The sequence below is a fragment of the Meles meles genome, chromosome 16 (assembly GCF_922984935.1).
Source record: "Meles meles chromosome 16, mMelMel3.1 paternal haplotype, whole genome shotgun sequence".
Lineage (NCBI taxonomy): Eukaryota > Metazoa > Chordata > Mammalia > Carnivora > Mustelidae > Meles > Meles meles.
In genome coordinates this window covers 31870874-31942349 of record NC_060081.1, presented here as the reverse complement: position 1 = coordinate 31942349, position 71476 = coordinate 31870874, and the positions used below count along the sequence as shown (strand labels likewise).

At 45.4% G+C, this 71476-nt stretch overlaps 3 protein-coding genes and 2 pseudogenes across 3 annotated transcripts; 3 read left to right on the top strand and 2 right to left on the bottom strand.

The window, feature by feature from the left end:
* Positions 1-13309: 13309 nt before the first annotated feature.
* On the top strand, positions 13310-17851 carry LOC123926574 (the record flags this gene model as incomplete). Its single annotated transcript, XM_045980531.1, has 3 exons — positions 13310-13416; positions 13943-17686; positions 17824-17851. Coding segments are annotated over 3 exons (3879 nt in total), but the record flags the coding sequence as incomplete, so codon positions are not given.
* Positions 17852-17939: 88 nt separating this feature from the next.
* LOC123926573 lies at positions 17940-27321 on the top strand. Its single transcript, XM_045980530.1, has 2 exons — positions 17940-24780; positions 27290-27321. The coding sequence occupies exons 1-2, from the start codon at positions 17958-17960 to the stop codon at positions 27319-27321; spliced, it is 6855 nt and encodes a 2284-aa protein (XP_045836486.1). The 5' UTR covers positions 17940-17957.
* A 1818-nt stretch (positions 27322-29139) lies between these two features.
* On the top strand, positions 29140-31424 carry LOC123926572 (uncharacterized protein C2orf16-like). Its single transcript, XM_045980528.1, has 2 exons — positions 29140-29172; positions 30141-31424. The coding sequence occupies exons 1-2, from the start codon at positions 29140-29142 to the stop codon at positions 31422-31424; spliced, it is 1317 nt and encodes a 438-aa protein (XP_045836484.1).
* Positions 31425-34288: 2864 nt separating this feature from the next.
* On the bottom strand, positions 34289-59632 carry LOC123926571 (annotated as a pseudogene).
* Positions 59633-61732: 2100 nt separating this feature from the next.
* On the bottom strand, positions 61733-63989 carry LOC123927173 (annotated as a pseudogene).
* Between the last annotated feature and the right edge of the window lie 7487 nt (positions 63990-71476).

Here is a 71476-nt window from a genome sequence, read left to right as displayed (position 1 = left end):
TTTGGCTGCTCTTCTCTGGGAGACAGAGCAGGGAGCAGGTGGCAGCCAAGAGAGCCTCAGAGGTATGTGATGCAACCTTCCCTGGAAATCCACCGCTCCCCGTCCCTGCCTCTGAAGCCTTGGAAAGTCCTACATCTTGGTCCAGGGGAGAAACTGGGTGGGGGAAGAGGGGAGTTGAGAGAGTGCCTATGGATGTCTTCCTATAAGTGTAAATCATGCTCAATCCTGTTCCTTTCAGTTTATTTCAACAAACCTTGAGCTCCTATTCTATATGGTGGCGTACTAGACATTGAGGAAAAATAAAACCCCAACCCCACCCTCTAGGAGCTCTAGGCAAACCTGGGGAGACAGATGGATATATACATAATGAAAGAGAAAATGATAAGGGTTAATAGAAGTATAAATACTGCTGAAGAGGTTGGAGGCAGTCTTTTGAAGCAGGGGGATCTATAAAATGCCTCTGGGGGACCTCAGGTTTGAACTGTGCTTCAGAAGAAGGGAAGGGCTTTGAAGATGGATAGGGTGGATGGAAGAAAGTAGGGAAGACTTTCCAGATGGAAGGAATGGATTGGGGAAAAGCAGGGGAAACTGAAGAGTGTTGGATATGTTTGAAGAGAGGACACCTATGTAGTTGGAATGTAGAAGTAAAGGGAGGTCACTGTGAGAAAAATCTGGAAAATTGACAGAGGTGACATTGTAGAGGGCTTTCCATGCCAGGCTGAAGAGTTCGTATATATACATATTCATTCTATATGCAATTGAAAGATGTCAAGGGGTGTCTGGGTGGCTCAGTTGGTCTGTGACTCTTGATTTAGGCTCAGGTCATGATCTCAGGATTGTGAGATCAAGCCCTGCATCATGCCTTGTGCTCAGCAGGGAGTCTGGCTCTCTCCCTTCCTCCTTTCTCCCTCCCCTCCCCCTGCTCCACGCCCTTTCTCTCTCTCAAATAAATAAGTAAATCTTTTTAAAAAATGTCAAAGGTCTTTTTTTTTTTAGATTTTATTTATTTATTTGACAGACAGAGATCACAAGCAGGCAAAGAGGCAGGCAGAGAGAGAGGGGGAAGGAGGTTCCCTGCTGAGCAGAGTCCGATGTGGGGCTCCACCCCAGGACCCTGGGATGATGACCTGAGCCGAAGGCAGGGACTTTAACCCACTGAGCCACCCAGGTGCCCCGTCACATTTTTTTTTAAGAAAGCACATTTTTATATTATTTATTGTTTTAAAATTTTAATTGCAGTATAGTTAACATACAGTGTTATATTAGTTTCAGGTGTACAATATAGTAATTCAACAATTCTACATCACTCAGTGCTTATCAAGATAAGTGTACTCTTAATCCCTTTCACCCATCCCCCGCCACCCACCTCTGGTAACCATGTTTGTTCTCTGTAGTTAAGAGTCTGTCTTTTGGTTTCTCTCTTTACTTTTCCTTTGTTCCTTTGTTTTGTTTCTTAAATTCCACATGTGAGTGAAATTACATGGAATTTGTCTTTCTCTGACTAGCTTATTTCACCTAGCATTATACTCTCTAGATCCACCCATGTTGTTGCAAATGACAATGTTTCATTCATTTTTGTGACAGAATAATATTCCATTGTGTGTGTGTATACATGTATATATGCATATGTATACATATACCACATATTCTTTATTTATTCATCTATCAATGGACACTTGGAGTACTTCCATAATTTGGCTATTGTAAATAATGGTACTCCAGGGAGAGCTGGGTGGCTTAGTTGGTTAAGTGTCTGCCTTTGGCTCAGGTTATGATTCCAGGGTCCTGGATCAAGCCCCATGTCAGGCTCCCTGTTCAGGGGGAGCCTGCTTTTCTCTCTCCCTCTGTACCTCCCCCTCACACATGCATGCTCTCTCTCTCAAATTAATAAATAAAATCTTTAAAAAAAATAATGCTGCTATATACATAGTGGTACATATATCCTTTTAAATTAGTGTTTTCAAAGTTTCTGGGTAAATACCCAATAATGCAATTACTGGGTAATATAATTCTATTTTAAAATTTTAAAAAGATTTTACTTATTTATTTTAGAGAGAGAGAGAGAACATGAGTGTGGGGGAGGGGCAGAAGGAGAGGGAGAGAATCTCAAGCAGACTCAGCTCTGAGTGTGGAGCCCAACGTGGGGTTTGATCTCATGACTCTGAGATCATGACCTGAGCTGAAATAAAGAGTTGGACACTTAGCTGACTGAGCCACAAAGGCAACTCTCTTCTGCCCATTTTTAACTGGGTTATTTGGTTGTGGGGGTGTTGAATTGTGTAATTTCTCTCTGTATTTTGGATACTAACCCTTTATCGGTTATGTCATTTGCAAATATCTTCTCCCATTCAGTAAGTTGTTGTTTAGTTTTGTTGATTGCTTCCTGTGCTGTGCAGAAGTTTTTTGTTTTGGTGTAGTCCTAATAGTTTATTTCTGCTTTTCTTTCCCTTGCCTCAGGAGACATATCTAGAAAAATGTTGCTGCGGCCAATGTCAGAGATCTTATGCCCTGTGCTCTCTTTCAGGAATTTTATGTTTTCATGTCTCACATACAGGTCCTTTACCCGTTTTGAGTTTATTTTTGTGTATGTTGTAAGAAAATGGTCCAATCTCATTCTTTGCATGTAGCTACTCAGTTTTCTCAACACCATTTGTTGAAGAGACTTTTTCCCATCACATATTCTTTCCTCCTTTGTCAAAGATTAATTGACCATATAATCATGGGTCTATTTCTGAACTTTCTATTCTGTTCCATTGATCTGTGTGTCTGTTTTTGTGCCAGTACCACACTATTTTGATCGTGATAGCTTTGTAGTAGTTCACCTTGAAATCTGGAATTGTGACACCTCCAGATGTGTTTGCCACCTCCCCCAAGATTGTTTTGGCAGTTTGGGATCTTTTGTGGTTCTGTACAAATTTTATGAATGTTCTAGTTCTGTGAAAAATGCTGATGATTTTTTTTAAAGGGATCACATTAAATCTGTAGATTGCTTTGGGTAGCATGGATATTTTAACAATATTTGTTGTTCCAAGCCAGGAGCATGGATTATCTTTCCACTTGTGCCATCTCCGGTTTTTTTCAATCAATCTTTTCTAGTTTTCTGAGTACAGGTCTTCTACCTCCTTGTTTACTTCTAGGTTAAGTTTATTTCTAGATCTTTTATTATTTTTGATGAAGTTGTAAATGGAATCGTTTTCTTGATTTCTCTTTCTATGGCTTCGTTATAAGTAAATAGAAATGCAATGAATTTCTATATATTGATTTTATATACCGTTACCTTACTGACCCAGGACCACACTTTGAAAGTGAAGGTTTAAAATATCTCCAGTAAGTGTCTGTGGCAGTTGTCTGGGTAGCTAAACCAGTTGGAGACTGTGAACGAGGTGTAGTGGGAAGGAGGGAAAGGGAATTAAAGCAGGATGGTAGGAGAGGCATGGATTCATTCCTCAAATGTTGACCAGCCACCACCACCACCCTGTACAAGGCACTCCTTTAGGCTCTATGGATACAGCGGTAAATGGAAGGGACAAAAATCTTTGCCCTCGGGGGGCTATTGTGACAAAAGTTTGGATGTGAAAAGTAAAGCAGAAAGAGAAGGGACTGAGTCTGGTTTTTTCCCTGATCAGACCTCAAATACAAGAGTTAATTATAAATATTATCACTGTTTTCCTACAAGGACTATATTCATCTTTGTATTCCCTATGCCTAGGATCCTGCCTGGCATTTAGTAAGCGCTCCCTGGATGTTTGTGAAATGAATAAATGACTTTGGAATTTTAACCCTGGATGACTGACAAGACGATGGCATTTTGAACAACATAGGAAACATTAGACAGAAGTTGTGTGGTAGGAGGCTGAAAATTAACTATGACATTTGAAGTGCTTGTAAAATTTATGTGGAGATATTCACCTTGCTGCTCAAATTGTCTAGACCTGTGCTATCCAGTCTGGTATCCACTGGCCACGTGGGGCCATTCAAATTTAAATTACTCAAAATTACATAAAATTTAAAATTCAATTCCTTAATCGCATTGTGGACTTTTCAAGTATCACATGTGTCTAGAGGCGATCACGTTGGACAGAGCAGATCTTGGATAATTCCATCATCATAGAAAATTCTATTGGACAGCATTAGCTTATACTCTAGATCTTGGAGGTAGATCTAGTTATCAATATATTTGGCCACAAAGTTCCTTTCAATTATTTTTTTCTCAGAAACATCTCTCAAACACAGCAATCCCACTTGGGTATTACTGTCTTAACTAGGACTTCATTTATTTATGCTATGCTAGCTGGACTCCTACAAACTTTTTCAAGCCTAGAGCATAGAACGTAGCCCTGGCTTTATGGAAGAGAAACCACATACACAGAGCTTCCCATGGCTGACTGTATCACTCTGCCAAAATTGGCTGAAAAAACAAACAAAATCTCTCAGCATCCCACCACCTGCAGTGGCCTTTCCCAGCCTGTTTTTGACCCTCAAAACTTTCATTGTCAAAATTTGTCAACCCCTTGGGAATTTATACATCACTTTATCTCTTTTTCATAATACATGATAAGTGACATTAGGTATATAATCATTTCATTTTAAAGCAGCATGTTTTTTAAAGTTGCAAAGTTCATTTTAACATCTTGAAGAGGGAGAGAAAAGACAAATGCCCACTTTTCCCCATGTAACAGGTGAGGCATGAAAGTTAATGGACTTTAACAGGAGTGAATTGTTCCAGAACACTTAGGTATAAGAAAGGGCAAATAAAGTTCCTTGTCTACATCGGGTATAATCTGCTTTAAGCCTCCTATCACCTAGGTTGGCTAAAAAGCCCAGGGTCAGTTTTTCCTCCCCCAACGTTTGTATTGTATGGGAATTCTGGAGCTTTTGCAGTTTATCCCAAACGGCAGAAGATCAGGTACTTTTTTTAAAAACGAAGATTTTATTTTTATTTATTTAGAGAGAGTGTGTGCGCAAGCAGGGGGGAGGGGCAGTGATGGGGGGAGAGAGAGAGAAACCTCAAGTCGGTTTCCCACTGAGCATGGAGCCCAATGTGGGGCTTGATCAGGACATGAGCCCAAATCAAGAGACACTCAACCAACTGACCCACCCAGGTGCCCAGAGGGTTAGGTCCTCAAACCATGGGAGTAACTGTTGCTTTTCATCTTTGCCATCTGAAGGCAAAATCTGTGGCTCAGTTCCAGTGTGCCAAGCTTGGTCACAGAAACCTTTGTCAAGACTCCCAGTCTACTATCTCTGAGATCCTAGGACCAGGAGGACCTGAATCCCACCAGGCTCAGGGCCTCATTATTTCAGTGTAATTGCAGCTTCAGCATTGTCTCCATATCAGGAAGCCAGCTTCCTGTTCTTCTCAACCCTGGAAACACCAAATACTAAGCCTCCGGCACAATTCAGCTTAAAATACTCCACAGGTCTAGTCTTATATGAGGGGTGTCTTTAAGGTTCTTGGCAATTTTTTCAGCAGGAGAAACTTAACTCTTTGCCATGGATTAGGAAAACTAAGTCCTTAAGAACAAAGGCCTGGCTACCCTCTTTGGGGAGGGCAAACATTCGTTCCTTTCTCAGAAGGATGTATAGTGAAAATTCCTCAATGTCACCTTGCTACATAATTAATAAAATTTCCTAGTACATATATATGTAAAAAAAGGCTTTTTTGTCAAATACACTTTTCATTCAGGCATAATTATAAACAGCAAAATGCATAGATCTTAAGTGTACAGTTTGATGAGTTTTGATAAATTTATACACCTATTAACTAGCACCCCCAATCAAGCTTATAATACTGCCATAATCCTAGAGAGTTCCTTCATGGTCCTCGCCAGTCTGTTCTCCTCCCACCCAGAGGCAATCTCTATTGTGATGTCTAGAGTCATGGATTATTTTTGCCTCATTTGAACCTTATAAAAATAGGATTATACATCCATTGGGAGATGATTGGAAAAAGACGATGTGATATACATATACAATGGAATATTATTCGGTCATAAAAAAGATTGAAAACTTGCCATTTGCAACAGCACAGGTGGATCAGGAGAGTATAATGCTAAGCAAAATAAGCCAGTCAGAGAAAGACAAATTCCATATGATTTCACTCATATGCGCCATTTAAGAAACAAAACAAATGAACAAAAGAGAAAAATGAGAAAGACAAACCAAAATACGGACTCTTAGCTATAGAAAACAAACAGATGGTTACCAGCGGGAAGGTGGGTGGGAGGATGAATGAAATAGGTGAAGGAGATTAAGAGTATACTATCTTTATTCTTTTTAAGATTTTTTTTAAGTAATCCTTATACCCAACAGGGGGGTTCAAACCTACAATCCCAAGATCAAGAGTGGCACACTCTACCAACTGAGCCAGCCAGGCACCATAAGAGTATCTTGATGAGCTCCAAGTAGTATATAGAACTGTTGAGTCACTGTATTACATACCTGAAACTGAACATAACACTGTATGTTAACTATGCAGGAGTTAAAATTTAAAAAATAAAAAAAATAATTTCCTTCTTGCATATTGCATTTCAAAAAGTCAGTTATTTTTTATAGTTAAAATGTATATAAAGTGTCTATATAAAATGTAAGATAAAGTTTCAAGATGTTAATTGTAAATGATACATTGTTGATGTGGAACCCTATTTCCATTGGAAATATGCCTGGCCATGTGCTATGTATGTTTAATTTTAGTAGATGATAACAAACAGTTCTCTAAAGTAATTATACCAATTTATACTTCCATTAGTAGAGTATGAGAGTTCTAGTTTCTCCACATTCTTGTGAACACTTGACATTGACCATCTTTTTAATTTTAGCCACTCTAGGTAGTGTGTTTGGCATTGCGTTGTGGTTTATAATGTGCATTTCCATGTTTACTAATGATATTGAGAAACTTCTTATGTTAATTGGTCATTTGAAAATCCTCTTTTATGACCTTCCTGTTCAATTTTTTGGCCCATTTTTAACGGTTGGATTGCCAATCTTTTACTTACTAATTTGTAGGAACTCTTTACATATTATAGACATGAATTGTTTGTCAGATGTAGGTATTCAAAATCAATCTTCCCACTGTGGCTTATCTTTTCACTCACAGTGGTGTGCTAATGAACAGAAGTTCTTAATTTTAATGAAATCCAATGTATCAGTTTTTGCTTTTATGCTCAGGGTTTTTTTTGTCATGTCCAATGTAAGAAATTTTTGCCTGCCCCCAGGCTATGATAATAGTCTTCTATGTTTCTTCTAGAAGCCCCCCCCCACCTTTTTTTCATTTACATTAAGGCCTATGATCCATCTCAAATTACTTTTTTGTGTATGGTATAAGGTAGGGATCAAAGTTCTTTTTTCCTCCCATAGAATTATCCAATCCCTCCAGGAAGGCAGGGACTGGGTGAAATGAGAGAGTCATTCACCTTGGGCACAAAATTTAAGGGGCATCAAAAAGCCTAGTAAACAAGGTAATATTTAATACAATATTATTTAAAAATAAAAATTAATGTGGAAAATTTATGATGAACAAAATACCAAAATTTTAAATCTGACACTACCCTTACATGACTACCTCACCATCACACTCTAAACTCCAGTCGTTTCTCCCAGCACCATTTACTGAAAAGACCATCACTTTTTCTCTTTCAATTGCATTGATGACCCTGTCATAAATCATATAAATGTACACATGTGTGGGTCAATTTCAGGGCTCTTTATTTTGTTACTTTGGTCTGTCTGTCCTTATACTTCACTGTCTTTATTAATAAGACTTTGTAGTAAGTCCTGAAGTTTGGTCGTGTCTTACAACTTTGATCTTCTTCAAAATTGTCTAGTTATTCTAGGTCATTGGCATTTCTTTCTTTTTTTTAAAGATTTATTTTATTTATTTTAGAGAGAGACCACGTGCCCATGTGTGAGCTGGGGGAGGGGCAGAGGGAGAGGGAGAGAGAGAATCTCAAGCGACTTCCTACTAAGTGCAATGCCCAATGCAGGATCACAACCCAAGCCAAAACCAAGAGTTGCACACTCAACTGACAGCCACCCAGGCATCCCAGGTCATTGGCATTTCTGTATTTTTTAATTATCCTGTTAATTGTCACACAAAAATATGCAGGATTTTTATGGGAATGAAACTGAATTTATAGGTCAGTTTAAGGATAATTAATGTAGTAAAAATAATGAGTGTTCTGATCTTTGAATGTGTTTGTCTTTCCATTTATTTAGGCCTTTTTAATTTCTTTTAATAATATTTAGCTTTCCATAAAGAGGGATTTCTGGAGCTATAGTAAATAATTTTTTTTGTCATTTTAAGGAAATTTTTAAACAAATCAAAAGCACATAGAAGTGCATAATAAGGGGCACCTGGGTGGCTCAGTGCGTTAAAGCCTCTGCCTTTGCTCAGGTCATGATCCAAGGGGGTCCTGGGATGGAGCAGAGCCCTGAGTTGGGCTCTCTGCTCAGCGGGGAGCCTTCTTCCCTTCCTCCCTCTCTGCCTGCCTCTCTGCCTACTTGTGATCTCTGTCTGTCAAATAAATAAATAAATAAATCTTTTTTTAAAAAGTGCATAATGAATCTTCATGATTCCATAACCCAGCTTCAACTCTGCATTGTTCTGAAGCAAATGTCGGGTAACATAATTTCATTCATGATTAAATATGTGTGTCTAAAAGGTAAAGACTCTTTTAAGAGAAAATACTTAATCACAGTATCATTACTATGCCTAAAAATTTAACAATAATCTTTGAGTACCATCAAATATCCATCAGTATTCAAATACCAAATGTAGGGGTGGGAGGTTGGGGGAACAGGTGGTGGGTAATAGGGAGGGCACGTTTTGCATGGAGCACTGGGTGTTGTGCAAAAACAATGAATACTGTTACGCTGAAAAAATAAATAAATTAAAAAATAAAAAAATTATTAAAATTAAAATAAAAATATTTTATAAAGAGTAAAAAAAAAAAAAAACTACCAAAATAGGAAAATAAACACTGAATTTGGTTTGGGCAAATACCAAATGTATCATAAATGATATAAATTATTTTTTACAGTCTGCTTGACTCAAGATCTAAATAAGGTTCACATATTGAGATTGGTTGGTGTGTTTAATTTCCTTATAATTTGTAGATTCCCTACCTCCATATCTTTCTTTTATTCTTTCCATTTATATGTTAAAGAAATGGATCATTTGTCCTCTAGAGTTTTGCAGGCAAGATTCTACTGATTAAATACCCATGTTGTTATTTAATATGTTCCATTTTTCTTCTCTATTTCTTTAAATGGGAAAGTTGGGTCTAAGACTTATCAGAATTACTTCTTTGGAGGGAGGGGAGACAATTTCAAAGGTCATGATGATTATTAGGAGGGACACAATGTCTGGTATTTTATTTTATTTTTATTTTTTAAAAGATTTTATTTATTTATTTGGCAGACAGAGATCACAAGTAGGCAGAGAGGCAGACAGAGAGAGAGGGGCAAGCAGGCTCCCCACTGAGCAGAGAGCCTAATGTGGGGCTGGATCCCAGGACCATGGGATCATGACCTGAGCCAAAGGCAGAGGCTTTAACCCACTGAGCCACCCAAGTGCCCCAACGTCTGGTATTTTAAATGCCATTTTCTAGGGGCACCTGCCTGGCTCAGTCAGTAGAGCATGTGACTCTTGGTCTTGGGATAGTAAGTTTGAGGCCCACACTGGGTGTAGAGATTATTTAAAAATAAAATCTTAAAAAAATGCCATTTTCGGAATTATATCAGTACTTCAAAATAGGGTGCCTGGGTGGCTCAATTGGTGAAGCAACTGCCTTTGGCTCAGGTCATGATCCTGGAGTTCTGGGATCAAGTCCTGCATCAGGCTCCCAGCTGCACAGGGAGTCTGCTTCTCCCTCTGATCTTCTCCACTCTCATGCTCTCTCTCATGGTCTCTATCTCAAATAAATATAAACAAATAAATAAAATAAATCTTTAAAGATTTATTTAATTTTTTTATTTTTTAGAATTTTTTATTTATTTCTTATTTTTTATAAACATATAATGTATTTTTATCCCCAGGGGTACAGGTCTGTGAATCGCCAGGCTTACACACTTCACAGCACTCATCATAGCACATACCCTTCCCAATGTCCATAACCCCACTCCCCCTCTCCCAACCTCCCCTCCCCCCAGCAGCCCTCAGTTTGTTTTGTGAGATTAAGAGTCACTTATGGTCTGTTTCCCTCCCAATGCCATCTTGTTTCATTTACTCTTCTCCTATCCCCCTAACCCCCCATGTTGCATCTCCACTTCCTCATATCAGGGGATTTATCTAACATTTTTAAAATTTAAATTTCGTTTTAATTTTAATTTTAAATTTAAAAATAAAATCTATAAAGATTTTTTTTTATTCATTTATTTGACACACAGATCACAAGTAGGCAGAGAGGCAGGCAGAGGAAGAGAAAGAGGAGAAGCAGGCTCCCCACCGAGCAGAGAGCCTGATACCAGCCTCCATCCCAGGATCCTGAGATCATGACCTGAGCTGAAGGCAGAGGCCAGGGTTTCTATTTTCAATCAGTTTTTTAAAAATTAAATTAAATTATTTATATTTAAAAATATTTTATTTATTTATTTGACACGGAGAGAGATACAGCGAGAGAGGGAACACAAGCAGGGGGAGTGGGAGAGGGAGAAGCAGGCTTCCAGCTGAGCAGGGAGCCAGATGCAGGGCTTGATCCCAGGACTCTGGGAACATGATCTGAGCAGAAGGCAGACTCTTGACAACTGAGCCACCTAGGTACCCCTAAGCATCCAAGACTTGATCTCAGCTTAGGTCTTGATATTGATCTTTATCTTGATCTTAGGGTCATGAGGTCAAGCTCTCCATTGGGCCCAGTATGGAACCAACCTAAAAAAAAAAAAACAACTGATTTTTGTGTGTTGATACTGCATTCTGTAACTTTGCTAAATTCATTTATTAGTTCTAATTGGGTTTTGTGTGTGTGTGTGTGTGTGTGTGTGTGTATGTGTGTGTATTATTTACGATCTTCTGTAAATAAGATTATGTCATCTATGAACAGAGATAGAGATTGTTTAACTTTTCCTTTCCAAAGGAAAAGATGGCTTTTATTTTTCTTACCTAATTGCTCTGGTCGGAGTTTCTAGCACAATGTTAAAGAAAAGTAGTGAAATTGAGCATCCTTGTCTGTTCACTACCTTAAAAGGAAAGCTCTCAGGCTTTCGCTATTGAGAATGATATTAGCTATGGGTTTTTCATTAATACCCCTTACTATATTGAGGAAATTCCCTTCTATCCCTAGTTTGTTGAGTGTCTTTATTTTTTTTTATTAAATCATGAATAGGTGTTGGATTTTGGCAATCCTTTTTCTCCACCAGTTGAGATAATTGTCCATCTTTTTTCCCCTTTGTGTTATTAATGTGGTGTATCACATTGATTTACTTTCTTATGTTGAACCACCATTCCTGGGAGAATTTTTGCATTTAACGCTTTTATTCAACACTGTTTAGCTAAAACATTTGGCAATACTATGAATAATATTATGTAGACTCTTATAATACACTCTCTGAGACTGATGTCATGATTCAAAAGGGAGAAATAAAAATTGTTTTATTTGAAATGGTAACAAATGTAATTTCTGCCTTTAAAGTGACCTGGAACAAGCTTGCAAAAAACTTAGGAGATTACGTTACTGATTGGGAAATCCTGACCTAAAGGATCAAATAAAAATTCCATCATTTGGCAAAATCTGGCTTCCGCTTATATTTTCAGCTTTTGTCTTAGCCAATGTGCACCTGACACTCATGACTTTATAATCTTCTTGGTGATGGTGCTTTTGACTTGCCTGGCAGGCTCTTTTTTTCACCAAAAACTTTCTGTTGATTCTTCAGACTCCAGTACAAATGGCCACTTCTTGAGTAATTTTCCCCATCTTTCCCAGGCAGTTAATCACTGTCCTTTTATTCTGTAACACTTATATTTCTGTTATATATTTATTTATTAATATATCTATAAATTTTAATAAATTTAATATATTTATGTTTTGTTATCTATTTATTTATATACTATTTATGTGTTATATATTTGCCACACTGTATTATAATTTAGCTGTTTAGACATCTGTTTTGCCATTAATGTGAATTCCCAGAATACAGGGGTCATATTTATCTTTGTAGTCCTAGCACCCAACCTAATGCCTAGAACTTAGTAAGCACTCATTAAATGATCTATGAATACATGAATGGGGTGCCAGTTGTGCTGTGGTTATGGACACCAACTGTATCAATATTTGTGTCTGTGAGAGGAAATGTGCTCTTGATTCTCTAACCTAGAACATTTTCTGATTTTATTTTTTTCTCTTTGTGCCTCTCTAGACTTCAAAGCAGCGTAAATTGAAAAAGATCCAGAAACTCACAGGTCAGAAAGATCCTATCCTTTATTCTTCAGCTCAAGGCTAATGACAAATCAACTGTGGGTCTGCTTTAAAACTCCAGACTTTAATAACAGTTTGAGGGAGGGAATTTGAGACAGATTATGTAAACGAAAGAAATGTGCTAATTCTTTCTAGCATCTCCAAAGATGCTAGATTCTTTTTAGCAACTTCCAAAGAGATGTAAACAGATTGATAATTCTTCCTATGCTTCTTTTCCCCATGCTCTCTTTCCTAATTTTCCTTTCGTGTAGAACTCAAAGCATCAGGAAAGAAATTTGGTGAGATTAATGTTTGGTGCAGGAAGTTCCGATAACTTTTTCCCCTGTCATAGGCACTGGGTAGACTCTGTTGGGGGGAAAAACATGTGTTATGAACTTTGATTCCCCTACTCCAACTCCCTACTCGCATGACTGTTCCTGCGCTTTCCAACAGCTTAATCTACTACATGGTGAAGGCAGCAGAGTAGAGTTCAAAATATAAAAACTTGAGACTTGGGTTAAGTCTGAGCTCTACCACTAATTAACTTAATGATCCTAGGCATGATTTCACCTTTGTTGTCTTATCTGTAAAACACCGGGGTGGAACAAGGTAGAGGTGGTATCAACAATTAGGGTGCTAAAAGCTTCTTTACCTCTGTTCCCAGCTTCCCAGTGGGAAGAAAAACTTAGGATGAGCTGCTCGGAAGCTACTTGGACACAGTGAGTAGAGTTGACCTTCACTATCTATTCCTCCTCTCTTCAGCTTACTCTACTGATAAACTCTGTATGAGTTAGGAGAAAGGTACCTAGTACTGTTTTACTTCCCTCACAATGATAGCTGTTCCTTTTCTAAGTTAAGTCACTATTCTTATTGGTTTCCTTACTAGTACTTTAATATCACTTCAGTGACATTGACCTACTCTTGTGTCCAGCTTTTCAGGTCTCCCTATAGGATGGGCCCAGGAGTATGTACTCTGGTCCATGGACAGAAGTCTTCATCAGATCTTCCAACATCTGGAATGTGCAAGGTCAGGGAAGGTCATTTCTGGGGGGAGGTTGGGTGGTGGAAGTTTTTGTTTTTGTCTTAGGTAAACTCTACCCACAATGTGGGGGTTGAATTCTTGAGACCAAGAATTGCATGCTCTACCAGCTGAGCTAGCCAGGTGCCCCAAAGGTGGTAGAACTTTTAAGAGGGAGGGAGGAAGAGACCAAAGAAGGGAGGTAGTAGAGAGGGAAAGAGGGAGGGAAAAAGAGAGGGAAAAGAGAGATTGTTAGGTGGTGGCTTATTTACTTAGTTTTGGCAGTGGGGATAAATTCTGGGTCCAAAGGTTTTAGTCCATGGATCATTTCTGATTGGAATGGAGACCCATACCGTCCTCTCCTCCTGGTAGAGGAATTCTTCACACAAGTAATTGATATTGGGGAAAACAATCTCTTTTGTTGTTATTGTTCTCCCTCGGGCCAAAATATTTCACATTTGAAATAGCCGTTACCTTTCCCTTTTCCTACTTTTTCCAGCCTCAAAGCAAATGGAAACTTTTCTTTATTTCTTAGATCAAGTCTTAAGAAATTATGTTTGCCTGAATCACAGGATGTGATTTCTTCCTCCACCTCCTCTGTGCTTGTGGCTCAGAAGCCTGTTTTACCCTGTTGTGGCTCTAAGAAGGCAAAACATTCTACTAAGGACAGCAGCTCCTTTGGATCATTATGCAACAACTCCTGCCTGTCCCACCTTCCCGTCTTTTCTGAAGGAACAACCTGGCAACTCCGGAGCCATAGTTTACCTATTTTACCCAAAACCCAGTCTTCCATGTTCAGGAACAAAGGCACACCCCTGCCTCCTTTTCAGCTCTCAGAGTTTGGGAAATCAAAACTTTTACAGAATTTGGCAGCTCTTTCACCCTTAAGATCCCAAAACTCTTTTATCAACTCTATGTTTGAATCCCCAGATCTCCGCCAACAAGAAAAAACAAAGAATGGGGGAGAGAGCAAGAGTCATTTGACATTGGATCATGGGCCAGATTTTATTTTCACCAAGGCAAGACCACGATTCTCGGGGTGGGCTCCAATCCGGCTTTCTCCTTTAGCTAGGTGGGAGTTAGAGGGACATATGGCTTGGAAGGTTTATACTTTGAGGGAACAAGCAGTGCCTCTGCCTGTGAGGGAATCATGGGGAATGCTGAATTATTTAATTGAGGCACAAGGAGGAGTTCCTGAACCAGAGAAACCTCAAATCCAGGTATCTGTGCCCATTCATCAAAGCACTGAACAAAGTCTCTACAATAAATTCCCAAACTGTCCATCATTTCAGCTCCATGTGAATATTGGAGTGGAATCTGGATTAAATAGAACAGAAACAAAAATTTCACAGTCACTTATCCCAGGTAAGCAGTCACAACTTGGGGATGGCCCCCAAATCCTTACATCCAGGCCCTTAGTTACATCATTGGGCACTCCACTTCCCAAAAATTTAGGAGCTGACATAAGTCCAGAGAAAACCACTGGACTGCAGAAGGAGCCAAAACATGTCCTAGAACTTAATATAGAACAGAGGGTCATAGGTCGTCTGGAAAAAAGGATTCAGCAGCATAAGTCCCACATGACTAATGTGGAATTGACCCCAAGTCTACCATGTCAAGTTACAGATAGTATAAAGGTAACTCCTTTAGCTTTACTTCAAGTCATGGATTCGATGGGGATGATCCCAGAATCACATTCAGAAGTGATAGAATCTGTAGGTTTGTTCCCACAGCCACCAGCCAAAGTTGGGAAACCAATGGAAACCACAAAAAAAGTGAGTGTAAGCACTAAACCATCATATCAAGTCACTGAACCAGTGGAGGTAACACCAAGTGCTCAGCATCGAGTTATGGAATCAAAGATGACCTCCAGACCAGTGAATCAAGTCACAGATAATGTGACGGTAACTCCTGCAGCATTGCTTCAAGTCACAGATTCTATGGGGATGATTAATGAATCACATCCACATATCATAAAACCAGTGGGAAAAACCCCAAGAACACCATCCCAAGCCATGAAATCAGGGGAAATAGCCACATCATTGGACCATAAAGTTATACCATCAGGAAAGATGCATCCAAAGGCAAAATATACAGTTGTGGAAACTGTGGAAATGACTTTTGGGTCACATCCTAAAGTTACTGAATCAGTGAATATAACCTTAGATCCAGAAAGTCAAATCACAGGACCATTGAAGATTCCTCCAGGGCCAATATGTCAAAATACAAGATCACTGGAAATGATCTCCAGTCCATCGCATCAAGTTACTGATTACACGAAAGTTACTCCAGTGGCACAATTACAAGCTATGGATTTCATGGGAATAATTCCACCAGCACCGCCACATGTTATAGAATCTGGAGATTCACAGTCTGAAATTGCAACTTTGGCCCCAGGAGCAACTCAACCAGTCGGTTTGACATCTTCTAGCTGTCCTCCTACTATTGGTCCACCTGGAGTTGTAGGATCTGTGGGTTTACCTCCAAAGCCACCACTTAAAATCACAGAATCAGTAGGGATGATTCCAATGCCATCACATCAATCCATACACTCTTTAAAGGTAACCCCAGCAGCACTGGGGTCACCCATGGGAATGATCATAACACCACAATCACAAGTTGTAGAAACTCAGGATTTGACCTCAAGGCCAGTATCTCAAGTCAGGAAACCTCTGGAGTTGACTCCTGGGTCACGGATTCAAGTGCAAGACTCTGTGGAGATGACTCCACAACCATATGTTCAAGGCACAAAAACTACAGCATTAACCCCAGGGCTACCTCATCAGGTCATGGAATCTCCACGTTTGACCCCAAGGCATCAAATCTTAGAATCTTCAGAGATGTGTCCAAGGCAAAGCCATCAAATTATGGAAACTATGGGGTTGGCTTCTGACCCCATAATCAGAAATCTGGCTGAGCCAAAACAGTCACATCATCAAATAATGGAACATTTAGGGACAGTCCCAAGATCACTGGGTCAAAGAGCACCATCTAAGGAAATGAGCCAAGAGCCACTGCATCAAGTCACAGAATCTGCAGTAATGACCACTACATCTCTACTTCCAGGTGCAGAATATCTGGGGGTGAAGCCAATGCCACAAGTTAAGACTGTGGATTCTATGAAGTTATCCCCAGGATTGCAGAATGTAAAATCTATAGACGTAACTCCAGGTTCGGTCCCACAGATGGTAAAATATGGACAGCCGATCCCAACTGTGAGCCCTATAGAACTGGCCCCAGAACTTCAACTGCAGACTGTAAAATCTAATGAGTTGGCACCTATTTCACAGCTGGAAAGTGGGAATTCTGTGCAGTTAGCCCCAGGGTCTCAGCTTCAAGGTGTGAAATCTATTCATTTGAACCTAGGAACACAACAACAAAGTGGAAAATCTGCTGAGTTAGCCCAGGCACCACACTTGCAAAATAGGAAATCGCTAGATTTGACCCACAATTCACAGTTGCAAGGTCTGGAATATGTTCATTTGGCCCTCCCACCGAAGTTTTCAGATACAAAAGCTGTGGAGTTGATCCTAAGACCACCACAGGAAGATAAGAAATCTATGGAGTTTGCCTCAAAGCCATGGTTACCAGATGAAAGATCTAAGGAGACAGCCCCAGTACTATTGCTTAAAGATGTGAAATTTCCTCTAATGGCAGAATGTAGAAATGTGATTCCTGAAACACAGGTGGAAAGTATGAAATATGAGGAGCCAAGCTCAGGGGCACACATTCAAGCAGTAAACTCTGTAGAGCTGAACCTCAAGCCAAATCATCAAGCCACAGAACCTGAAGGATTAACCCCATGGCACCAAGCTTTGGAATCTTCAGGAATGATCACAGAGCCAGGATATCAAGGAGCAGAAGTAGAGTTGACTTCCAACCCTTGTCACCACAGGAAAGAATCTATGGAGTTGACACAACCATCTTTAAGAAGTACTCCAGGGCCATTGAACCAGACTTCAGAATGTATGCAGGCAAACTCAGTGCCGTTCCAAGATGCTCTTGAGACAATGCTCCAAGGCGTAAAAGCCCTGGAGACTCGAATGCCTCAACACATAATACAAGAATCTCCAGCGTTAGTACCAGGATCAGAGATGCAAGGAATAAATCCAGAAGTGTTGAACCCAGAGTCCCAAAGTATGACGTTTGTTCACCTGAATCTAGGACCATATTCAGAATTTAGGAACTATAAGAAGTTGACCTCAGAACCTGAATTTCAAGGTATGAAATCTGTGCCACTGACCCCAGAACCACAGCCCCAAAGTACAAAACCTGACGGGTTAGCTCTAGGTCCATTAATGCATGGCAATACAGCTGTGGATTTAACTGTACCACTGGAAGTATCTAAGAGGTTGATTCCTGAAACACGCTTACATGTTGAATCGAGGAAACTAAGCGTGGAACCACATTTACTAGCAAAGACATCTTTGGGTCCAACTTCTAGACCAAGGCATCAAGACACAGCCTCTGTAAAGTTAGCTTCTGAGACCCGGCCACAAGAGGAGGAATCTGTGAAGTTAATCCCACAGCAAGTCACAGGAACTCCTGCGATGATGCCCAGGCCATGTTTTCAGAATTTTTCAGAGATGACTCTGGGGCCAGGCCATCAAGACACAGAAACTGCACAGCTGTTTTCTGGGACTTTGCGCCAAGTGGCATTAACACCAAAACCAACAGGTCAAGTTATAGAATCTACGGGAATGACTCTAAAGCCACACCTTCAAGTTACTGAGCCTTCAGAGGTACCCCTAAGGTCAGAATACGAAAACACAGAACCTTATGGGTTGGCATTGTCTCAAGTTGAAAATATCCAGGAGACAATGCCAGTACCACCATATTCAGTAAAAGGATCCCTGGAATTGACTTTGGGACCACAAATGCAATATGAGAAATCAGAGCCACTAATGCAAAATTTGAAATCTGTGAAGTTAACCCCTGTGTCATCCCCAGTAGTGGTGGGATCTAAGCAATTTATCACAGGACCAAAACGACATGTTCCGGAGTTGACCCCAGAGCCACAGTTCCAGGGAGTAAAGTCTATGCAGCTGCATCCAGAGCCACAATTACAAGACGTGGAATATGTTAATTTAATCCAACAGCCAGCTACTACTGGAATGGTAGAATCTGAGAAGCTGGTACAAGAACCAATACTACAACATATAATATCAGAGGAATTGACTAAGGCGGCACAGCTTCAGGATGTGAAATTGATCCCAGGGCCACATTTGCAAAGTGTCAGATTTTCAAATTTACCTCCAGGACCACCTTTTCAAGGAGAAAAGCCTGTAGATTTCATCTCAGAGTCCCCACATCATAGTGTGAAATCTGATGCACTGACCCCAGGTTCCCCAGTGCAAAAAATCAAATTGTCAGACTTTACCCCAGGGCTAAAGCATCAAAGTGTTATGTCCGTACAATTGTCTCCAGAACCAGAAACTCAAGGTATGAAATCTGTGGAACAAAACTCAGGACCACGCTTGCAAGATGTCAGATTTTCTGATCTGACCTTAGAACCAAAGCATCAAGGTTTGAAACATGTGCAATGTATACCGGGAACACAGGTTCAAGATATACAATCCTTGGGATTTGTAACAGAATCACCTTTGCCATTAAGCCAAGGGCTCTTGAGTGAAAATATGAAAACTCTTCCGTCTATTGAAGGATCACAGTTTCACAGCACGCAGTCTATGAAGTTGACCTCAGAACTACAGTTTCAAGGTGTGCAGTCTCAGGAACTGCACCTAGGGCCAAGGCAGCAAGATGTCAAATTTTCTGAATTGACTTCAGGGCCAAAACTTCAAGCTGTCAAATTTGGGGAGCAAACCCCAGGATCAGTGTTTAATGGTGTAAATTCTGTGGAGATGACTCCAGAATTAGCATTTCAAGATTCTAAATTAGCAAAGACATCTCCAAGGCTTCAAGATATAAAACAGGTGGGGCTTACCCCAGGGCCATGGTTACAAGATGTCAAATTTTGTGATCGGACATCAGGAACGCAACCTCAAGGTGTGAAAACTTCAGAGTTAAACTCAGGGCCACAACTACAACATGTGAAATTTTTTGAGTTGACCCCAAACCCAAAGATGCAAGGAGTAAGATCTGTGGGGTTGTCCCCAGGACCTCAAAAGCAAGTGGTCAAGCCTGATATGCTAGTACCAGAGACACAGTTTCAAGGTGTAAAAAATTTAGGGAGGGACCAAATGTCCAACTTGGAAGGTAACATTTCTTATCGAATTGTCTCTCAGCCAGAGAAACCAGATGCAATATCTATGGGGTTGACTCCTGAGTTACAGTTGCCAAGTGTAAACTATTCTGAGTTGGCTAGAAGAACAAAGTTACAAGGTATAAAATCTTCTGAATTGATCCGAGGGCCAGGTGTGGGGGGTATGAAACCAATGGAGCTGACCCCAGACTCAAAACTTCAAGGTGTAAAATCTGAGTTGTTGACCTCGGAGCTGAAAGATGTGAAATCTGTGGTCTTAATTACAGGACAGGGTCCAAAAGGTACGAAATCTACTTTGCCAACCCCTAGTCCACAGCTGGAAGGTGAGAAATCTATGGAGATAACTGCAGTGCCATGGATAGACTATGTCAAACCTGTGAAAAGTACCAAAGATACCAAGCTTCAAGGTACAACTTCTGACTTGATTCTGCATGCAAGAATTCAAGACTCCAAAGCTGTGGAGTTGGTCCAAAGAACACAAATGCAAGATGTGCAAACTGTGGAATTGAAAATTGAAAGTGAGAAATCTGTGCCTTTTGCACCAGGGCCATTACTCCAAGGGTCTGAACTGCAAGGTGTGAAACCCAAGGAACTGACTTTAGAGCCACAAATCCAAGAGAGTAAATTTGTCGACAGTACCCCGTGTTTCAAGCATCAAAGTTTAAAATCTGTAGAGGAAACTCCAGATTCAGAGCCGCAATGTGTACAATCTGTAAAGTGGACCCCAAGGCTAAACAAGCAGGAAGTAAAATCTGTGAAAGTGACCAGAAGATCAAAGTCTCAAGGAGTAAAAACTATGGATTTTGCCCCAAGGCAACAGTTTCAAGAGACAGCACTCATGAATTTAACTTCTGGGCCAGAACAGGATGGCACGATATCTGTAATCTCACCAAAGCAGCAATGTGTGAATTCAGAGCAGGTGAAGAGAGGGGCTATGTCGGACGATAAGCTGTCTTTGGAGTTACTTCCAGAGCTAAAATTTAAAGGTAAAAAACTAGTAGACTTCAATTTTGAGTTACAGTTTAAAAGTATGAAATCAGACTTGACTCCAGAATCAAATATTCAAGGTTTAAAACCTAAAGAATTCAAGCCTGATCCACTTGAACCACAGTTGCAAAGCATAAAGTCTCCTAAGTTGACCCCAGGGTCACCATTGCACCAAATTGAAGTCTCAGAGTTTGCTTCAGAGCCACAGCTTTGTGTAAAAACCGTTGAGTTAAAACAAGAGCCACTGCTTGAAAGTATGAGATGCATTCAGTGGATACCAGGACCTAAGTTCCAAGCTGTGAAATCTGTAGAGTTAAATCTCAGGTCACAGTCTCAAGGTGTTAAATCCCTAGGGTTGAGATCTTTGACACAGTTAAGAGATGTGAAGTCATCTGAATTGACTCTAGGGTCAAAAACTCAAGGTGCGACATATACAGAGTTCAACCTTGGGCCACAGTTGCAGAACATGAAAATCCCTGGGGTGCTCCCAGGAACACAGCTGCACAAAGGGAAGCTTTTGGCATCAACCTCAGAGCCACAGCTTCGAGATGTAAAAACTACTGAGCTCAAAAAAGAGCCACAGCTGGAAAGAATGAGGTGTATCCAGTGGATACCAGGACCTGATTTCCAAGGTGTGAAGTCTATAGGGTTACAGTCTCAAGGTGTCAAGTCTCTAGGGTTGAAACCTTTGATACAGTTAAGAGATAGAAAGTCATCTGCGTTAACTCCAAGGCCAAAGCTCCAAGATACGCAATCTTCAGCATCACTCCAGGAACATAAGCTTCAGGACTGTGATTTGACACCTTGTCTACAGGTTAGAAGTGTGAAATCATGTGAGCTGACTTCAGGGTCAAAGCTCTGTGATATAAAATTTATGCCACTGAAATCTAGGCTTTGCATGCATGATGGGAAATCTAAATTGACTGCAAAATCAAAGCTTCAAGAAGCGAAACCCTTACATTCATCCCCAGGAGCACAGCTTCAACGTGTGAAGTCTCTGGTGCTTATGGAAGATTCACAGCTTCCTGGTGTGAAATCTGGCGTATTAAGCCAAAGGTCACAATTACAAAGCAATACAACTATAGAATTGAACTCCCCACTACACTTGACAAGCATGAAGTCATCTGAATTGACTCTTCAGACAAAGCTTCAAGGTGTGAAATCTGAGAATTTCAACTCTGGGTCACAGTGGCATGATCTAAAACCTTCTAAGTTGTCACCTGAGGTAAAGTCCCAAGATAAGACATTTACTGAGTTAAATCCAAGTTCACAGTTGAAAGGTATAACATTTTCTACATTGATCACAGGGACAAAGATTCAAGGTACCAAATGTACAGATTTCAACCTTGGGCCATTGTTACAACATGTGAATTCTTCTGAAAGGACCTCAAAGACAAAGCTTCAAAATGTAAAACATAAAGAAAGCTGCCCCAGTCCCCAGGTGCAAGTTGTGAAATCTTCTGACCTGACCCTTGGATCAAAGCTTCAAAATGTGCAATTGGTGTTCAACCCTGACCCACAGTTTCAAGGAGTGAAAAGTTCTAAATCAATTTCAGAAACAAAGATTCAAGATATGGAGTCTGTGAATGTCAAACCTGGGCCACAGCTGAGACGTGTGAAATCTTCTGAATTGATACAGGGGACAAAGCTTCAAAAAGTGAAGTCTGTGGATTTCAAGTCAGGCCCACAGTTGGAAGATGGGGCATCTTCTAGATTGGTCATGGGTATAAAGCTTCAAGATGTAAAATCTCTGAATTTTAAGTCTGGACCACACTTGAAGGATGTGATATCTTCACAACTGATCCCAAGGGAAAAGCTTCCAGGTGTGAAATCTGCAGAACTGAAAGCTAATCCAAAGTTACAAGGTGAGAAATCTTCTGATTTGATCCTGGAGAGGAAGTTTTCAGGTGTGAAAGCAGGCCCACAGTTACAAGATGTGAAATGTTCTGAGTTGATCATGGGTATAAAGCTTCAAGATAAAAAATCAGCAGGGTTTGGTTCTAGATCACACTTGCAAGGTATGAGATCTTCTGAAGTGATCCCAGGGTCAAAACTTCAAGAAGGGAAACCCTCTGAGTTCAACCAAGGTCCAAAGCTACAAGGTGGGAAATCTGATTTAATTCAGATGAGGAAGCTTCAAGGTGTGAAATCTGTGGAGTTCAACCCTGGACCTCAGAGACAAGGTGAGAAATCTGACTTGATGCTAGAGTGCAGACTCCAAGATTTGAAATCTGTTGAGTTAAAACCTGTTCTGCAGTTACAAGGTGTACCATCTTCTGAGTTAACGCCAAAAACAAAGCTTCAAAATGGAGAACATGTGGAGCTCCTTACCAGACCCACGTGGCAAGACATGAAACCTCTTGAATTGACTCTAGGTGCAAAGACCCAAGATGTGAAATCTTTGGGGTTTGAGTCAGTCCCACAGTTACAAAATAGGAAATTGCCTATGTCGACACCAGGATCACACATTCAAGCCCTGAAATCTCTGAAATTCAGCCCTGGGGCGAAGTTGCAAGGTGCAAAATCTCCTGAGTCTGTAAAGCTTCAAATAATGAACACCACAAAGGTCAACCATGACCTAGAACTCCAGGTCACAAAACCCTCTGAGTTAGCTTTGGAATCAAAGATTTGCAATGTGATATCTTCCGAGTTCAATGCTGGGAAGCCGCGGCAAGAAGAGAAGTCTTTTAAGTTGAAACCATGGCCAGAGCTTCAAAGTGTGAAATTTGTGGTATACAACCCTGGACTACATTTGCAACATATAAAATCTTCAGAATTGTGCAAAGAGACAAAGCCCCAAGATGTGAAATCTAAGGAATCCAATCCTGAGCAACAGTGGCAAGATGTTAAATCTTCTGAGTTATGCCAGGGATCAAGGCCTCAAGGTATGTCATCTTTCAAGTTCAATCCTGGGCCACAGTTACAAGAGATAAAACCCGAGTTGTGCACAGACAGGAAGCTTCCATATGAGCAATTTCTGGAAACGAAGCATCAGCCTAAATTACAAGGTGGGAAATCCTCTGAATTTAATCTAGCCCCACAGCTTCAGTGTATAAATGTTAGGCCATTCAGTACTGGACCACAACTGAACAGGGTAAAATCTGAGTTGAATTCTGGATCAGAGTCTCGAGGTATAAAATCCCAGGTGTTCTGCCCTGGGCCACCTTTGCAAGATGTGAATTCTTCTGCATTTATTTCAAAACCAAAACTTCAGTGTGTAAATTCTGTTGGATGCAAATCTGAGCCACCCTTGCAAGGTATAAACCCTTCTGAATTAACTTCAGTTTCAAAACGTCAAGGTACAAAGTCTTCTGAGTTGAGTTCAGAGATCCCAAGGGAGACGACTATGGTGTTCAACCTTGATCCACCTTCGCAAGATTTGAAATCTGAATTGATTCCAGGGTCAAAGTTTCTTGCTATAGCACCTATGGAATGCGACCCTGAGCCACAGATGAAGTGTATAAATTCTTCTAAGTTGAATCCAGAGCCAAAATTACAATGTGCAAATTCTATGGGGTGCAAACCTGGGCCACCTTTGCAAGGCGTACAGTACTTTGAATTGATTCCAGGGACAAAATGTCAAGGTACAGGATCTCAGGTGAATCCGGGATCCAAGAATCCAAGTGAGACATCTATGGTGTTCAGCGCTGAACCACATGTACAAGATTTAAAATCCGAATTGATTCCAGGGTCAAAGTTTCTTGCTGTAGCACCCATGGAACGCAACCCTGGGCCACAGATGAAGTGTGTAAATTCTTTTGAGTTGGATCCAGAGCCAAAGTTACAATGTGCTAATTCTATGGGGTCTGAACTCGGGCCACCTTTGCAAGGTATACAATCTTTTGAGTTGACTTCAGGGGTTAAATGTCAAGGTATGGGATCTTTTGATTTGAATCTGGGGTCAGAAGTTCTAGGTATGAAATCTCTTATGTTCAACCCTGTGCAACATTTACAAAATGTGAAACATGAATTTAGTCCAGGCACAAAGTTTCAAGGTATAACATCACAAGAATTAAACTGTGGCCCACAGCTGCAAGGCGTGAATTCTTCTGATTTGAATTTTGGGTCAGAACTTCAATGCATAAATGCTATAAAGTTTAATCCAGACCCACAGATGCAAGGCATGAAACCCTCTGAATTGAATCCTACGTCAGAATATCAAGGTACAAAATCTATTCTGTTCAACGCTGGACCACATTTGCAAGGTGTGAAAGCTTCTGAGTTAATTCCAGGGACAAAGTTTCCAGAAATACAGTTTTTGGAGAACCACTGTGGGTCACAGCAACAAGTTATGCACCCAGTGTTCACTTTAGGCTCTTCACTGCATGGCAGGAAATCTGTGTTATTTTTACCAAAGCCACTGCTTGAAGATGTAAGGTCTGTGAAGATGAACAAAGAGCCAGTGTCTTGTGGTGGAAATTCTGTGAAACTGGCTTCAGGCTCTAAGCTGCAGGACTTGAAGTGTGAGATGTTTGCACTAGAGCCATGTTTTACAAAAGTGAAATCTGTGGAGTTAAATCCAGGGCCACATCCTCAAGGTATGAATTCTGGGGAGCTGCCCTCACACCTCAGGCAGCATAGTGAGAGATCTGTGGTGTTTGCACCAAAGTTGTGTTTTCAAGATGTGAAATCTCTGGAGTTGAAACCAGGGCCACAACCTCAAGATGTGAATTCGAAGGATTTGATTTCTTGCCTCGGGCAGAAATCTGTGGTGTTTGAATCAGAGCCATGTTCTCAAGATGTGACATCTTTGAAGTCAAACCTACAGCTACAGCCTCAAGGTGCTAATTCTTCAGGGTTTCCATCATGCCTAAGGTCCCCAAGTGTTAATTCTGAGGTCTTTGCACCGGAACTATGTTTTCAAGATGGGAAATCTGTAGAGTTGACACCAGGGTCCCAACAGCAAGGTATGAATTGCCAAGAGCTGACTTCAGGATGGCACGGTATGAAATCAATAGTGTTGGCACCAGAGCCAACTAAGAAGTTCATACCAGGACCCATGTTGAGTAGTGTTAAATTTTCAAATTTGTCTCCAGAATCACAACGACAGGGTGAGAAACCTTTGGAGTTTCCTCCAGAAGCAAAGTTGCAAAGTATAAAACATGTGAAATTGTCTTCAGCATCTCTGCAACAAGATATAAAATCTGTAGAGTTACTATCGGGGTCACTGCTTCAAAGAACAAAATCTGAGGAACTAACTCCAAAGAGGAGCTATCAAATCACAGACTCCTCTGAGATAATCCCTAGGCCAGGGCATCAATTTGTAGAAGGTGCAGAGATGATCCCAACACCAAAGCCTCAAGTCCCTAAATCTGTGAATTTGGTGATCCCAACACCAAAGCATCAAGTCTCCAAGTCTGTAAATTTGATTTCAGTACCAGTTTATCATACCACAGAAAGGTTGGCACATCAAGGCAATGAAACTGTAGAAAACTCTATGGGGTTGACCCCAAAGTCAACAAGTAAAACCATGGAATCTCCAGGAATGCCTCTAAGGCTAGATCTTCAAGTACCAGAATCTGATGATCTGACTCACGTGCTAAGGAATCAAGGCTCTGAATCCTTGGAATTAACCTTAAAGAAAATCCCAGAAACACTAGAGTTGCTCTCTCAGTCATGGCCTCAAGTTAAGGACTTGGGGGAATCACATACAAGGTCAGTGCAGGAAGTTACAGGATCTGAAGAGATGGCACCAAAGCCCAAGCATCACACTACAGAAACTATGGGGTTGACCTCCAAGGCAAGGCCAACAGAGAAGGAACTCCTTGGCATGACCCCAAAGCCAATAAGTAAAACCACTGGATATACAGAGAGCGCTCCAAGGCCCAATCCTCCCTTTGTGGAGGTGATCTCCAAGAAAAGACTGCGAAGGGAAGAATCAGAAGCACTGACTACAAAGTCATTACATCACGTCCCAGAATCTTCAGAGATGACACCAAGGCTAAGATATCGAGTTCCGGAATCTGTGGCTTCAACCTCTAAGCAATGGCTTCAAAGGGGGGACTCTTTAGATTTGTCCCCAAGGCAAAGAGGTCAAGTTACAGGACATGCAGAATCTGTAGAGCTCACATCTGAGACATGGCAGCAAGGGGATGGACCAATGGGGCTGACACAGTCACAGAATCAAAGTATGAAATATTCACAGATAGCTCCAGGACTACAGGGTCAAATTACAGAGTTTATGAGGATTAGTCCAAAGCCGCTAGATCAAGTCACAGGATCTACAAAGACACAGCTTCAAGCTGCTCAACCAATAGGAATAACCTCAGTAAGCCCCCCCAAGTTTGTTGAATATGGGAAAGTGACTCCTGGGCCACCACTTCAGGTTGTAACTTCTGTAGCATTAACACCAGGGGGAACCTCTCAAATGGTAGACTTCGTTAAACTGACTCCAAAAGTACAAGATGTGAGACCTTCCGAGTCTACCTCAGGGCTATGGTTGCAAAGTGTAAAATCAAAGGAATTAACCACAGAGCCAAGCCACCAAATTTTGGATATAACGAAGTCCACAGGGTTTCAAATTGTAAAGACTGTGTTAATCCCAGGGCCACCACTTCAAACTGTAAATTCTGAGGAATTAGCACCACTACCAATTCCTCAGATTGTAGAACCACTAGGAGTCTCCTTAGGATCAGCTACTGAAGTAATAGATTGTTTGGATTTCTTCCCAAGGCCACACCTTCAAGAAATGGAAGAACCTGTAGAACTAACTCTGAGGCCAAATACTGAAGAGAAATCTTCAGAATCACTCTCACAGCTAGCATTTACTTTGCAGGAATCTACAGTGTTCACTCATGAACAAGGGCTTCAGGCTGGGAAAGTAATGGGGATAAATATAGGGCCTCCTCAAATCATGCAATGTGAGGATTTGAATCTAGTACAGGTATATCAGAAGAGGGCATCTGAGGATTTTATTTCAACAGAGGAGTTACAAATAGGGAATTATTTCTCTAGATTTCTACAGAACTCCTCAAACTCGCTCATCTCAAGCTCTGCCGAAGCATCTGAATTAGGAAGCCTTTGTGATTTGGAGATGCCAGAAGTGTCAGGGGCCTTGGATATAAAAAACTTTGGGACAGATATTTTGCAGTCTGAAGAATACTTTCTAGACTCTGCTATGATACAAACTTCAACCCTTCCCTTGTCTCTTCACAATCAACCCTCTGATAAGACAGCTAACATTGTAGAAACCCCACATTTTGAGATCCCAGGAGTGGGTGTCATATCTAAGAGGACTGATAAGAAGCCGGTGGGGAAGCTAGAGAATTCACTCCAGCGCCTATCCCAACATCCACTGCAAAGCTGGAGATCACCATCTAGGACCTTCCAGTCAGGATCAGGAACTCAAAGAGGCCTTAACTGGTCTGTCTTGAGCAGACAACAGAATGTCTGGGAGAATCACTCCTGGAGACAGCGACTACCCAGAAGATATCTCTCCAATATGCTAGTGTTAGGGAATGTCTTGGGCACCACTATGGAAAGGAACCTTTGTTCTCAAACACCTTTAACGGGAAGAGCCACTGCAGATATCTGTCAATCTATTCAGAATTTATTTGGGGTTCCTGCGGAACTGATGCAACTTTCCAAGAGTCTGCTAGAGAAGAGTCGAAGTATTATTTCTCGGACTTCAGTGTCCAGAAACTACATTCAGAGACACACTTCATATCATGGTCACGAACAAAGAATAGCCTTAAGGATGTGGACACGTAGCTCCATGTCCTCCATAATACAGCAATACTCTGGGGCTAGCGCAAAAATAAAGAAAAGTTCGAAGCTTAGTGATATATCCCAGGAAGTCATTCAGCACGTGCCTGTTTCGTGTACAGAGGGCCAGCCTCCTGTCCCAGTAAATTTAGAGTCTTCCTTCCATACACTTTTCACTAGGAAAGATTCTGTTCCAATGGAAGAGAGTGAGAACTCACAGAGTTCACAGACAAGGATTTTTGAGTCCCAACACTGTCTCGAGCCAAGTTATCTTCCCCAGGCCAAGACTGACTTGTCAGAACAGTTCCAGTTGCTACAAGATCTGAAGCTAAAAGTAGCAGCAAAACTGTTAAGGAGTCAAATACTCCCCCATGTACCTCCACCTCTAACTTCAGGTCTGGTTTTAAAATACCCTATGCGCCTACAGTGTGGCCGATGTGTAGGACTTAATTGCTGTCATAAATTACAGGGCACGTTGCGGCCTTACCTTCTTATCTACCCACAGCTCCACCTTGTAAGCACTCCCAAAGACCACGGAGAGATTAGGTTGCATCTTGGCTTTAGGATGCGAACTAGGAAAAGATCCCAAGTCCCAAAGCATCACAGAAGAGACAGATCCATCACATCAAGGAGTTCTATATCACCATCACTAAGGAAAGCTAAAGTCTACACTCGAGCTTCCAAGAGTCCTACTTCTACAATGGATTTCCAGTCTGTATCTTCCCCATCTCCTGCTCCTGTACAAGTCCACATCAGGCAAAGACAGTATAGGATCCCTGCCCTAGCAGGAAAGATGACAGTTGGAGGGCCAGGGCGCTATGAGTTTACTCAAGTTCACTCTCTACCAGAGAGTGACTCTGAAAGCCATCAGGATGAAAAATGGTCTAAAAGGAGAACCAAAAAGACCCGTAGTTCAAAATACCCAAAGAAAAGAATCACTATGGGAGGCAGGACACAAAACACAGAGTTCTATACAAATGGTAGAACCACAATACGGAGTCGTCCTCGGGATTTACCAGCCCAGTTAAGAAGGAAGAGGAATGGAGCATCTCAGACAACTACTGCCTCTTCAAAAAGACAATCTAAGAAACCCTCCCAACCCAAATTCATTCCACTGCTTTTTCAAGGTCTAAAGAAAGCATTCCAGACGGCACACAGAATTATGGGTTTTGCTGGACAGAAGCCTGAGGACAGGTCAAGGCCAGACCATTTGTGTTCAAGCAAAAACCACGATCCAAAACAAAAAGCCAGAGATTATTCCTCATCGAGAGATATCAAAAGAGAGAGGATGTCAGTTGCTAAGCTAAAGCCAACAGACATCACCACTAAGAAGGAGAAGATGTTATGGGAAGAAATACAGCAATTCAGATCAACTCATCAACCAAAAAGAGGTAGCTCTTTCCAACTTAAACATACCCAACTACCCAAGCCCATGGTTTCCCAAAGAAGTGCTATTTTCAAAACCACTTCAGTCGGACAGACTGTGGTTATTCTTCAAAACGACAATAGCAGCAAAGGTAAGAAAAACTCCTACAGATGTGAAATCTCTAGCCAGGAGTCCAAGAGCTCCAAAATAGGAACCAAAGTTCAAGTCAGAGGGAGAAATCTACATGGTTCACTTAAGAGAACCTCACACAGTCACCTTAAAGAGAAACTCACACCCAAGAAGCAAAACCACCATAGCTTCTTAAGGGAGAGAACCCCATGTAATTCCTCTGAAAGGAGCCATCACAGACCCTCTGAGAGGAGCCATCAAAGTTCTTCTCTAAAGAGACATCACAGTCCCTCTGAGAGGAGCTACCGAAGTCTTTCCGTAAAGAGCCATCACGGTCTCTCTGAGAGGAGCCTTCGAAGTCCTTCTCTAAAGAGACATCATGGTCCCTCTGAGAGGATCCACCAAAGCCGCCTTCAGATGAGCCATCACAGTCCCTCTAAGAGGAGCCACCGAAGTCTTCCTCGGAAGAGCCATCATGGTCCCTCTGAGAGGAGCCACCGAAGTCCTTCCGTAAAGAGCCATCACGGTCCCTCTGAGAGGAGCCACCGAAGCCTTCTTCAGAAGAGCCATTACAGTCCCTCTGAGAGGAGCCACCGACGTCTTCCTCGGAAGAGACATCACAGTCCCTCTGAGAGGAGCTACCGAAGTCTTTCCGTAAAGAGCCATCACGGTCTCTCTGAGAGGAGCCTTCAAAGTCCTTCTCTAAAGAGACATCACAGTCCCTCTGAGAGGAGCCATCAAAGTCCTTCCCTAAGGAGCTATCACAGTCCCTCCGAGAGGAGCCATCAGAGTCTTCCTTGGAAGAGCCATTACAGTCCCTCTGAGAGGAGCCACCAAAGTCTTCCTCGGAAGAGATATCACAGTCCCTCTGAGAGGAGCCACCTAAGTCCGTCCCTAAAGAGCCATCACGGTCTCTCTGAGAGGAGCCTTCGAAGTCCTTCTCTAAAGAGCCATCACAGTCCCTCTGAGAGGAGCCATCAAAATCCTTCCCTAAAGAGTTATCTCAGTCCCTCCAAGAGGAGCCATCAGAGTCTTCCTTGGAAGAGACATTACAGTCCCTCTGAGAGGAGCCATCAAAGTCCTTCTCAGAGGAGCCATCGAAGTCCCTCTGAAAGGAGCCATCACAGTCCCTCAGAGAGGAGCCATCAGAGTCCCTCTGAGAGGAGCCATCAGAGTCCCTCTGAGAGGAGATGTCGCAGTCCCTCTGAGAGGAGATGTCATATTCCCCTTGAGAGGAGCAGTCGCAATCTCTTTCAGAGAACTCATCACAGTCCCTTAGAGGTGAGAGGACACAGTCCTTTTGAGAGAAGACAGCACAGGACCTCTGAGAGGAGAGGTCGCAGTTTCTCAGAGAGAACTCACTGTAGTCCCTCTGAAAGAAGTGGACGCAATCTCTCTGAGAGGAACAGACACAGTCCTTCTGAGCAGAGCCAACAGAGCCACTTTGAAAGGGACCAGTACAGTTGGCGTGGCAAAACCCATCTCAGTCCCTCTGCGAGAACCCATCACAGTCCCGTTAAGAAGAGACTCAAACACAGCTCCCCTAGGGAGAGGCTCAGACAAGGTCTGTCTAAAGATTGCAAGGGCTACTCAAAACACATCTCCTAGAATGTTGCCATGGTACTTGATGAAGAAGCAGAAGTTTTTATAGTCAAAATGTGGAGATTGTTGATATATGAAACAGAAGCCAAGAAAATTGGTCTTGTGAAGTAAAACTCTTTTTACATTTAGAATTCCGTTTCAGATTTCTTCTTCTTTCCCACCCTTCAGAGGACTTTTTCTTTGTCTTTTGGCTTTTTCTTTGTCTTCAAAGACATTTGTGAGATCTGTAAATTTTTTTTTTTTAATGTAGAAAATGTGAATTTTTTTGTCCTCTAATTTGTTGATGCCCTGTGTACTCCCTTGGTTGTAAAGACATCTGAATCCTGCCTTGGTTTTCTTTATACTCACCAGGTACAAATTACTGGTATGTTTTATAAGCCGCAGCTACTCTACACAGCCTATCTGATATAATCTTGTTCTGCTGATTTATTTCTTGTAAATATTAAAATGACCCCCCCCAAAAAAAAACATGTCTCCTAGGGACCACACACAAAATACTCCCAAACAGGCCAAGTTTAGAGGCCTGAAGCTGAAAGATGAGAAGAGATTCATCCCCATTATTTACTGTCTGGTTCAAGATTTCACTGACCTGCCCCTTTTCTGGCTTCTTTCCTGCTCAGCCACTGCCTCCGATACCTGCACCCTCAGCAGTCAAAGAGCTTCAAGGCCTCTCTACCTGGAGGGAGGGAGGGTGGGAATGGGTCTGTAATTTCTCTAAATAAAGGGGCAATAATTGATCTCCACCTAGAAAGACCACTCGTGTGCTGGAGGTGGGGAACGGAGGGTGAAGGGATATTTGGTGTCCTGCAAAGGGATGGAATGCGAGGAAGGGGCCCTGAAGCCAGGTTTGGGGCTCCAAACCCCACCTACAGCTTCCTGGGGTGGGGTCTCAGAGGAGGGAGTCATGTCACGTGACTCACTCTGGCCACAGCCCCCTTGGAAGCTGCCAGGTGGAAGTAGACCTTCAGACCTGGGATCGGCGGCGCCGACTCCATATCCCGCTCAAACTCCTAATACCATATTTCTTGGAATCAAAGATGCATCATTTACTTATTTTTTGTTATTTTTTGTTTCAGACAGCATGAGTGGGGAGGGGCAGCGGGAGAAGAAGAGCGAATCTAAGGCAGATTCTGCAACCAGTGCAGAGCCCAATGCAGAACTTGATCTCACAACCCTGAGATCATGTGCTGAGCCGAAAATTCAGAGTCAGATGCTTTACCCACCAAGTCACCCACGTACCCCAGATACATCATTTAAAACTTCACATTCAGGGGCTCCTGGGTGGCTCACTGCGTTAACCCTCTGCCTTCGGTTTGGGTCATGATCTCAGGGTCCTGGGATCGAGCCCCGCATCGGGCTCTCTTCTCAGCAGGGAGCCTGCTTCCACCTCTCTCTCTGCCTGCCTCTCTGCCTACTTGTTATCTCTCTCTGTGTGTCAAATAAATAAATAAAATCTTTAAAAAAACTTCACATGCAACCCAATTTCTAAGAAAATAATATGTGATTATATATATGCTTAGGAATTGATGAAACCTACTGTCTTGGCTTCACTGGCTAGATTCTTCTTTTCAGGAGCTTCTATGTAGAGGAGGAGCCTCTGCTTTCTTCCTGGCTTCCATCTGGCCCCAGTTCTGGCCTCTGGATTTGCCCTTCCAGCTCTGGTCCCAGGTCTACCCCCTCCCTCACTAAGCCTCCCTCCCTCTCAGTCGAGACTTCACCCTCCTCTGAACTCCACTTCAAGTCACATCCTTTAGTTTTCACCGAGCTTCTCAATTAGTTGAGCCACAGTGGTCCAACTTCCCCCAACTTCAGGCTGTTAGGGGTTCTGCCTTAGATCCCTTTTTACAGTTTTCAAAGTTCTGGCTCTAGCATCTAGCAAGCACTCAGCAGGAACGTTGCTGCCTGAGTGAAAATGAGAGGCCCAGGAGGAAAAAGCAATGTCTGAGGAGGAATGCTGGCTGTGAGAGCAGTCTGGGAAGTAGATGGCCAAAAAGGGTGTGGCCCGCCTCACCTTCATCCAGCACTTTTCCACCAGGCTGCTGCTGCCTGAGTCCCACACCTTGAGGTAGCAGTTGACAGCACGGCTATACTCCCCAGCCTGCTCCCACTGGCGAGCTTGGTCCACGAGCCCCTCCATGCCCCTAAGATGAGAGTACACGTGACCAGAACAGGCTGGGCAGCGTGGCCTATCCGGTGCATACCTTGTGACCCACCCTCCAGCCCTGCTGACACTTGCTGCCTCCCGGCGTCATATCTGGCCCCTTTCTTGGTAGCCTCCCGCTCCTACTCTTCCTGCAGAGCCTCCAGCTGGCCCGGCCATAGTCCTTGCAGATCCACAGGGCATCACTCCATAATCCAGCCTCCTGCTCAGATTTCCAGGTATCAGGAAGGCAGAGGCCGGCATGACACCTTCCCACTGCCACACAGGTGCTGTACACTATGGGCCACGGATCCCTAGGTCCTTGGACCTCTCTCCTCCTTCTTGTCTCCTTCCCCCTCTCCATTGCTAACTCTCTGGATCTTTCCCAGTAGTATTGGTTAGTGTAGTGCTCTGTGGGTTCTTACACTCTCTCCCCCTCCCCCTCATGGCCCTGAATCCGGTGCCCTACCTTATAATAATTGAGGGCCAGGCCTGGTCCCTGGGCCTGAAGCAGCAGCACTTCTGCTTTTGGAAAGTCCTCCTCCAAGGCCCCCCGGACCTGCCCCACAAGCACCTCGGCGACACTGTCAGGATCGTGAGCCTCGGCCACACGCTGAGCTGCCTCCCAATCCTGGTTATGGACAAACCTGCTCCCAGAAGAGGACACAGGGGAGGCTCAGTACAGGACTGAGGCCTCAGTAGTGGGAGACAAACACCCATGTCACAGGGGGTAGAAGATTTATTGGTACCAGGATCAGGTGAAGGTGGCAATGCCAGGTCCTGGGGCTGTGGTTGGGAGGACGGGAGTAAGGAATTGATGGGTAACTCACATGAGGGCTGCTTCCTTGGGATTACCAGCACTGATGAATTCAGCTTCAGCCTTTTCAGATTTACCCTGTAGGGACAGAAGTGCAGCCACACATGATCAGAAGCAGATTGCCATCATGGCAGCCGTGAGAGGAGGAGTTCAAGGTCAAAAGCAAGGGAGAAGGAGCACATCCATACCTCATCCTCCAGGTACATAGCATATCGGACATGAATCTCAGGGGTTTTATGCTTGAGGTCCAGCCGAGAGAGTTCAAAAGCAAATTCCCATGAGCTGAAATGGAAGGTGTAGGTAAGGTCTGCCTACTTAGTACTTTCATTTTTTTTCCCATTTCTTTTTTTTTTATTTATTTTCAGCATAACAGTACTCATTGTTTTAGCACCACACCCAGTGCTCCATGCAATACATGCCCTCTCTATTACCCTCTACCTGGTTCCCAACCTCCCGCCCTCCGCCCCTTCAAAACCCTCAGGTTGTCTTTCAGAGTAGTACTTTCATTTTATAAGAGGAGGAACAGGGCAGGAGAAAACAGAAAGGGCAGAGACAGGACCGGGGGAGGGAAAGACAGATTGAGAAGACAGTCCATATGAAGTGATACAGAAGCACACACACATGTAAAGAGGACGTGGGTCCGGGGACACTTGGAAAAGCCTGTGCTTCCTGCGACTAGTGGTCATAAGGGAATGGGATGGGCGTGAGGCAGGGGACCGCAGTTAGCCTCACAGAACTACTCTGCCTCAGGAGCAAGGGCTCTGGGTTCTTCACCACTTCCTCCTCAGTCACATCTATACTAGCAGAAAAACTGTCTCTCTAAAACATTAAGACTACCCTCAGCCATCTGACTCAATGCAGGATTATTACTGGTCTTTGTAACATTTGCTTAAGAAAAGTTCTTTTTGCATTTAACAGAAGCACACTTCCATCACTCAGAAGTCAATTACTGGCTTAGTGCACCTTAGCTTTAAAAGCTCTTCTCTCTGGGGCACCTGCCTGGCTCAGTCTGTAGAATGAGTGACCCTTGATCTCGGGTTGAGTTCAAGCCCCACACTGGGTATAGTAATTACTTAAAAAGGTCTTTTTGAAAAAGAAGGAAAAAAAGCTGATCACGTTCCATCTTCTTAGAACAGCTAAACACTGTTCTGAGTCCCTGGGGAGCAAGGGCAGAGCGATTGATTCATTCCTTGCCTCTCCATCACGTTCTTCCAAGGATTTCTTCACTCCTGCCTCCGTTTTCAGAAACACTTCTCAGCTATACAGCAATCTTCCTTGTCTACGTAGAGGCTCTTTCTCAAAAGGGGCCAGTGGAGAGAAGTCTTAGGGCCTCACCATTTGTCAGCGGCATGGTCAACGGCAGCTTCCAGGAGTCTGAGCTTATTAAGCAGTCTCACTGCGGACTCTCCTCCCAGGCTCTTTGCCCACAGATAGGCCATGTGTTTGTGGGCATTAGCTCCTCCGTGAGCCTTGGCTACCTGTGAAGCAAAGCCATTTGGCAATCCTCCCACACAGGGCCACATGGCTGCTCCCTACTCCCCTCTGATCGGACTTCAGCTTTGACAAGGGTCCGGTCTTTCTACTAGAACAGGGAGAGGGCTCAGTTTTGGGGTCTGTTAGCCTGCTCAGGGTCCAAGGATGGACTTCAGGTAGTTCACAGACCCCCTCCTACTGCATGTGAAATTTTGCCTGTCAGTATGAACATTTTTCAGAGAGACCCACAACCAGTTCAGAATGCATCACTTGAGAGTGGGGAAGAGGGACAGGCGCATCCCCAGAGTGACTTGGACTCCTTACCCGGTAGGCTTCCTCCCAGAGCCCATTGGACCGGTACATGTTCACTGTTGCCTTCCACTCCTAAGCCTCGAGGTAGTGATACTCGGCCTCCTGCAGTCAGCCTTCAGCCTCCAGCTCCTGGGGAAAGGAGGGTCAGGATGGGGCGAGGGGGATGTGGAGCCTGTTCGGGGAAGAGATGGCCGAGGCTTGAGAAGGACTCACCTTGCCCAGGTGCAGGTGTGTGTCACTGAGATCTGGGCGGTGCTTCCCTACCAGGCGGATCATATCATCACACAGCTTGTGCTTTTTGAACATGGGGATGGCAAGACCAGGCTCTTCCACTGTCATGTAGTGCCTGGGGAGGGGAGAGACACCCCAGGGCTCCTCGACCTAGATTCCTGCATCACTGCCTTCTAGGCAGACAGCGCGCATCCTTCTCCCTGCATGACTCCTCTAGGGCTGTGGCTCACCCTTCCGCCTCCGGTACTTGCCTTGCTTCTCCATCTCCAGGGCCTGGGTGATGTACAGCACCGACACGTCTTCCAGCCTCATGCACTTCACTGCCAGCTTTGCAGACACACAGAGACCCAGTAGCCTCTGGCGCGCTTCCGAGGGAAGCAGGGGGGCTGCGGAGTGGCCAGGGAAGCATGATTTGGGGGTGACCTGTGTTCCCAGCAACTCTGAACCTTCCCAACAACCACAAGGGTTTGTGTACGGATGCTTTCCTGGTCAGTCCAGGGAATTCCAAGACCATAAGGAGCAAAGTCAGAACTATATTCTGCTCACGCAGAAAGGCCAGAGATGCCCTGTGGTGGGGCGCGTGTTCCCACTCCCGAGCTCCCGCCGTACCCACCGGGTTTTGGCTGCAGGCAGGGAATGAAGTTGCCGCTGTGACGACAGCTTGGGGAGGGGCAATTGGGGCTCCCCAGCTCCCAAACTCTTCTGCTCGCTTTGGAATTACAGGTTGGGAACAAGGGCCTCTTCATCCTTGCCTTTCCCTGTGGCTAGGTATCCAAGCGCTCCAGACTTTTCTATTTTGGTGCTCTTTCTCAGCTTTCAAGGAGGCCAGTGAAGAGGGGACATCAGAGCCCAAGGAAAGTAGGGACAGCCCCAGGGAGGTGGAGCCCTCGGACGAACTGCGCCCCGCTCTCTACCTTGTGGGCTTGCTCCCAGCGGCTGGCCCGAGTGTACATGTCTATTGCATCTTTTGTTCGGTCTCCCTTAATGTAGAGCTCCTCCACAATCTGTGCTCGAGACAGCAGACACAAAAGGCCGAGGGCAAGAGCATTAGAGAAAGAGCGTTAGAGCCTCTGCAGGGGGAGAGCAAACCTTAGCTGGGATGGTGGGGAGAGGATAGGACCCTTAGTCCCCAACATGGAAGAAAAGAGGGCTATCTTGTCTCACACCCTCTACTGTTTTGAAAACAAAAACAAAAAAACAGCCAAGACCAGAATGGGGACAATACAACACGCAGTTTAAAAGGACCTAAAAGGACCTCGTACTTCTGCAACACAGGGCAATTCCACATTGGAACTCCCATGGAGTTCCATAGAAGAGAGCTGGAGACTCGCTTTATAGATCTGGGAGAGGGGTTTGTGTTATGTTGGAATGAAATAAGGGAAGAAAACTGCTTTCTTCTCGCTCAGGGTGGCTGGTGCTGCTGGGACCCAGAAAGAAGGATTTGGTGAGGTGGCCCCCACTTCCGGTTCTGAGTTCTCTTCTCATTCTGTACTGCATTGCCTCCAGCTCCAGCAAGGGACTTTCCTCACCTCATACTCCTGCAGAGACGCATAGTGTTGGGCCACGCGGGGATAGTATTTGGACGCAGTGTTCTGGTCCTGTAGATCTAATATATAAATGGCCTTCTTCCACTGGCGGGAGCCCAGGGCAGCTTCCATTGCCTTAATGGAGCACCTGGCAGAGTTGGGAAAGGCATCTGTGTGTATGGGGCAAGAGGAAGACAGGTAGAGGTAGGGAGACACCTCAAGCCTACTCCAACCTACATGGTGTCATCTCTGTTGGAGCCTTGGTGCCCTTACTTGACCCATCACCTTGGACCTCACACCCAGTCTCAGTTGCACCCCTCTACCTGGCTTCAATATAGTGATTAATGGCTGCATCGAGCTGCTTCTGCTGCACCAAATGATCCCCCAGGTCTCTTCCAGGCTCACCACTTCCACTGGGAATGCCAACCGAGCCAGCTCCACCGCTGCCAGGGACAGAGAGGGCACTCAGCTAAGACTTCCAGGGATGGGACTCAGGGAAATGGGGTGTAGAAAATAGGTGAGAAGTGGAGGGATGGAGAACTGAGCCGATCCACCAGAACAGATGCACAAAATTGGTGCAGGGGGATGATTCGGGCAAGACTCTAACAGGGAAGGCGGGGCTGTAGGGGGCAGTACCTTTCATGAATGCGCTGCCTTTACAGTAGCACTCCAGGGCCAGCTCTGGGTTTCGAATCTTCTCAAAGAGATCACCTGCCTGTTGACACATACCACATGACTACAACAACAGCCTGAAGACGCTGGGTCAGGGCCCTAGGACAAGCTGGTTGTCTAGCTGTGGGGCCACGGGAAGGAAGGATCCAAGAGGACTCCTGGCAAAACAGCAGCAGTTGACATTTACTGAGCACTGAGAATTCTCCTACTTTCTTCACCGCCCCTATGATTCTTCTTTACCACCCTAGGAGGTAAATGCTATCATTACTCCCATTTACAGAGAGGAAATTGAGAAACCAAGGTTTGGAAAGGTTCACTTAACCCACGGTTATACAAGCTGTTAAATGGAGCCAGGTAACTTGAAAGAGTCTAAAATCCCAAGTCTGTCCTACTAACTACACTCCTATGCCACATTTGGAAATACACATCAACACCTGGACTGGAGGGCATGGGTGCTAAAACTCTGAAGGGGTACCTACATAGGGGAAGCAAAAGCAATAAAAATCTTATAAACTGGGATGGAAGAATGTTTGGAATAACTACCTGAAAGGTGTTACTGGTTGTAATGGCAGGGGACTGGTGCCTTAGCACGGGAGGAGCATCTCACACTCCCGCCCCATGGAAAATGGCCTCTGGCCATCCTTCCTAGCTGCCCACACCTCACTTCTGGTCTGCCTCAGCTCTCAGCGACGTGGAGCTGCCTTGCCTCGAGTGCCAGTTTGCTCAAGGTTTTCCACATTGCCTCTGTTTCTGGGGTCATTTCCAGAGTCTCCAAGAAGGCTGTGGCCCTGAAGAGAGAAGGAAGGAAGGCAACAGTCAGGTCTTCCAGCCTCAGAACCCAGCCTCTCCCACCACCTCCCGGGGATATCAGCCCAGCCCCTCACCGGGTGTAGCTGCCGTCATCGATGGCTGTTCCAAACTCGATCAGGCCCTCATCCAGCATGCAGGCAACAGTTGTCACACCTTCGGTCACCATCACCTCGGTCTTCCCCCCGCCCTGCTCCAGACCTACCACATCACCCTGTAAAATTTCAATCCCCCCACCCCACCCGAATTCCAGTTTAGTGTCTCCACGACTCCACTGCAGAACAGACCCCGCCTTACCCCACCCTAGCGCTTACACACTGAGGGAATGACAGTGGCCCTTGTTTGCCCAGCGTTTAGTTTCCTTCAAGCAGGTAAGAATCCCTTATCTACACTAATGCCCTCAGGTTCCTGTACACTCAGAGCTGTGCCCGCACTAATGCCTGGATGTAAACTGACAAAGCGTCCAATCACTTCTGCTTCCAGCTTGAGTCCTGTTAAAATACAACTTTAACCTGGGCCCTACTTTTGAATACATTTGTTGCTTAGGTCACCTGAAGAAATCACTAGGCATGCTTCCTAGTCTCCCACGGGGAGGAAGGAAGGGAAGGAGGGAGGGAGGAAAAAAAAAGGAAATGTAGGGAGGGAAGGAAGGAAAGAAAAGGAAGGAAGGGAAAAAGAGAAAGAAAAAGAGAAAAACAGAATAGGAAAGGAAAGAAAAAAAAAGGAAAAAGCCAGTAAGCTAAAACCTGAGCAGGAAAAAACAGGGGAGCAAGTGGAAAGGGTACAGTCGCCCTGATGGCAAACACAGCAGCGGATGAATAAACCAGGGGTCCTCCAGCAGGATGAGGGGGCGATTCTGAGATTCTGTTAGTCATGAAATCTGGGATCCTCTCTTCAGGAAAGGGAACAAAAGTCATTAGTATGCCTGATTCCTGCAAAAGCAAACACTGATCATATCTAGAGGAAAACATGCCCATGTTAGGCCCTTGAGATTCTAAAAATTATATTCAGTGTAACGTGAGCCCCCCAATAAAATAAAGCTACCAAAATAGAAGTTAACTACCATAAAGGAGTAAACAATAACAATAACTACAGCACTTTTGGACCTCCAAGGATTTCCAATATTAAAAATAACAATTATGGAAGAAACCAGTTATGGAATATGAAAGAATTGTGAAATGTTTAAAGACCTAAGGGATGGAATGAAAAATTAAGCAAGAGACAAGAAACTATAAAAAATGGCCAGGTTGTGCTCGCTTCAGTAGCAAATATACTAGAAAAAATGACCAGGCAGACTAGAGAAAGAACCAAATGAAACCGTATGAAAAATTCAATATTCAAAGTAAGAAAACTCAGTGGGTGATTTCAATAGCAGATAAGACAGTGGTGACAGTAAACCTCTGACTTGCAAGATGTTTCCTTTTTTTTTAAATAATTTTTAAAAAATTGTATTTATTTATTTATTTGACAGAGAGAGAGGGAAACAAGCAAGGGGAGTAGGAGAGTACGAGAGGGAGAAGCAGGCTTCCTGCTGAGCAGGGAGCACCATGCAGGGGCTCAATCCCAGGACCCCAGGATCATGACCTGAGCCAAAGGCAGACACTTAAGGGCCAAGCCACCCAGGCACCCCTTGCCAAGATGTTTCTTAAGGAATTATCCAGGATGTGCATGGAGCGAGAAGGAGGAAGGAAGAATAAGAGGTTCTAGAGGCACAAAGACAGGACAAGAAATGGAACACATACCTAATTAGAGTTCTGAGGGTGAGAAAGAGAGTTCCAGAGAAGCAGCAACATTTAAAGAGCTCATGGCTGAGGAACAAGGTGTCCTCGCAGATGGGACACACACACACACACGCGCGCATGCACGCGTGCACATACACACCAAGCACGGTTAAGTAAGAGGACATTTATATGCAGACATAATGTGCTGAAGCTTCAGAATGTTGGAAAAAAGAAGACTTTAAAACCAACAAGACAGGGACGCCTGGGTGGCTCAGTCAGGTAAGCCTCTGCCTTAGGCTCTGGTCACAATCCTGGATTTATGGGATTAAGTGCCCCCCCCATCCCTCCCTGCTCAGTGGGGAGTCTGCTTCTCCTTCTGCCCCTCCCCTTGCTCTCTCAAATAAATAAATAAAATCTTTTTTAAAAAGCAACAAGACAACACAAGGAGCTGTTAATAAACTTCTCAGAACTAAGGGGGTCAGTCGATGGGATGATATTATTTGCAAAAGACTAAGAAAAACTGTCAAACTGTTCTTTCAAGAACACGCCAAATAAAAACATTTTCAGATAATTCCATTTTGGTACTTTTCAGAAACTGAGGATTCATCTTCGAAACACTTTCTCTCAAGGAGGTAACTCCAGAGCAAAGGTCAGCAATGCAAAAAGAGTGAGCAGAGAAACTGGCACCATGATGGTAAATGTAACCAAATTCCAGCTGTGGAAAAGAATAACGTCTCACTTTGGGGATAAAAAAATACTGGGCAATAATGGCAAAGGGGAGGTAATCAAAGTTCAGGTCCTTGTATCATTTGCCAGGGGTCAGATGCTAAATAAGCTGAAACTATTCAGAATAATTTAAGGGTATGGTAAACTTCCAAGGGTAACCACTATAGGAGTCAAATGTATGACCTCCAAAGCAAAAATGTGAAAAATGTGTTTAAAACAGGACAAAACAGCCCCCAAGCGCCAAACGTAATTAGTCTAAAATGAGGAAAGAAAAGCAGGAAAGAAGAGATGTAGAAAAAAGACAAAAAGAACTATCACATGCTCCCTCTGTATCCACACCAATCATCCTCACCTAGCACAGGGCCTCTCTTGTTTTCCCTCCCAGATTCTGGAAGGTCACTGGAATATACATGATGCTGGCAGGACAGGAGAGTGACCGATCTTCAGTCTGATAAAAAAAGAAGCTCTGAACAGCTTACAACAGAGAATCCTCACCCAGGAACTGACAGAACTGCCCCCGCTAAGGGGGCTCTTCCAGTCTAAGAGAACTCATTATGACCTGGTGAATTCCCAGGGCCACTGGAATAGAGAGGACAGGATACAATGTCAGGAATCTGAACAAGGACGGTTCTGGAGCCTAGCGCACTGTGGGGAAGGATCTAGGCTTTACTTGCTGACTCTATCACAGAGATGATGGGTGGTGGGCCAGAGAAAACCAAATAAACTTTGGAGTTTCCTCCGGGCCCTAAATGAACAGTGGGACACTATGTCTGAGGTCCCCTGGCACCAACATACCCTAATAGAGGATGTGGTGACCCTCTCGGGTGCCTCAATGTTGTACCACACACACAGGCTGTTTCGGTTCTGAGCCACCAGCCCGTCACTTCCTGGGACCCAGTGCACGTAGGAGCAGAAGTGGAGGATCATCATCTTAGAGCAGCTTTCAGTATCGTACAGATGCAACTGCGGAAGGAAGAGGTGGACAGCGCAATCAGAAGGGGCTATGGGGTGGCTTCTGATATCGACCATTTCTCTAACGAAATGTGGTGAGCTGACCCACCCCTCAGGCAGATGCTGGATTTCAAAGCTTACTAGCCTGCAATGCTCGACGTTTATGCTGACTTGGTACATCCTGACTCTGGCCCATAAGAGATGACCAAGTGAGCCCAGAGCTACACCAGAAATTTAAGTTAGCTGAAGGTCAGACCTTCATTCTTAGAGTTTAACTCTGGGCCAGAGTTGCCAGACTGGATCACAAAAGTAAGGCCACCATGCACATTCAATGGTCTGGAAATTGGCGATGTGGCTTTCCCATCACAATGAACATGAAATGAAAAATTACCAGAGAGTCTCTTTGCCCTCAAGATTGAGCTCTTTGGTGATAGCATATTGAGATCAGAGTCAATAAGGAGTTTGGGGGAGACTGTCAAGCCAGCCTTAACACTGTGGGGTACGTGTAGCTGAGGAATGCTGCAACAGGTGTGGGTAAAGTTCAGCCAGGCATGCAGGGGTGAGGCAGTCTCCCGAGGGCACAGACTTGTGAACAGTAAAAGAGAAACCAGCTCCCAAATTTCCCTCTTGACTTTGGTGCCATCACAATACCATCTTCTTAAGGTATGGGCTATGTTAACAGATGGGCTGTGATAACAGACACCATGTTGATTCTTCTGTGCCTTTTGCTATGTTGATGGCATAGTGCACCAAGAAATTAAGCCCATCCTGCCCCCCCGCAATCCCTGGCAGCAGGTAGTATCACATCCTCTATGGACTACTCAATGGCTAAGGCCTTAGTAACCCTTCTTACACGAAGTTTCCAGTCCCTGAAGAGAAGCTTGTGCCCGTTTCATTAAGTTCCAGCCAATCCACACGGCTCTCATGGCTGATGGTGCCAATGTTGTAGCCACCAGTCAGATCCACTACAAAGTAAAAGAGAGAGGGTTAAGAAGACAGATTCCACATAATCATATACAGACACAAGGCAGCCTGCAAAAGTCTTGCCTTTAATTATTATGTTGGGCTTTAAGAATGTTCCATCAGTGTAGAGTATGAGGAATATGACATAATTTTGCTAAGATGCTTACAATACTAGATTTATACTAAAATTATAGAGATTTTGTTTAACTCTGTAGCTAGCTCAAAAGGTCCAGATCCATCAAGAAATGAGATTCCTCTCTGGGATCTTGGAGTTGTCTCATAGCAGATCAGAACAGATCAGAGCAACGGGCATCCTTTACTCAAGAAATCCTCTGGAAGGCAGCACTGAGCACATTAAGGAAGAGCCCCAGTTCCAGCACAACCATGAAGAGAAAGCTGATGGATGAAACGACCTCGATGAACATATGTGCTACAAGGAGTTCCTTGCACTTTGAGTGTCAATGATGTAAGAGCCCCGAGGGGCAAACAGTGGAGAAGGCACACAGACAAAACAGAAGGAACCTCTGATTAAAGTCAGGCTGAAAGTGCAGAGGATAAGTATTTTAGTTTGGTGTGAATTTTGCAGACAATGTAAGATAAGAGCACACTTACGGACTGGCTAGGATGCTTTCAGGGAGTCTCCTGAACATGGCGCCTTCACAGCTCTTATTTGTATACGTTACCAATGCGCAATGTCCTGCCTTGATCCGTGCTCAAGCTCAAGACCAAATGCCAGCTAATGTCTACAACTGGGAAGACCAACCTAAAAATGAAATTTCCTTTAATTAAAAGCCAACTTCATAAAGCCATGTTTCAATGTCTCAATTTTTAAGTAGAATCACAGAATACTAGAGCTGTGGGACCCCATCTCTGTGAACACCCTGAAATTATATACAAAATTATATGTTTATGTATTTTCTTCTGGGAAAGGATCTATGATTTTTTAAAAAAGATTTTATTTATTTATTTGAGAGGGAGAGAGAGAGACAGAGCATGAGAGGGGGGAGGGTCAGAGGGAGAAGAAGACTCCCTGCCAGGCAGGGAGCCTAAAGTGGGACTCGAGGATCACAACCTGAGCTGAAGGCAGTCGCCTAACCAACTGAGCCACCCAGGCATCCCAGGATCTATGCTTTTAATTAGATACTCAAAGGGGTCACGAATGAAAAAAGGTTAAGAGAAGAACTCTGTCATTTTATACACTATTGAAGATGAGCCCTGTGTAGTGGGATGACTTGTCCAAAGTCTCACAGCTCATTACTGCCACTGGAACATGGGCCGCCATATTACATCATTTCCATTACAACTCAACAATCTGATGTGAAACATAAAACTCATGAACTGTAAAGGTATCTTAAGAACAGCCGCATATGTATTTGGAAACTTGATTTATAAGAGGTGACATTACGAATCAGTGAATGGATTTCCAATAAATGGTTAAACATGGAAAAAGTAAAATATGAGCCACACCCACATTACACACAAAAATTAATTCCAGATGAGAAGCAAAATCTAAAAATATTAAAATGTAGGAGGGAGTAGGAACCTTCTTTTTTAAAATTTTTATTTATTTATTTATTTATTTATTTATTTATTTATTTAACTCTACACCCAGCTTGGGGCTCAAACTCACGATCCTGAGATCAAAAGTCACATGCTGGGGCACCTGGGTGGCTCAGTGGTTTATTAAGCCTTTGCCTTAAGCTCAGGTCATGATCCCAGGGTCCTAGGATTGAGCCCCGCACTGGGCTCTCTGCTCAGCAGGGAGCCTGCTTCCCCCCCCCCCCCCGCCTACCTCTCTGCCTACTTGTGATCTCTGTCTGTCAAATAAATAAATAAAATCTTCAAAAAAAAAAAAAAAAGAGTCACATGCTCCTCTGGCTCAGGCAGTCAGGTGCCCCAGGGAAACTTCTTAAATGAGACCTCAAAAATCAGCTCAGGTCATGATCTCAGGGTCCTGGAATCAAGCCCAGCATCAGGCTCTCTGCTTGGCAGGGAGCCTGCTTTCCACTCTTTCTCTGCTTGCCGCTGTGCCTACTTGTGATCTCTCTCTCTCTCTGTGTCAAATAAATAAATGAAATCTTTAAAAAAGGGGCGCCTGGGTGGCTCAGTGTGTTAAAGCCTCTGCCTTTGACTCAGGTCATGTTCTCAGGGTCCTGGGATCGAGTCCCACATCAGGCTCTCTGCTCAGTAGGGAGCCTGCTTCCTCCTCTCTCTGCCTGCCTTTCTGCCGACTTGTGATCTCTGACAAATAAATGAATAAATTCTTTAAATGTCCAATGGAAAAAAGAAAGCCTCTTCAATAAATGATGCTGGGAAAATTGGACAGCCACATGCAGAAAAATGAAATTGGACCACTTCCTTACACCACACACGAAAATAGACTCCAAATGGATGAAGGACCTCAATGTGAGAAAGGAATCCATCAAAATCCTTGAGGAGAATGTAGGCAGCAACCTCTTCGACCTCAGCCGTAGCAACATCTTCCTAGGAACAACGGCAAAGGCAAGGGAAGCAAGGGCAAAAATGAACTATTGGGATTTCATCAAGATCAAAAGCTTTTGCACAGCAAAGGAAACAGTTAACAAAACCAAAAGACAACTGACAGAATGGGAGAAGATATTTGCAAATGACATATCAGATAAAGGGCTAGTATCCAAAATCTATAAAAGGAACTTAGCAAACTCAACACCCAAAGAACAAACAATCCAATCAAGAAATGGGCAGAGGACATGAACAGACATTTCTGCAAAGAAGACATCCAGATGGCCAACAGACACATGAAAAAGTGCTCCACGTCACTCAGCATCAGGGAAATACAAATCAAAACCACAATGAGATATCACCTCACACCAGTCAGAATGGCTAAAATGAACAAGTCAGGAAATGACAGATGCTGGCGAGGATGTGGAGAAAGGGGAACCCTCCTCCACTGTTGGTGGGAATGCAAGCTGGTGCAACCACTCTGGAAAATAGCATGGAGGTTCCTCAAAATGTTGAAAATAGAACTACCCTATGACCCAGCAATTGCACTACTGGGTATTTACCCTAAAGATACAAACGTAGTGATCCCAAGGGGCACCTGTACCCGAATGTTTATAGCAGCAATGTCTACAATAGCCAAACTATGGAAAGAACCTAGATGTCCATCAACAGATGAATGGATAAAGAAGATGTGGTACATATACACAATGGAATACTATGCAGCCATCAAAAGAAATGAAATCTTGCCATTTGCGACGACGTGGATGGAACTAGAGCGTATCATGCTTAGTGAAATAAGTCAATAGGAGAAAGACAACTATCATATGATCTCCCTGATATGAGGACATGGAGAAGCAACATGGGGGGTTAGGGAGATAGGAGAAGAATAAATGAAACAAGATGGGATTGGGAGGGAGACAAACCATAAATGACTCTTAATCTCACAAAACAAACTGGGGGTTGCTGGGGGGAGGTGGGATTGGGAGAGGGGGAGGGGGCTATGGACATTGGGGAGGGTATGTGCTATCGTGAGTGCTGTGAAGTGTGTAAACCTGGCGATTCACAGACCTGTACCCTTGGGGATAAAAATACATTATATGTTTATTAAAAAAAAAAATTTGGAAGGGGAGGTGAACCATAAGAGACTATGGACTCTGAAAAAAAACCTGAGGGTTTTGAAGGGTCGGGGTGGGAGGTTGGGGGAACAGGTGGTGGGTAATGGGGAGGGCATGTTTTGCATGGAGCACTGGGTGTTGTGCAAAAACAATGAATACTGTTACACTGAAAAAATAAATAAAATGAAAAAAAATAAATGAATAAATTCCTTAAAAAAAAGAACTAGGTATGGGTACACAAGTAATAATATTATTAATAGCTAACATTTATTAAGTGCTTATTATGTGCCAGACATTAGTCTAAGTGCTTTTCATATAAGGTAGGTACAATTTTTATCCCCATTTTGTGGATGAGGAAACTGAGATACAGAAAGGTTAAGAAATTGACCTAAGATCACCCAGGTATAATTGCAGAAGTGGGGAGGTTTGACTCTAGACCTTGTTCTTAACGAGGCTATATGGGTATGTTATTCTCTATACATCATAGGGAATACTGTGCTGCTCTAAATACATTTTTCCATGCTTGAAACATTTCATGATACAGTTAATTTTTTTAAAGATTTTATTTATTTATTTGTCAGAGAGGGTGAGTGCACAAGCAGGGAGAGCAGAAGTCAGAGGGACAAGCAGGCTCCCTGCTGAGCAGGAAGCCTTATGTGGGACTTGATCCCAGGACTCTGGGATCATGACCTGAGCCGAAGGCAGGCTCTTAACTGCCTGAGCCACCCAGGTGTCCCCAGAGTTAATTATTAATATGTAAAATAAGATGTATTTATTTATGTGAACACTTGTGAATTTCAAATAAATTTTGTCAACACTGGCTACCAATGTTAAACTCTACAGAAAATAAGTCCCCTTCCAGTTCAAACAGTCCATTATCCTATGTCCTAAGTCTAAACAGGAAAATTCATAAATTTACTAAAGGTTCCGCTCTACAGTTCACAATTCCTAGCCCAAAGATACATGCCTAAAGAACATGAACAATTATAGGGACAAGCTGATATGCGTAACAGTTTATCTGTATCTATACAGCTAGATGCAGACTCACATACGTGGATTAGAACACTTCCCATATCCTCTGTGAGAGCAGGGCCATACGTTAACCTGGTGCCTCTCAGATTCCTGCATTCTCCACTCTACACACCCCTGTGATATGGAAGCATACTAGAAACATCTGTTTTGTTATCAGAATTATGAGAGAGTCTTACCTATAGCAATAGTCTTAACATCAACAAGAGAAGCCAATTTCTTATAGTCTTCCATCTCTCGTTGACGCCGCTCATGAAACACGAAGAGTGAGGTAAGGCAGAATGGACTTGGGTCATCGGGATGTTTAGCAAGGGCCCCAAAGTACCATATGGGATGACGTTTTTAGATTAATCTTGAGGATACAGGAGTGAGAGGTTAAAAGGGACTTCTTTGGGGTTTCAAAAATTTAGAGAACCTTGTGGGGTTACCTGATGAGGTGGGGGTTCATGAATTCAGTACGTACAGAACCCAGGGTATCATTACTCCCATATTCCACCAGGGTTAGCTCTCCAGCATTGAAGATCATGCACACCTGGGGATGAAGGGAACTGTCACGTGACAGGAAGTTTGCATGGAGAAGTCTGCATGGTCAACAGTAGTAGAGGGAGATGTCTTGTCAGTGCAAAGTGACTCCCACTTTTCTCTGTATTCTGTTCCTCTGCCTATCTCGCCCTCCTTTATCTGCTCTTAGCTAGGAGGTTTACTGAGATGGTGAGGGTTGGTTAATCAAGCTCTACTCACATTCTCAATTTCAAAGAAATACTTCTCATTGCCACCAGATCCCTGCCAAGCCACGTGTCAAAGAGAGAGAGGACATAAGAACAGTGTGGGTAAGTATCCAAGACAACGCTGAGACAAGGACGGGGTAGGAGGCAGAGAGAAGGAGTTTAGGAAGGCCCTGATGTTCCACAAGTGGGGTGCTGTGTCACATTCTGCCCTAGACTTCTAGGCTTCTGAGTGATCCTGTAAACACTGTCCAACAGTGGGAATTCCCATTCCAGGATTCCAAATCTCCAGGGTCTCACTCCCAGGTCCACCAGGTCCCCAACGCCAGCATCTTAGAGCTTTTACTTAGAGATCTTCCCCCTTAGGGACCTGGGCTCCCTGGAAGTAGCAGCTCACGATGCTCCATTCCCTGCCCCTCCGCCTGGGGGTCCTACCTCACTAAAGCGATTAGTGTTCAGGTCCCCCAGCAGCAGCATGTCTGACGTGTGGGCCACCAGGTAACTAATGTTCCTTTCCGAGGATTTTCACCTCTTCTATCCCATAGCCATAGTGTGACTGGAGTACCACTTGGGTCCCCGATGACAGGTTCTTCACAATCACCTTGGTAAGGTACAAGTCTGAGCCCCCTGAGGCTTCCCTCAACCCCAAAGAGGGGTTAACCTGCCGTGCCCACCTCCACAGTGTTCAACAAAGCTAATATCTTGTTTCCTCACCTAGCCTAGGCTATTGTTGGTAAAAATGACACCTCACATTCACACAGTGCTTTACTATTTACAAAATGTTTTCAGAGATTATCTCCTTCAATGCTAATACATAATACATACGGGGTCAAACTAATCACTCTCCTTACAATCCTCTACCTCTTGTGAAAATCTTTGTGATTACTTTAATCATGGTGTATACTGATCATACTGTCATTTCATATACTTCTTTGCTAAAATGATCCTGATTAAGGAACAATATAATACAGACAATTATCTTTGTATTCTCTGTCCTAACAGTGCTCATGTATAGAGAATGGACAGAAAATGAAAGAACAGGGGTGCCTGGCTGGCTCAGTCAGAGGAGCATGAAACTCTTGATCTCAGTTGTGGGTTTGAGCCCCAAGTTGGGTGTAGAGTTATTTAAAAATAAAATCTTAAAAAAAAAGAGGGGGAACCTGGGTAGCTCAGCTGATTAAACATCTGCCTTCAGTTCAGGTCATGATCCTGGGATCAGGCCCCACATTCAGCCCCACGTCCAAGTGCTCCCTCTCCCTCTGGCCTTCCCCTGGCTCCTGTGTGGACACTCTGTCAAATAAGTGAACAAAATTTTTAAAAAGAGAGAAAAAGAATGAAGGAACCAATGAATAATAAATGGAAGGAAAAGGGGACAGAGGTAGGGAAAACAGAAAAGTGGGCTCAAGAACAAAGAAATTACCTTGCAATGTCACACACGGTGAGTTCAGAGGCCCTAAAGCAATGTTATGCACCTGCATTATCCTAAACTCCCTAGTTAACAACATATAGGTAATAAAGCTTTTTCTGTTTTGTTTTGTTTTAGAGAGGGATGGAGACATGGGTGGGGCCGAGGGAGAGGGAAAGAGAGAATCTTAAACAGACTCCATGCCCAGTGTGGAGCCCCCATGTGGTGCTTGATCTCACAAGCCTGAGGTCATGACCTGAGCTGAAATCAAGAGTCCCACACTTAAGACTGAGCCATCCAGGAGCCCCAGGTAGTAAAGTTTTAAACCAGGAAGATGGAAGTGGCGATCTCTGTACCCCTTAAATTTGGTGTTTAAATCTTTTCTTACAGTAAGCTGGAAGGGCTACAGCAGGAAAGTTGCCAAAGAGTTGCCTGATACACTCTGTTCTCCAGAACAGCTCTGCCAGGGGTTATATTTGACACTGTGGCAGTGTCCAGAAGGAGATTTTGGTGCACTGGCTATCAGCTGCTCACCTGGCGAGGTCCCACATACGTCAACTCAAACGGATTCTTGTAAATGCTTCTCCAGAGGCAGCAGTCAAACTGTTCCACTCCACCACAGAGTGTGCCCTAGAAGGGAAAGCGACAACATAAAAGGTCACAGGCATTGGAAGGATATCTAGAGACACCTTTGAAACCCAAGTTCTAGAATCTAGGAAAGAGTTGGCAGTAAAAGGGCTGGCAGTTTTGGGAAGTACCAGATGGAAAGAGGTGGCACTCACAGGACTCAAGGACAGTGATGGGATGAAGGAGAGAAATCAGCCCTGCCTACAGAATTCTTTGTCTCTTTTGGCTTCCCATAAAGTGTGAATTTCTCTTTCCTGCCTTTAATGTCATCTTTTTAGGTTGGAGTCAAAAGGGAAGAGGAGATTCTCTAGTTTCAGGGAGAGTGCTTTAGGGTAAGTCTGGATTTTTCCTAGTTTGGAGAAAGTCACACAGGCAGAAAGGGATTACTCTTAAAACACACCGCACAGAGTCGTGAGCCATCCCGTTTCCAGGCCAAGGCAGTGACCGTATTTAAGTTGGCAATCTCCTTGGGCTTTGCCACTTCCCAGATACTTCTTCAAGGGCTTTAGTTGAGTACCCGAAGTCTGAAATTAAGAAGGTGGATTTCAGAAGAGATGGAGACTGAGAAAAGGGTGGAAATGGGTGGGTAACTGAAGGCAATGAGTCTTGCTGTATCAGCGAAGAAAGGAAGTGAAAGAGAACACACATGCTAGGGAATCTCATAGGAGAGGACAGAAAGGTTCCAAGGAAGGAAGTTGGGACAATCAAGAGAAAAGTAAAATGGGGTGAGAGCGATAGGAGTGGAGAAAACAAAAGGAGATCATCGCTGGTGAGAAAAATGAGCTGTTAGCAAGGCAGAAATAAGGAAAAAGAAACAGAGAAAAAGGAAGGAAGAGACCCACATGACATCGAAGGGGATAAAAGGACAGGGCTAGTAAAGCTGATGTGAAGGGACTGGGGCCCTTTATTTATTTTATTTTATTTACCCTTCCATCATCCATCCATCCCGTCCTTCCTTCCTTCCTTCACAAAACCTTTAAGCATATATTATGTACTGGATTCTAATTTGGCCACTGGAGATTTAAAAACAATGAATAGGCCCTCTTCTCAAGGGCGTTTCAGTTTAGCCAGATAACTATAAACACCAAAGTGTAATATCATGGGACAAACACCGAGCCAGTGGTCTGAACAGAGGCAATGGTAATACAAAGACAGTGGAGATGAATTCCACTATGGAGTCCCATGCAGAGGCACAGACACACAAAATCCTGGTGTATTGTGGAACTGCCAGAGTCCCAACCGATGGTGGGAGCAGGAAAAGGGAAGTGAGTGAATTAAAACCTGAGGATCTCTTTCAACCTACATTGATTTCCAACCATTCTCCCACTCTGATTGAAAATAACTGGGCTAGAGCAAGGTGTACACAGGGAAAGTAGGCAGAAGATGCACATGGAAAGGGACCCATCTGTCATAACTTCCCAACACAACAGACTGGCCCCCAGGGCTTGCAGCAGCGGTGGTGAACTCCCGCTCCTGAGGGTCACGGCTGTAATCAAAAGTCTGTAGCACATGGCCTTCCTTTCCATAGGCTACAATTCTCTGATCACAGCCTGCAGCCACAATGCTATTGGTTGCCCAAGCCAAGGGTGGGCAGGGGTGGTTCACCAACTTCCCCTAAGACAGAAGTAGAGGGTTCCAATCACTCTGACTCTGACAGCCTCAGCCAGGGATTTTTCCTTTCTAGGAAAAATTTATACCCTGTATCAATCTTCCTCCCAACATTTTCCCACCCCAACACATCCTAATCTGGAGAACTTCACAAACCGTCTTTGTGTTTTATACTCTTACACACATATGTATGACATGCACACACATGTCTGACATTGTCCTCAAGAGGAAACCTCAAAAGGCTTGTATGTTGAGTTCTTTAGTAAATACCTATAAGGCCCCCAAAGGGACATATCCTACACATTAACTAACACTGGCTAGGTCCACACGGAGCATACAGCTCTTTCTTTACAGAAGAAATAAATTTCATTATTACCTGAGTAATTCTTTTTTTAAATCTCTTTTGGCTTCCAATAAAGTAGGAATTTCTCTTTCCTGCCTTTAATGTCATATTTTTAGGTTGGGGTCCAAAGGGAAGAAGAGATTCTCTAGTTTCAGGGGAGAGTGCTTTAGGCTAAGGCCGGATTTTTCCTGGTTTGGAGAAAGTCACCCAGGCAGAAAGGGATTACTATTTTTTTTAAGTTTTAGTTATTTAAGTAATCTCTACACCTAATGTGGCACTCAAACTCACAACCCTGAGATCAAGAGTCACATGATCCACCAACTGAGCCAGCCAGGCACCCCTCTACAAGTAAGTCTTAAGGTAAGTTAGTCGGACAATAGAGAATTACATAAAGTAAAACATAAACATTCATTTTATCCCCCACCCTTTCCCTTTTCTCTCTTGAGAATGACTTTTCCTATGAATTTATACATATAAATACACTTTTTACATAGATAAGAATAATTTTCACTTTCCCTTACTCTCAGAATCCTTTCCACTCGATTCCTCTTTGCCCACAAATATTAAGCTGTGGCCTCCTGAATAAAAATTCTCTCTGTGGCTGCATCTAAATGTGCCCCCCGCCAACCACCTCAATCTTTTTTTTTTTTAATGTTTATTTACAGCATAACAGTGTTCATTGTTTTGGCATCACACCCAGTGCTCCATGCAGTAAGTGCCCTCCCTATTACCCACCACCTTGTTCCTCAACCTCCCACCCCCCCTCCCCCCCGCCCCTTCAAAACCCTCTGGTTGTTTTTCAGAGTCCATACTCTCTCATGGTTCATCTCCCCTTCCAGTTTCCCTCAACTCCCTCTCCTCTCCATCTCCCCATGTCCTCCATGTTATTTGTTATGCTCCACAAATAAGTGAGACCATATGATACTTGACTCTCTCTGCTTGACTTATTTCACTCAGCATAATTTCTTCCAGTCCCGTCCATGTTGCTACAAAGTTGGGTATTCATCCTTTCTGATGGAGGCATAATACTCCATTGTGTATATGGACCACATCTTCCTTATCCATTCGTCCGTTGAAGGGCATCTTGGTTCTTTCCACAGTTTGGCGACCGTAGCCATTGCTGCAATAAACATTGGGGTACAGATGGCCCTTCTTTTCACTACATCTGTATCTTTGGGGTAAATACCCAGCAGTGCAATTGCAGGGTCATAGGGAAGCTCTATTCTTAACTTCTTCAGGAATCTCCACACTGTTCTCCAAAGTGGCTGCACTAACTTGCATTCCCACCAACAGTGTAAGAGGGTTCCCCTTTCTCCACATCCTCTCCAACACACGTTGTTTCCTATCTTGCTAATTTTGGCCATTCTAACTGGTGTCAGGTGGTATCGCAATGTGGTTTTAATTTGAATCTCCCTGATGGCTAGTGATGATGAACATTTTTTCATGTGTCTGATAGCCATTTGTATGTCTTCGTTGGAGAAGTGTCTGTTCATAACTTCTGCCCATTTTTTGATATGATTATCTGTTTTGTGTGTGTTGAGTTTGAGAAGTTCTTTATAGATCCTGGATATCAACCTTTTGTCTGTACTGTCATTTGCAAATATCTTCTCCCATTCCGTGGGTTGCCTTTTTGTTTTGTTGACTGCTTCCTTTGCTGTGCAGAAGCTTTTGATCTTGATGAAGTCCCAAAAGTTCATTTTTGCTTTTGTTTCCTTCAACCACCTCAATCTTAATGTTCAACCTCCCCTAGGAGGGATCCTGGGTTTCTTTACCCCCATCTCACGGCATCCTTTAGTCATACCTGTGACTCTCCAGGCCTTCATCATCGAAGAAATACCTAACAATGGTGCCATCTGCATGACCAGAGAATTCCTTTCCCAGAGGAACTAAAAAAGTGAGTGAATTAAAAGGAAGAGGAAGAGGAAGAAAGAGATTACTCTGTCTCACCAAGAAATCCCGCTTCTGTGTCAAACATTACCCTACCTGGGCTCCCTGCTACCACTCCTCCCCATCTTCCATATTATAGTCTCCCAGTCCCGACATCCCCATCGCTTCTTCCTATGTCTCCAAGCTTGGGATACTGCTCTTCCGTACTCATTCTGTTGTCAGTGATACCACGTAAGAATCTGTCCCATAGATGGTAGATGATTTATTAGTTTTAGTGTTTGCTAAACGAACCTGAAAATGGGAAAATGGATATAAGTCTGGTTAGGTTCCTTTCAATCCCACCCAGATCCTAAGGAAAGAAAAAGAAATAACAAAAAACTGGTCCTTCTTTTTTCTCCCCCAATATATAATTTGACCCTAAGGGAGACATTTAACCATATTTCTCTCTCCAGAACCATTATCCCCACCCACAACCTCTCTTGTGTTTCTCTTCCTTCTTTACCTTCCCTTCAGCCAGTCCAAAAACAATGATGTGCTCTGCTGGCCACTGCAGACAAGTGACAGCACTCTGTAAGGAGGAAATCATGAAAAGGATAACCCTGTCCATGTAGCCCAGCGCATTTATAACAAACTGAACCCCCCACACGTGCCACCACCCCAGTCGCCTACAGCAGAGAAGAGGACACAGCAGGGCTCAAGGAGGAAAGCAAGGAGGATGGGCAGCCACGCAGCGCCACCCTCCATCCTCTCAGTTGGAAAAGTCAGACTGACAAGTTTTAAAAATGCAACTTCTGGTTACATTTACAAGTAGATATATTGATATATGTTTGCTCATCCAAATCTCCCAGAGACAGGTCTGAACTTTACCGTCTGGATGAATTTCTTACAGATGACTTTCTTGTCACCCCTGCCACATAAAAGGAGGGAAAACACATTAAAAACACTTTCATAAATAAAGTGCCACACGTGATGCTGGGGGAAGGGAAGAAAGACCAGGTACGTTCCCTGCTCCCCCTAATGTTTCCTACCGTTCCATAGGAGCCTTGAAAGGAGGCATAAAATGAAGCCCGAGCAGTGTTAGAACAATAACAAAGATGCTGCGTCACCAAGGGCTCCCATCACAGGTCCTCATGCTGTCCTTAGGCTGATCCCACCAGGGATGGGATCTCACAACACATGAGGCAGGCACAGATAGGGAAGCAGCAACAGACTCGGGAAGGCCTTTGCTCTCCATGTCCCAGCCTGGACCATCATCTTCTCTACTCCCCTTTCCCCAATGAGACATTTCTTCCTGCCTTCCCCTTCTTTTCCAGGTCACCCCCACCTCCCAGTCTCTATCCTCACCAATCTTCTCCAATCTTGTACACATAGATGATGTTGTCGGTCTGTCCTATGGCAATTTTAGTGGAATCAGGAGAAAAAGCCATGCCCTTCACCATATAGCTCTTCCTGCCATATTAAGAGTTAAAAAAGGAAAAGGAAAAAAAAAGTCATGAGTACCCATGGTAGAGAAAAGAGAAGAAAAGGTGTTTGTGTGACTGTATGGAGCGTGAGGGATTTATCCTGAGAAAAGATGGGGCAGGCCATTTCCTATGCAGATGGCCGGGGAAGTTAGTTAGGAAGTTTTCCAGATTCATAAGACCCCATGAACAGATTAAGGACACACAGAGTACTCTCTTCACCTTCATTTCAGCTGGTTTGGTGGAGAATTTCTCTCTCCACTCCCCATGTTCATCGTATAGCAACACCACTCGGTCCACTGTGCAGACGGCAAACTTGGCATTGTTCTGGGACCAAGCCATGCAGGTCACCTTTGCAGCTCCATCCTGCAGAGGCAGGGGGGGCAAAAATAATCCCAGGTGTTCATCTAGAGTGACAAAAGCATTTCTAGTTCCTTTAGCTCTAGTGTGACTTTGGTCAATTCTCCAAATCATAGTTCTTAAAACAAAAGATGCATCCTGGTCTCCAAGGCTATAAAACCCCTGGCCCAGGAGAACAAGGTGCTTTAGAAACCCATAATGCAAATACACTTTGAGGTGACACACAGTATCAACTGTACCAATGTGCCCCTGCAATGGTCTTGCTCCTTCATAGCTCAACTGAAATAAATTCATTTGGTATGATAAGTTTTTCTTTTTTAATAGGTTCTGGTCTTCGGCCATTCATTCAATATATACATTTTTTTCATTCAATATTATTTTTTAAAGGTTTTATTTATTTATTTGACAGAGACACAGCGAGAGAGGGAACACAAGCGGGGGGAGTGGGAGAGGGAGAAGCAGGCTTCCCAGTGAGCAGGGAGCCCAATGTGGGGCTCAATCCCACGACCCTGGATTATGACCTTGCTGAAGACACTTAATGATTTAGCCACCCAGGCACTCCTCATTCAATATTTTTTGAGTACCTTACTGAGAAAGGCATGTAGCCAGGGGCTCAGAGGAAGACAAAGAGCAAAATACAGTCCCTGCCCCCAGGCTAATAACATGGTGCAAAACAGAAAAAATCCCATTAGAAAGGCATGTACAAAGCCATGATAGTTTGGAGAAGTCTGAAATCGTTTTATGTTTAAATGACCCAACTTTAAGGTTTGAAGAATTGGATGTAGTTAAATGGGGGAAGTTATCTGAAGTAGAAGGAATGATAGGAGCAAAGGCAAATCTCATTAAGAGACAGTAATTTAATTTAGCTTAAACTATCTTATAAATAGAACAGACGAAGGAAGACAGGAAAAACAGTGAGGCCAGCACAAAAAAAAAAAACTTTGGAATTTGGCCAAGGAGTTTGGGCTTATTTGGTAGGAAAAAGACAGGGAAAGTTCTGGAATGGGGAGTTAAACAATCAGAGTTGAGATTTAGGATGAAAATGCCACCAGCTTAGTTTTTTTTTTTTAATCCCCCCCCCAAACTATGCACTGCTCAGAAGTCCAGTTTTGAAGTGATCATCTCCCAGTCAATTATTCTCTTCCACATCTGTCCACCACCTGGTCCTCAACGGTTCTGAACTAAGGACTTCCCTCCTTGAAATAAAACATTTGGCTTCTGCTCCAATAGTGTGATTAATACTTGGGCTCCAGAGCTCTGGTTTGAAACTTTGTTACTTTTCACTCCTAACCCACCTACCTCCAAAGTCCCAGGTTTAAAAGGCCTATTTTTTTTCTTCCCTCCATCAAAATCCTCAGAGTCAGAAAATAGCCACACCACCACCTTTACCCTCCCCCACCGCTTGATTGAATTAGGTTCGAAAGGCTGAGGTTCCTCATTTTCCTTGCTCATCATCTTCCCTCATCATTTTGCCAATCCTGGGCGTTTGCCCTACCCTGCAACATGACATCTTATTTTGAAAGATTGAAGGGGATTTTCACTTCCAATTATTCCATTAGGGTAAAGGAATTTTTAAATTACAATTTCGGGGGCAGTGTCCTGAGCAATGAGCACTTCTCTCTTTTGTTCTAATTTCCCTCTATTCTCCTAATACCACATTCGCTGTGAAGCCTTCCTCATGCCTCACAGCACTGTGGTGAGGATTAAATGGGGGCAGGGAGTAGAATAATAAAAACCAACCTTTAACAAGATCTTACCATAGACTAGACATTTTGATCCATGCTCAATATGCATTGTCCTTTTACTTCATAATGCTGAGACAGATATGATTATGCCTATTTTACAGATGGGGAAACTGAGGTTCAGAAAAGTTAAGTAATTTGCTCAAATTGACATACACAGTTTATAAGGGGATGGAACCAAGATTTAAATCCACGTATGTCTGACTCCACAAACCACAATCCTAACTCCTGAAATTATGCTGTCTTGCTACATAGGAAACATTCACTGATGGCAGATACTATCATTAGCTTTGTATGAGTCTATCCTTTGAATTTTGAATGTTCTCTCTCGTCTATCAGTTTCTACAGGGTTTTTTAGTTTGATAAGGCTATGGGCACATGACTTTCCTTAACTCTTCCTCCAAACCCCCTCAGGCTGCTATTATTGTTACTCCCATTTTCCAAATGGAGTAGTTGGGTGGGCCTCAGAGACTGTGTGCCGAGGGCTTGAAGTCAGCGCGATTGGACCATTTATTTAAAGTGGAGCTGGCACTAGGACTTGAATGCTGGTCTCCTAGCTCCAAAACCCAGCCTTCCTTTAGCATGGTTCCTCTCCCGGTGCCCATCCTTTTCTGAATCTGAGATCTTCATCAACAGAGCGCACGTGAGGTCTTCCGCACTCTGTCTTTGGGGCTTTTACCTAAAGCGCTTGTTTATCCGGGCGCAGACTTAGGTTCGTTGTTTACACGTGCGCCCAGCACGGGGCCTCGTACACAACTGAGGTCAAATGAAAAAGAATGAAAGCTACCGAAGTTAGTGGTCCGTCTTGACTACCGCACACTGCCTACCGAGCAGAGATTCCGCATACAGTAGGCGCTCAGCATGGTGAGATTTCAGTTCCCCCACTTCTCTGGGAACGTTAAGGCTGGCGAGGGAAGGAGGAGGCATGCAACTCCTCACCTGAGGGCTCAGCAGGGTCCTCAGATGCTTCAACTGCCTGAAGAACACCTGTCTCTCTGATGCCACCAGTCAGCGACAACTCCCGTCGTTACCTGGACAACCCGCCACGCAGCCGCAGAGACTGCCGCTGACGCAGATGCTAAGAGAGCCGAACACTCTTCACCAGGTCCCCACCTAGCTTCACCTTGAAGCAAACAGAAGGTGCGCAGGCGCAGTGAGGTCTAGGGCGGGACCCCGAGAGGACTCGAGTCCTCTCTTCAACCAATCCTGTCCTTGCTTGCAAACTCAAGCTCAAGCCACGCCCACAAGCCCTCCACATACTCCAGGTCCTACCTAGGTAATGGCTGTCTTTCTCACACCGTGATTGTGAGTAAAGTGTGGCCGAATACTTCTTTTAATCCTTACAACCCTGGAGGAAGGCAGGGCGGTTGCTTTCACACGTTTTGCAGCGGGCCGGTTTTAACCGAAATAGGCTATATGATTTGCACGGGGTATCACAAGGCTAATCATGATAGCTAACTGAATACTCAGTATGCCTCTGCCAGGTACTGGGCAAAAGGTTGTAGATGCATTATCTCATTTAATCTCAAAGACACCTTTTGAAGGGGATGGCATTATTAGTTCCATTTCACATCCCAGGAGACTCAGGATTAGAGGGGTCACTTAACAAACTAACAGTAAATGATGCAACTGGGATTCAACCCAGAGCTGATGCATTTAAACAGCCTTTATATTCTGAACTTCTAGCTCCCTATATCTATGCCATGCTTCTATACCCCGTGCCACCTCCATCCCAAGAGACGAGGTGTCCAGAGTCCGAGATGTGAATGTTTCCGTGCCAGTGGCCAGTGAGAGGTACTACTTCAGAACTGGGAAGCAGTGGATCAAAGACTGCTGCCCAGATCTGGGTGCTTCTGTGGTTCAAGGCAGAGGGCAAATGAGAACTTGGCTTATCTGATAGGATGAAGTTAAGTCTTGTGATACCTGGGGTTGGAGCTAGGTTAAGTAGAAAGGATAATGACTTCTTGATCTATTTGGATTGGGGTCCCTTTCAGAATTACTGGCCTAAATTCTTGTAACATGCCAGAGAGACTGAGATGCAGAAAAGGAGAGTTCATACACCTCCTCTGGAAAGATCCGAAGTTGAGAAGACCTCTGATTCTCCAGAGAGTATAGCATATGATGTCCAGATTCTGGGTTCTGCAGCCTTTCCCCCATAGTGCTTGCAAACATCAACAGGTATTTCTCTCATTGGCACCATTCCCCACCCTTGGAATTTAGGAAAGAGTAGAGGAAAGCCTCTACTTTCACAGGAAGGAAGTAGCCCCAGAGCCCAAAGTATAAGTCTCTTGACAGGGGAGTTCCAACCCCTCAGTTTTATTTCCATAATCCTCCTCTGGATATAGTGGCAGAGAGTGAATATAAACTCACTTACACTTTACAGTTATTATTGACTTTGACCGAATCAGCAGAGACAGAGGCAGACAGAAACAAAAGGAAGAGTGAGAGCGGGGAAGACTCTAAGTACAGGAGGCACAGGGTAGGAGCACGTGGACTGAAGGATCCATTAGTGGAGCTGCTCTTTGATTTGTCCCAAACACCGCTCAGTCCTTTTCTGGAAATTAACTGAGGTTGATGGAGGAGTCAGAGGAATAAATGGTGAAAAGCTTGGGTGTCAATGTGGGCAGTGAACTTAAAAAGGTTACCAGCCCCTCTCATGCGGTATAACCTTCGTTTCCACGGATGCAGGAGAATTTATATCCCCCCGCCCCTTCTTTTCCTTCTCCGCCCTTCTCACTGAACAAAGCAAAAGGAACTAGGGCTCTAGTTTTCTACACCCATTTCTGTCCTCTCCCCACCCATTCCAGGTTATAGAATCAAAACAAATGCCTTAAAACAATGAGAGTGCTCCTGTGGAGTTGGTGGTGGTGTGAGAGGCTCTTGTGGTCAGGGGAGAGACAGTGGGGAAGTGTCTTCAGCATACTATACAGTGTCCCATACAGTCATCTCCAGTTTGTTTAAGAACGTTTATTGGAAAAATGTCCAAGGGGTGAGGTCACCAGCAGCTGGGGGAGGGGGGCTACCAGGTGAGAGGGGGAGCACCTGAGGCTCCGTGGAAGACATAGGAGTAGTGCAGTGCAGCATCTGCCCCAGACCCAGACAATTCCTTTGAGTTGCTGGGGGAGGTAGAGAACCCCAAGAAACACCCCTCTCTGAGACCCAGAGGCAAGATGTGGGGGCAGCTGGGGATGCCGAGAGACCTGATGCAGGTGCCATGGGGGCCCCATCTGGGACTTAGTGGGATACAGTTGAACAGGTGTCTCTCCCCTTGACCTGGGGGATGGAAGGACATATCCCATCTGATAGCCATTCCCCAGGTCCAGGGGCACAGCCCCTAAGAGACCTACCTTCTGGCCCTGCTCACAGTGGAAAGAGGATGGGTACCAGGCCTGAGATTGTGGGAGTGTCATTACCCTCTAAGAGATTATGGGATCCTTCAGTCTTGGGCAGATCACCAACTGAGGCTCTCCCTGACCCTATCCCCATCCCCAGGTTGTTAGTGCATCTGTTTTCGAGTTCGGTTTCTTCACTCATACATCAATGGTCTTGATGGATGGTGACTTTTTCTGTTTTGAAAAAAATGGCTTGAGTCTCATGTCAGGAAGGTAAGAGCCTCCTTCATCCCAAATATCCATTTCCTTTCTCTTCCTGCCCCTCTTTGGCCTTCTCCCTTTCCCTGACTGCTTCTAGAAGCAAAATCACCCTTCCCTCCGTCACTGGCCCCACATCATATCACCTGTCTCGTCCCCACTGGCCTTCCCTGAGGACTCTGTTCTGGCCCCTTCCCCTTCTCCTTGGGGTTGTTGTTGGAGTCGTTGTCCTTGATGATATCATACTGACAGCAGAAGAGCCCAATTACAGCTGAGACACAACAATACAATCTGCACCTTGATCTTGACCTCCCCACTCACAGCCTTGAAGGGCAGTGAGATACCCACACAGTTTCTAGAAAATCTGAGAAGAAAACCCTTGAATTTCGGGTGCTCATATGCGAGCACCACCCTCTTAGCCTTCCTCTCCTCAAACTTCTGCTCACCCTCAACTAAGCATCTCCCCTGCATTTCCCTCCTTGCCTTTTTTCCTGACAGCCTTCACCACCTCCCACCCTCACTGAGCCCCCACTCCCCCAATCCTTGGTCCCCCGTGCAGCTGCTCACTCACTGGCCCACATGAGCAACACCACCACAATAACCACTTCCCCTGTCTGCGATGGTCGCTGTCCATCCAGACCCTCCACTGTGATGTCACCTGAGAAGAAAGAGATAGACTCCAGGTTATGGGGAGTGGCCACAGAGCTCTTCTATGCAGACCCGTAAGGATGGAGAGTCTGGGGGCAGGGTTGCCCCTGCGAGCCCCTCTCTAGGAAGGTGGACAGGTAGTTAGAGACCAAAAAAGCAGGACCGTTGCGGGCAAGTATTCACACAGACTGTGGCGGCTAGGAACAGACGGTGGGGAAAAGGAAGCTTAAAAGCCCTTCTCCCAAACAATTCATTATCAGCCTGTTTATACCCAGTCCCCTGACAACCTTATTCTTCGTTTCTTGGCAGTATGATGAATTAAGTCATCCTTTTATTCATCTAAGCTAGACTGGCTTGTTTGGGGGGAAGTAAACAAGAGGATAAAGGGCAGGTAAAAAGCCAGAGAATCCAAAGCTTTTGGGAGTGGAGGATAGCTGAGCCTCTCACCTGGTCTTGAGCTGTTGGAGGGTAGCCGGTCAGAACCCTTGAGAGTTCGGAAGTGCACCCGAGGCCCTGGGGGGCTCTCTCCCCAAAGGCCGATGCTCCGAACCTGCATCGTGTAGTCGCTGTCTTCAGCCAGTCCCCAGAGGGCACAGGCCCACGTGGTGGTGTTCACCTCCCGGATCACACGCTGCCCAGGGCCAGTCTGTCGCTGCGGGGAGATGATGGGACAGGAGGGCGGTCTCACACCAGTCCCAGGACTCAAACATCCAAGCACTCCACGGAGTAGGATGACAAGGGCAGCTTGAGCCAGGGGACACCAGCTCCCAGATTCCCCCACCACGGGGAGGGGAGCTTTGGTCCCCACTGGGGGTAACGGAAGGAAGGCTCAGAGTTCCAAGGACACAGGCTGAGGGAGCAGAAGGGTGATTCGTACTTGCTGGGAAATGGAGTAGCCAATGACAATGTTGCCTTCTAGGATGTCCCAGGACACAGTGGCCGAGCTGGCTCTGAGGTGAGTGACTGTCACATTCACAGGAGAAGGAGGCCCGTCTGTTGGGTGCCAGAGTGAATAGGTTAACAGGTCCCATGTACGGACTAGCTCTGCTTGATCCCACTACCCCTTTACTCACCTGCTTGCACAAAGCCCAGGTCCCAACTGACCAGCAGGAGGACCTAAGGGCTTAAATATGCGGAGAGGGGCATCAGCGAAGCCATGGAACCCACCGAGTCTGCTGGGAGGCACTGGGGCATCCACCTGACATCCAGGTGGGGCTCCTGGAGGTGGCCAGAGTTGTTGGGGGCGGGATCCAGGAATGTCCAGAACCCACCGGTGGCAGCAGCTCTCCCGGGCTCCCCACCACCCACAGCAGCCCCGGATCCCCCTACCCCCGGTCTCCCCACGCCTTCCCCGCCCCAGCGTCACCCAGGGTCTGCAGTGCTATGTTCTGCCCTGCCCACACCGACGTCCGCGAGTCCTCGCGGTAGGTCAGGCCTCGGCAGGCTGCTCAGTGCCCAGAGGGCGGCCCATCACCCGGCTCCTTGGTGCTGCCCCTACCCCATCCTGGCGCGGGCCCCGTGCAGCAGGCAGCGCATGACAGAGCTGCGGGCAGAGGGCAGGCGGAGGCCGAGTGGGAGTGGGCCGCGGGGCTGCGGGGTGGGGGGGCCCAGAGCTAGGAGGGGCCGCGTAGTCTGTCCCTGAGTGTGGGGCAGTGCAGGCGCTGCCTGGCTGCTGGCAAGAGTCCTGGTACAGAGGCAGTGCGGCTGTTCCCCGGGCCCTGCAGTGGGATGTGACTGTCCAGGCTAGCTAGCCGCCGCCTTCTGCAGAGCTGCCCCGGCTCAGTCCACCGCAGCCCGACCTGGACGTGCTGGCCAGCCCTGCCCTGCCCCGCCAGGGTTCTCGCTGCACTCATCCCCCTCCTGCCCCGTCCCTATTCTCCCGGGGCTCCTCCAAGGACCCCTCTTACCTCTGATCCCGGCTCCTTCCGAGGAGCCTGCTGCGTGCATAGGGAGAGGAGCAGGTGCAAGGGTCTAGGGCACCTGGGAGGGCCCCTCCCTCCAGGGGTGGAATTAGCCAAGTTGGGAGGAGGAATCCCACTTCCGCTGCGGGAGGGGACAGAGTGGCCAGATAATTGTTCTAAAATCTCCTACTTGTAGACTGTGTCAGCTTTTAAATCTCTTCCCCATTCATAATGTGATACTGATTCTCTTCACTCTCATTCATTCTTTCATTTATTAAACAAATAATTTATTGAGTGTCACCTAGGTGTCTGGGCATGGGAAGAGCTGGAGTACAGCGGTTAAGACAGCAGGCTGGGTTATAGCGGCGGGAGTCTAAAGAGTAGCAACCTATGTTTTTAGCTCTTCTTCCTGCCTGGCGTGGAGAAATTGGTCGTCTAAGTGTCAGGGTTCCCAAAATCCGAGCGTCCAGAACCTCATAGGGCTGTTGGCAGGATCCAGTGAGAGAATGTTGGGGAATGTCGTTATAAATCTTCTGACACTGTGTGAGTGAGGGATTGTCATGAGTTTGCCCCAGTCTGTTAGTTACTTCATTCGTTTAGCAAACATAAATCCTTAAACTATTTCATGAGTTCTGGAGTAACAACCTGGGTGTGAGTCCCCTCTTGTCAACTGTGTGATCTTCAGCAATGACCTAACTTCTCTGAGCCTCTGCTTTACCATCTGCAAAATGAGGGTGTCAGTATGGTCTCCTTCGTGTGAATGTACCCAGTGTGATACCGTATGTGAAAAGTGCATTGTGCAGTGTAAATAAATGTTGGCTAATGTTGTATTTAGGGCAGATACTTTGGTTTCTAATTCTCATTGCAGCATTTATATTTCTGTGGCACTTTTTTCCTGTAATATTCAGTTCAGTGTGTGTCCCCCTGGGGCTCCAAAGCTTCTGTTACCTTCCTTCTGAGTTGAAAGAGTGAAATGGAGCAAGAGGCGCAGGGAGGACTCTGTGTTCTGGACATGTGATCAAGCCATGGCTCAGGTCCTCTGACCTCTGCTGTCCCTGAGGACCCTGATCTCTGGCCTCCTGTTGCATCCTGGTCCCAGAGCACTCTGCTCAGGGATTCTCATTGTCCTGGGACTGGGTATTATTCTGCACTTCTGAGCTCCAGGCCCTCCAGAGAAGAGGTCATTGTGTCCAAAGATTAAGAGCAATGAACCTCAGGTTTCCCCCTTCATGGGGCAAAGCAGAGGCTGGGACGTCTGCATGCATGCAAAGAGGGACCCCTGGAGCTTCCCTGGGGTGCCCAGAGGGCTGGGGGCCAACTGGTCAGGAAAGGGTGCGGGGAGAGATACTCAGAGGCGGTGGTACTCAAAGAGGCCAGGGTACCTGGGTTAATCATCACTGTGGCTCAGATGAGGCCCCACCAGCTGGAAGCAGAGTTAGCATGACAGAAGGGTTTGTGTGGCTGAAGATGCAGGCACGACAGGGTGTCCACAGCGTGCGACCATGCCAGGCACAAAATGGTTTCAACACGTGATTGAGACCCCAGAGCCTGGCAAGTGGGAGGTGAGACCCCCTCCTTCTGCCTTCTCCATGTTGGTCTTCTGCACTGATTCCAAGAATCATTTCTCATCTGGACTTCCCTCCACCCTGGGTTTCTGTTTTCCCTCTCCTCCTTCCCATCTTCCTTCCTGACCTTCCCCTATTAGGCCCAGAGTACCAAGTTCAGGCTAAATCCTTGGATGGTGTGTGTGTATGTGTGTGTGTGTGTGTGTGTGTGTCCCCAAACCTTGTGCCTGCTGCCACTCCCACCTCCAGATCAAGAGGCATGAGTGAGGCTTGGTCTTTCTAAGGGTGATACGCAGCTGGCCGACAGGTTGAGGGAAAGATGCTCAATGTCATCGTCAGGGAAATGCACATCAAAACCACAGTGAGATGTCACCTCGCACCAAGCAGAATGGCCACCATCAAGAAGAGAACCCATAGCAAACGCTGGAGAGGATTTGGAAAGAGGGAATGCAGTGCCCTGCGAGTGGGGAGGCACCCTGGTGCAGCCACTATGGAAAACAGTACGGAGGGTCCTCAAAAGTTTAAAAATAGAGATACCCTATGATCTGGCAATCCCACTTCTCGGCATCTGTCCACAAGAATGAAAACAGGAACTCAAAGAGACGTGTGTACTCTCGTGTTTGCCGCAGCCAAGACACAGAAAGAACCCGCGTGTCCCTCGTCCCAGGAATGGGTAAAGGAGATGCGGTCCAACCATGGGATAGACTATGACTCAGCCTCAATAAAGGAAGGACATTCAGACACCTGCTACCACACGCAGAAGCCCTGAGGACACTACGCTCTGTGGGGTAAGCCGGTCACAAAGGGACAGACGCTGCATCCCTCTGCTTATATGATGGACCTAGACCCGGCACATTCACAGGGACAGAAAGTTGAGTGGTGGCTGTCAGGGGCTGGGGGAAGGGAAGGAGGGACTAGTGTTCAATGGGGACATCACACAATTTGGGGAAGACGGAGTGCTGGAGGGGGACGGAGGGGACGGTTGTGTCACTGAATGCTCCTGATGGCGCAGAACTGCAGACATAAAAACGGTTAGGATGTCCTCATATCAGGGAGAGGGGGAGGGGGCTATGGACATTGGGGAGGGGAGGCGAACCATAAGAGACTATGGACTCTGAAAAACAACCTGAGGGTTTTGAAGGGTCAGGGGTGGGAGGTTGGGGGAACAGGTGGTGGGTAATAGGGAGGGCACGTTTTGCATGGAGCACTGGGTGTTGTGCAAAAACAATGAATACTGTTATGCTGAAAAAAATAAATAAAATGGGAAAAAAAATGGTTAGGATGGTAAATTTTATATCATGTATATTTACCATTTCAAAGAATCACTTCAGCTTTTTCTTCATACTTCTTCAGAAAAAGATTTATTTATTTGAGAGAGGGCGTGAGCACGCATGCCCAGGGGCAGAGAGGCAGAATCCTCAAGAAGATGGTGACGTGGGGCTCGATCTCATGACCCATGAGATCAGGACCTAAGTCCCAAACCTAGAATCAGATGCTCGACCGACGGCGCCACCCAGGCACCCCTCTCGGTACTTGCAGTGTGGCTCCCAGAATATTTAAAGGTGCCCGTGGCCAGCACCTACTGGGGCTGGTGAGCTCTGTAGGTCTACCTCCCATCCTTGTGCCCCAGAGACTTGGGCCCAACAGGTCTGGGACGGGGCTGACAAGTCTCCAACATTTCCTGGGGAGATCCCGAGGACACTGGTCTGGAGACCCTGCTTGAGAACCACTGCCAGGGGCACACGGAGCAGCCCCCACTTCCCGGTGGAAGTCCTGAGACCTCTGGTTGGCAGAGGGCCAGCCTCTACGGTTGTACTGGCAGAACCACCATGAGGGACCCAGGTGGGAATCTCCACCTGAACCGGTCGCTGAAAGACACCTGAGCACCAGGGCGCAGGGGGACATGGGTATCGCCGCTCCCTAGGGAGACCTTCACCAATGGGGTGGGGGGGCCACCTGGGTGCTTGTCCTGATTGACCCGAGGAGCTGTGTTGACTTCAGCGGGAGGACAGCAAGCGGCTTTTTTCTTTCTTTCTTTCTTTCTTTCTTTCTTTCTTTCTTTCTTTCTTTCTTCCTTTTTTTTTTTTTTTAAGATTTTACCTATTTATTTGTCAGAGAGAGAACACAGGCAGGGGGAGCAGCAGGCAGAGGGGGAAGCAGACTCCCCGATGAGCAGAGAGCCCGATGCGGGAATCGATCCCAGGACCCTGAGATTATGACCTGAGCTGAAGGCAGAGGCTTCACCAACTGAGCCACCCAGTGTCCCAGCAAGTGGCTTCTTGACGGGCTTCAGATTCGCCTCCCACCAGGGCACGACTGACAATGGCTGTAACTGGAAGTCCAATTCTGAGAGCGGACGGCACCTTCCACCCCTTTCTCCCATGCTGGCAGGAGACCGTGGTGACGGGCACTGTGAGCATAGCCCCCCAGTTGCGGGGGATGGCACAAGGCTCTTTCCTGAGAGCCTGCTTGCCAGCAGCAGCACGGGCCTCTGCCAAACCCCAAGCTGCCTGGGGATCCACAGGTTCCCCCACCCCTGCTGAGACGGCCCCGCCGAAGCAGCCAGCACGACGAGCTGACCAAGGGCTGGGGGAACGCATGGGCCCCGTCCCAGGTTGCCCACCGCAGCAGCACAGGCCTTCACCCCTGGGTGACAGGTCTGCACCCACCAGGCTGCTGGGCAGTGTTACAGGCTGCAACTGTGTCTTCCCAATTTCCTGTGATGGATTTCTCCCCCTGCCACACAGGATCTCAGAATGCGACTGTGTTTGGAGAGACGGTCTTTAAAAGCAGAATTAAGTTAAAACAAGGTCACAAGTGTGGGCCTCATCCAGTCTGACAGGTGTCTTTACGAGAAGAGACTGGGGCAGAGACACACAGGGGGACCAGCACGTGAGGACTGGGGAGAAGAAGACACCCTCTACAAGCCAAGGAGGGAGGGCTCAGGGAAACCAACCTGTCCGGGCCATGACCTCGGACCTCCAGGCTCCAGACCACAGACATATGTGTGTGTTGCTGATGCTGCCCCGTCTGTGCCCCGTGTCACCCTGGCCCGAGTCCATGCACACAGGAGCTGCTGGGAACGTGAAAGATGTGGCACCAGGAGACACCTTTCACGATGAGTGGGCTCGGTGACAACCCGTGGCAGGCAGTCGCTGGGGCGGGGAGGCAGGCCATCATGACCACCTCGGTGCCTACCAGGTGCCAGGCCGTGATCTCTCATAAGTCCTGTCATTGCGGCAGTGACGGGCGTGATCTGGGCTCCGCCACTGTGCAGGGGTGTCAGGCTCCATTCGATCCCCACCGTGGCACTGGGATCTGCACCTGCCTACAGGTGAGGACACAGACCCAGGTCACTGGCCAGGAGAGCGAGGAGCGGCCATCTCTCTCCCAGTCCAGGTTCCGCCTTGGAGCACAGAGAGCAGGTGTCGCGCTCTCTCCCACTTATGCCCTCGCCCAGGACGACAGCCCATGCTGGCAGCTGGGGGAGGCAGGGGGCACTGCCATGACCTGCAGCTGCTTCCATCCAGCAGAAGGTGGGGGGGGGGTGTGTGAAGGGGGAATGTACAAGGGGGTGCAGGGGAAGGAGGCAGAGGGCTCAGAGGCAAAGGAGAGATGGGGAAGGCACTTGAGAATGGTGGTTTAAAATTATAGCCAACAGAGATGGGCGTCCTGCACAGACATCACGTAGAGACAAACAGCCAGGACCACAGAAAGGAGAACGGATGAGAAATACACAGCAGGGAGAAAAGCAGTCGACCCGGGGTCTGGCCCGCCCTGCACGCACACCCCTTCCTCTAGAGTCAGGCCCAAGCCTCCCTCTGCCCTGGCCCCGGAGACTTGGCGGGATTGCCTCTGCCCCCAGCCAGGGCGCAGGCCTGGCCACCCAGAACATTCCATCCAGATCGATTAGTTCAAGGGGAAAAGAAGAGATAGATCAAGGCCATGAGATGTAGCCCCACAGCTCTGGCTAAAGCTCCCAGAGAAGAAAAGCCATTTCCCTGGGTTTGCTGATGCTGCGGGCAATGTTGGAGCGGACAAGGCTGGGGGACGGAGCCAGCCAAGTCCGAGGACACAGTCGGAGTACCTGGGCACATCTCTACCATGACCTACCACGGGGGCTCCAGGTATGGGAGCCAGTCAATCCCCTCTGTAGCCCTCCTTTCTTTCTTCTCTTTAAGTCACCTTGAGCTGAGTTAGGAAAACAGGAGGGGCCTCGAATGCTTTGCTAAGGAATCTAGACTTTAGGAGTCCAAGCCAGGGGGGCGCTTGCAAATGTCAAAAACCAGCTCGCTGGGAAGGAGGCTCATCTACAGCATTTGCGAATTTCTATGGTCACTCTCAAGTCCCCGCCTGTCACTAGAGATGTGTGTTGTGCCCATTCCTGACCACACCACTGGGGACAGACTGCACAGTTGTCTCTGGGGAGCAGTCAGGAGCCAGCCCTGGCCATCCTGGGTCAGGCCCGGGGGACCCAGATTTTCCTATCAGCATTCACTGAGACTCCCCTCAGTTTGTCTCAGTGTAGACTAGAGTGAAGACAGAGACATTCACCTACCTAGCAGGACTACGCAATGAACCAGACACGGGGCCGCCCCACGACAGAAAGGGCCGCTGTCTGCAGGCAAGGGCAAATTAGATCAGTGGCCAAAAGGCATCCTTCACCGGCTCTGCTGGGCGGAGTGAAAGGAGAGACCTAGCAAGGCTCGGCCATAGGCAGGCCCCTGTGCTCCGAGGGCTGGGAGACTGCATCCCGTCTTTCTAGATGAGGTGGGAGGCTCGGAGAGGTGAAGAGATGGACCCACGGTCCCGTACTGAGACGTGACCCTGTGCCTGGTCTCCCTGCGCGACCATGCAGAGGAGGGAGTGTGCTGACGGCCTCATCCTGTGGGCGCTGACGCTTCTCTCCAATCCATGCACACCCGCGGGCTGCCTGCTCTGGTCCGCCCACGGTGCGGACCCCTGTCTGTCCCCACACATCCCCCAACATGCACATACTCCCTCCCTTCTGGCACTCAGGGTTCATTTTTATTTTTATTTGTTTGAACTCCAAGCTTGCTCTGCATCAGAGCTCAATGAAATGGGCTGTCAGTGTGGCCGCAGAGCATGCGATGGGCCACGTCTGAGACATGGCTGCGGTGGCATCTCTGAAGCAGGTGACACAGTGTAGCCCAGCTGACGGCGGAGCCTCCATGTTGCAGCTGGGCCGCCTGGCTGCACGGAAACACTGCCT

What these genes read in the sequence shown, in the direction of transcription:
- LOC123926573 (XM_045980530.1), top strand. Translation starts at nt 17,958, where the DNA reads ATGATGCCCAGGCCATGTTTTCAGAATTTTTCAGAGATGACTCTGGGG. An exon ending in TCCTACGTCAGAATATCAAG is followed by an intron (nt 24,781 to 27,289) that starts GTACAAAATCTA and finishes TTTCTTCCCAAG; the next exon opens with GCCACACCTTCAAGAAATGG.
- LOC123926572 (XM_045980528.1), top strand. Translation starts at nt 29,140, where the DNA reads ATGAGTTTACTCAAGTTCACTCTCTACCAGAGA. An exon ending in AGTTCACTCTCTACCAGAGA is followed by an intron (nt 29,173 to 30,140) that starts GTGACTCTGAAA and finishes CTTTCCGTAAAG; the next exon opens with AGCCATCACGGTCTCTCTGA.